This window comes from Peromyscus californicus, unplaced genomic scaffold (assembly GCF_007827085.1).
Source record: "Peromyscus californicus insignis strain IS unplaced genomic scaffold, ASM782708v3 Scaffold_10__1_contigs__length_136768540, whole genome shotgun sequence".
NCBI classification, from domain to species: domain Eukaryota; kingdom Metazoa; phylum Chordata; class Mammalia; order Rodentia; family Cricetidae; genus Peromyscus; species Peromyscus californicus.
The window spans coordinates 133,665,173-133,735,295 of record NW_026294391.1 but is presented as its reverse complement, the minus strand read 5'-3'; the positions used below and the strand labels follow the sequence as shown (position 1 = coordinate 133,735,295).

The window sequence follows — 70,123 nt, the reverse complement described above, 5'->3', positions numbered from 1 at the left end:
ACCACAGTCACCTGTTTTCTCTCATTTGATGATCCTAAATTATAAATAGGTCCATAAAATAATATAATCCGAATTCAGAAGAGAGGCTGGGAAGAGGCAGGCAATGCCCAATAGAGGGGAAGGTTTGAGGAGTAGAGGCCGACTCTGGAGGTTGAATATGGTCACATGGCATGAAAGTTGAAGAGACACTGGCTGGGTGATAGAGGAGGACTAGCAGGAGGGTACTGAGGAAGGATGAGAGGGAATATGGCTGGAGTGCACGACAGATGGGTGAGTACACCTTTATGAGGCGCCTTGCAGCTGTACCGTGGATGGGTTCCAGTAAACCTTTAGTATAAAATCCCCTACACTGCCACAACATAACACGGGAGTCACCGCTTGAGGAGAGGGGACACTTCCGTGGAGCTGCCTGCAGTTGGGCAGGGAGCGAACGCCAGGGATGCAGTTTTCATGTGTCATCCAACACCCAGCCAGAGGTTGGGGTCCTGGGGATACAGCTGACTTTGAGTCACCCATGCTCCAGTAAGTAACCCTTACCCATGTGCCCGTATGTATTCTGCAGTGAACTCATTGGTTCACTGTGAAAACGCGAATAAAGGAATAAAAGTAATGGCCCCAAACAGGAAAATCCAACTTTGCCTCACATAAGCGCTAGTCTCTCCAAAACCAAGCGCCTCACCTTTCCTTCGAAGCAAACTTGGGATGTTTGTCCTCAATTAAGGATTCTTGTGTGCATTTTCCATAGGGAGCCTGTTCAGAAGAGGATACCGGATGTCAAAGGTGTGTTTGAGCAGATGTTGCTAGTCCCAGAGCCCTCTTTCTGACCCTACAACTTAATATGTGGTGAGAACGTGGTCACCCGCCAACAGGACTCTGTTACACTTCTGTCGCCCAGAGGATTTTTGGGGGTGGGGTGGGGTGGGGTGGGGGAGACAGTAAATTGCCATTTATCCTTCAGGGGGCACCTTTAGTTTAACTTTTAGCTGGCCTCTCTGAGCAGGGGGGTGTTGTAGCTGTCACTGAGGCCGTGGGGAGAGTTTCCTGCTTCCTGCATTGCTGAAGAGTGTTACTAGGGATGATGGGCAAGCAGATAAGTCTCTGCTTTTTATCTTTACTGCACGAGTGGCATGTCGCATTTCAACAGCTGTTTTTCACCTTCTGAATTAAGTCATTTTTTTTCTGGCTTTCCGAAGTTGCTCTCCTCCAGGAAGCCCTGCCAAAGGAGGGCATGGAAAACAGCCTTTAGGCCGTACACGTTTATGAGCCTGCCAGGGAATGCTGAAGGCAGCCACACTGTGGACAGGGAAGAAAAGTGTGATAGCATGCAAACATCATGCATGCCACACTAGCTTGTTTTCTGTCATCCACGGTAACCAAGTCAGTGTACCACACGCCCCTCAGGCCGAGACAGCTTTTATTCACTGGTGTAGGTGGCCCTAAAACAGCATTACTGGAGAGACACCGTCAGTTCTTAGCCAGTGTATAGAGTCAATTCATACAAGCAAGGATGTCTGACAGCATCGCTCTTTCTGGTACAGATGAACTGCTTGGGTTTTTGAGGTGTCCAGAAAATGGTTTGTCAGTGGCGGTCACTCGTCAAAGCTCGATGCCCCCACACCTGTATTCCTAGCACTTAGGAAGTGGAGGCAGGAGAATCAGGAACTGGAAGTCGTCCTCACTTACCTCTCAAGTTTGAGACCAGCCTGGGCTACACAAGACCCGGTCTAAAATTAAAAAATAAAAATACAACGAAGAGCAAAATGGACACCAGATCTGTAGATACTCCTATTACCGTGTAGGTGATGTGTCAGGGATGAAAGTGCGCCTCTTCCTCTGGGTATTTGATTTAAAGTGATACCATTTCCTTTCTCGACTAGGTGACGTTACTCGGTACCTTCTGGCAAAGAGGAAGCAGTTTGAAAAGGATATAAATGCCTCTTTGAGCAGCCTGAATGAAAGCCTCCAGAGTGTTTTCAAAACCCAACAGAAGTCAAGGTAAAGTTGTGACCCTCTGTCAACGAGACCTGTACAGCTTTTACTCTTCCTTCCAAAGTCACTCCTGCCTGCCATTGTGGTCCTGCACAGAGTGGAATCGCTAATGGGACCTACATAGCACTGCATTTTCTCTATGAGCTAGTCCTATTCATAGCTGGCGGGGACCCCCCCCCTCCCCCACTTTTACGCAGCTGAGATGTATTAGCTTCAAGACTGGCAAGAGACCGGTTTCCCCCCTGTCAGATAACAATACAGATAACTTCCTGTAAGGAAGGCCAGTCTTCTATGGTCTACGTTGTGCCCATGTCGGGGGCGGAGGTTCTGTGCCCTCTTCGTGTATCTAAAGTCCCAGAGGATGAAGGGTATGTTGCCTTCACAACACAGACTTGGGCTCTCAGAATCTCTAGGTTACTCCATAAGGGAAAGGGAAGATGAGTCTAATTTTAAGCCAGAAATGCAATCTTGGGAAATGTATGCATCACAGCATCCTAGGTGTTCGAGAGGGAAGACAGGTGAAATGGCGGCGCGTCACTGGCAGCAAATTAGGACAACATTCTTCTGGGACGAGAGTCACATTGCTGCCTCTCAAGAGCCAATTTCATTCATGTCCCCTTTCTCTTTTGCTCCTAGCTCTTGTTTCAAAATGATGAGTGTGTGCGCCATTGCCTTACCCACACGCAGTGTGACAATGCTCAGTAATTGTTACTGTGTTTTACAGGCAGGAGCTTCACTCCATGCACTCCCAGATGTTTGAGTCTCTCTATCACAAGTGGCTGGACGAGGTAGGGAGAGCAAGGGAGCAAGAAGAACACCTTACTGTGAGTGTCTCTCTCTTAGCTTGGACTAGATCCACTGTGTCTGTTTCCAAAGTGTCAGGGCTTCAGTGCATCAAGTCGAGAGGGAAAGGGACAGGACAGGACATGAGCCTACGGAGACAAGGAGGGGGGTGGATGTGGCCTGGAGAGACTGGCCATCCTCTCTGGCTTGCTTCTTTTTCTGTGGAGGGGTGATGTGGTCATGGGTTAGGAGCCAGCATGGGGGGCTGGGGGAGGCTGAGCAGGCACTGCCTGGAGAGTGCAGGAGAAGGTATGGGCTTGTATGCTCAGAGGGAGGGGAGCCTTTGTGATCCACACAGTGCGGATGCCAAGTAGTGCGGGATGGGGTGGGGCTTGGGGGGGGGTCCCAGGTAGCCTTCTGACACAGTGATCAGGGAGGCAGAGTGAGAACAGTCAGTATGGACACCGAGTAGTGCGGTCTTTGAGGAATCTTTCATCCTGATGGAGGATAGAACTGTACTCCCAAAGGCGCTGACTTCCAAAGGTGGGGAAGCAGAACCTGGAATCTGAGGGAGATGGAGACAGATTCCAGTCTGGTGGTGAGGAGCATGTTCTCTGGACCCCATTGCTTGGGATGCAACCATAGTCCTGACACTTGCTCATTGTGAAAGCTCAGGAAAATAATTAACCTCCCTGCCTCAGTTTCCTAGGAGTAAAAGCCGACCTGTGAAGAATCCCTACCTTTCTAGACTTTGTGTATTGAGTGGTTTCATTTTGTGGCATGTTGCTATGGAACGTTTGACCGTGGGAGCTGATGCATGTTTGCTGTTCGTCTTCCCTGCCCTTCTTATTTGGTTGATAATGTAGTTGATGGAATGTCACAAGCTGGGGAATGACTGATTGATGAGGAAGGCTTTGGTCAAAAAAAAAAAAATTTTTTTTTTTTTTTTTGAAAAGAAGGGTTTCCTTGGAAGCTATTCTGTGTCCTCGTTGTATTAAAATAAATACTTTATGAAAACAAAGGAATGCTTTGTACTTAATTTTGGTGAGGTGAGAATCCACAGATTAGGTGGGTCTTGTGTTAATTTCAAAATGAATAATTATTTCATAGAATTTTTGCACAGGCTTGACAGACTATCTCACTCTGTGACTGGTCAGACCGTGTTATGTTGCTTTTGGCAGTGAAGGGCATGTCTTCAAACTTGTTCATGAATGTCAGAACACAAAACATCACGGGAAGCAGTTCCTGTAAGCAGCAGGGTTGGATGTTGAGCTTTACTGACATTTTGTCATTGATTTCCTCTATTTCAGCTTATAGCTCAGCAGCAGATGAAGATTTTACAGAAAGCTATAGAGGATCATGAAACCAGGATTGAAAACGCTAAAGATTTATGTGACACATTTTTGAAGGTCTGGTGGATTGCACTTGTTAACAGAACACACCCATTTATGTCACACCAGGTGTCTGTAAAAGCAGAAGACAGGTTGGCCCTTTCTCAGTTTGTGGGAGAAGTAATTAGTTTTGAAAACCGGGATCACATTCTCTTTGGATTATTTTCCCCACACATAGGAGAAATGCTAAGGTTTGTTTAACCTGGGAAACTGATGACAGTGTTGGGGACAGTGTTCTAGCACGGGAGCTGGTGACTGGAAATTTGCTTAGAAAGGAGCATACTGCATCGCGGTGATGAGCTATTAGTGACCTCTCGTGACATTTCGATGGAAATTGGCAAGTCTGGGGATCCTTCTGGTTTTCTTTGACTCGTTTGGATTGGACAGGTCGGTAAAACAAGCAATGGGCAAGGGTAGATTTTATTTTCTTTCATGTTGAGTGTTTTGTAGTCTTCCGACATCAGCATTGTTCTTGAGTATTGGTGGCCGTGTATTTCAAGAGCTCCCCAAGAGATGTGGGGAATGACAAAGCTGGCAGAGGATTAACCCTCTTTGAACTGAGAGCTGCGAGCTGGCAATCGTACCCTTGCCGAAGCTCTAGTTCCTAAGTGACCTCTATATATCCAGGAGTTGAAGCAGCCCTTCAATGGGAATTCTTTTGGATGCTCTCATTTAAATACACTATGAAATAATCTCTCCTCATATCTGATTCAGATGCCTTAACTAACGTGCTCAGTGTGCCACAGTAAATTAAATGTTTTCAAGATGCTATCGAGAAGCTAGGCCTGTCTTTGCTGAGCAAGCATGAGTACCCCATTTAGTACCCTAGTGAATATCCCCAGCAGCCATGTGTCCTCCAGGCATGGCAACAGGTGCCTGTAACCCCAGAGTGGTGAGGGTAGAGAGAGACACAAGGACCCCTGGGGCTTGTGGGACCACCAGTACAGCCAAATTGGAAACCCCGTGTTTAGTGAGAGACCCTGCTTCAAAAAGTCATGTGGTGAGCGGTTCAGGAAGGCGCCGGCACATGGGAGCACACACATGTGTATGCGTGCAAACATGTACATGTGAAGGAAATCACTTTGAGTGTTTTTTATGACCTCTGGTCTCCACACTCAAGCACACATACAGGGACACCCTCCGGCACACACCCATGCACACAGAAAAGTAAAAATGAATTTTCAAGACCTTGGGGGCCATCTACATACATCCAGTCCTTTAGGAAGAGCTTAAGGAAAGGGAACATGCAGCTCTAATGCAGCTGAATACTGCTTGGGAACTGGTTGGAAGAACTGACCAGAAAGGCTTGATTCTAACTGTGAGTGCTCAATGTGAGCAGCACCACAGAGGGAGCCTTGTGACTGGGCCTCTCTGGCTTCCCAGGTGGTCCCTGCCCTTCTGCCCTGTGCTCTTCTGACTCCCTCACTCTCTTGATCTCCCTCTGCCTCTCCACTCAGGCTTCCCTCCTTTCCTAGTCCTTGGCTCTGGCTCTGAGGGACTATTGTCCTGAAACATGGCCTTCCAGATTTCCCAGAGGCCTTCCTTCTTAATTCTCTCTGCTTCCTGTGTCCTCTGCACAACACGCCCCCTCTCCCTCCCCCTCCGTCCCCCCCCCCCCCCCACAGCCTCTTGACAGCTTCACTGGCTGCCTGCTTCCCTCTGTCCATCTTGTCTTCCCTCCTCCCAGTGCACCAGCTTCCCCTGAAGTGGCTCCTATTCCGTGTCCATGCTTTGCTTCTGCTCTTTGCCCAGAAAGCTCCCTGTGCCTTGTCTTCTCTAAGGAAATCTTACGTTTTTACTGCTTGAAGTCACCATTTGTGTCCTTTTCAGCCGCGAGCCCAGCAAGCTCCCCTTCCATACCTGTTTTCAGCTAGTGTGCATGTCATCTGTTCCCAAGGTGCTCTGGGCCCTGGGAATAGGGCAGAGACTGAACAGGCATTTTGCAATTTCTGGACAGAGGGTGACACAGTTCTTTCTCCTCTGTGTCCACCACTGCAGTGTGCTTTGAGAGATCAGAGGGGTTTGAGTCCCCGCTTGAGCGTTTCTTAGATTGAAGGGTCATGGGATCGTACACTGTGTCTTCCTCTGAAAAATCACATTCCATGGACATAGTGAATGGCTCCCTCCTCTGGGAAACCTTGGGGGTCTCCAACGTGGGCCTGTGCCTCGTTTTCCATGTCTGCTCCGTGGGACCTTTTAACTGATCCTCCACCCATTTTCGGAGATAAGTGTCTTAGCTGTTGTTGTCCCACAATGGCACCACCTTAAAATGTGGCACTGGAGCTTTCTTTGGAGTGGCTATTTAGATGTGTGTGAAGTAGCCACTGTTCGTTCTTTGAATTCATAGCAAGCGTCCTTTGGATATGCAGAGTCGGTTCTTTTGAAATTAAATGAGGTGAGGTGTCAAGCCAAGCCAGGGCTTTGTGCTCAAGCAGAGTTTTGTTTGTTTGCTTGTTTGTTTTTTTTCAGAAAGCCAAGGACTTGAGTGAACATCTCAAAGCTTTTATTGGTGGTGAAGAAAGTGAAGTGAAGAAAGAAATCTCCAAGGCGCAGGACAGAGTTATCATGGAAACTGTAAGTCGTGTGTCTGTAATGCCGTGAGCCTCGAGATGGCTTCCTACGGGCAGAGATGCAATAACAATTCCCTAATTCTCCATTTTCAAACAGCAAGAGCAAGATGTGTCTGTTGTTGAAACATACCTTCAATCCCTGGTCCTTGACCACTCTGAAGAAACCATCTGACGCTCACGTAGAGGACGCACAGGGAGCATTAGCCATGCTAAGAGGACGTTAGTAGCAGTCAGTGCAGCTCCTTTCTCTTTACTTCGCTTGTTAGAAATATGACTGAGACTCTGTTAACCATTAAGTGAACCCCCAACAGTTCTGTGAGTAGCAACAGTTAAGTGTGGATCCTCCAGCCCCTGACAGCAAGGGAGATACATTCTCCCCAGCAGTGGCAGTTACATTTTGCAAGAAAATGTCATTTGATTTTACGATTGGCTTCTTTGGTTCTCTGTCACTTGCCCAAAGTGAATGTTACCTTTCTTATTTCAGGAAGAAATAAATAACGGTGGGATCCATTTTTCTGTGCATGCTTTCATTTATTCAGGAGGTCACAGAGCCAATTCCATTGCAAATGGGCCTTTACAGGAAAACCAACCCGACATGTTCACTCAGACTTAACTGAGCACAACTCATGTTTTCCTGCCCAGATGTGCTAAACTGTTGACAGCATTCCCGCAGCAGCAGAGCCAGATCTTAACGTGTTGGGTGTGAGCTTGCAGTGGGGCTGTGGCATTTCCCAAAGACTCGTTTCTAGGCTGTATTCAACCCTGGTTAGAAGACACCTGCCCTCATCTTTGGTCACAAACATTTTATCATCGATGAATATCTGCATAAGCATTTACAGTTTCAGAATTTTAGATGGGTGTTTCCAGGAGCAATTTTTATAGTGCTTCTATTATTCATATTAATTACTCAGCTTGGATGTGGAATTGTACACGTAGGCATCTAACTCTAAAAATTAAAGTTACTATTTTTTTCCTGTGCTGTTTTATAAAGTCTTGAAAACCTTTTTTTGAATCCATTTGAAGTTGTCTAACTGTAATATGTCCTTTATTCATATTCTTTGTGTAGCTTACTATTAAAAAGAAAACCCATCTCCCAAGACTGATCGCCATATTTCCCCAAATTCCTATTTCATCTGTCTCTATTAACCATTCTTCTCTTTTTTTTTGTAAATTTTTAAAATTGATTTATATATTTGAAATTATCCTTAGTTTTACATTTGAATGTTCTTCACGATTTCATTACCACCTATGTATTTATCTGCATACTGTATATATACCAAGCCACCAGGCTTCAACCCTTTACTTCCTTCCAAATATTCCATCTTCCAAAATCACCTGTTTCCAATAGTCTTCTCTTCTATTTTCAGGTCCTTTAAATTATTACTTTTTTCTCCACGTATGAAAGATAATATATTGTACTTGTGTTTCTACGTCTGGCTTTTGTTCCCTCTCAGTATCCTACAGTTGCATCCATTTGCTTACAAATGGCAGAATTTCATTCTCTTTATAAGCTGGGGGAGTCTTCAAATATGTATGCGTTTATGTAATTTTTTTGCCTTCATGAGTTGTCCACTTACGTTGTCTCTTTGTGCTTTTCTATGTCTCCTCTACTTGAATGGTCCTAGGAAGTTGTTAGTTTCCATTGTGGCAGGGGAGGGCAAGACAGAGTATGGTGAGTTTGCAGGGAACTGGGCAGATAGAAGGGATGGTGTCAGTGCTTAGACTGATGGGTACAGGCCTGAGCTGCTCCAAGTTATGGCCTCAGCTGAATTTGGGAGGGGTGGCCAAACATTGCAAATGAATTGGCAACTGCAGCTGTTTGAAGCAAGAAGTGGAAGGTAGCTGTGGCATTCTTGCCCAGAGCATACAGAGAGGTTTCCAACTCCAGTCACAGGTCACAGGAACGATGTTTCAGATTCTGTCCGGCCATCAGCCCTATATGCAGATGATAGCCTGTGGGATGAAACCAGTTGCCAAACAAATATGCTGAGGGCAGGGGGCTTGGATAGCCAAAAATTGAAGGCAGGGCAAGCAAAGTGTCAGACCATTCTGCAAATAACAGTCTGTAGGGTAGAGATTAGCTTTAGGGATATGGCCTCATGTACAAAACCTCAGTCCCAGGGCAGGCAAAGCCATAGATGTTGGAGCATTCCAGGCACTGGCACGCAGGTTATATCTTACTCACATCCAGTGCCAGGCAAACCTCCTGGCAGATCTTGCTGATTAATAAAGGTTAATAATGAGTCATAATCCTCCATGACCCTAGGCCCCACATGCCACTCGCTGTTCTACATCTGTGTCCTCAGCCAAAAGGCGTGCCTTTGCACATGGGTCGTCTCTGCTCTGTGGTCTCCCATGAGAAGGCCATCTTTCTGATGCAGCTGGCCAGGCTGGCCCAGGCTGGTTCAGGGCCAAGAGGTGCATGGGGGGTACCCCCATCCAGGTCCCCCTTGTCTCCCTCCAAAGCGGCTGTTCCTCCACCATCCCTGCCCGCCTGCCTTCCACACCTGCACCCCAAACACCACTGTGTTGCCGCACTAGGCCACCCTGACCTTCTTCCCCTACCTTCCACTCGCTCCCACCTCATGCCCAAAGGAAAAACTAGGGAAACCAGCCTGTAGGTCACCTGCACCCCAGCACCACTCCCACCCGCTGTGTTCCTCCAACTAGGCCCACCTCACCCTCTGCCCCCACCCCCACCCCCACCCCGTGCCAAAGGAAAAGCCAGGGAAGCAAACCTATGGGGTTCTCGAACTAAAGCTTTAATAAGAGCACAACAGGGAGAAGGAAGGGACGAGGCTGACCAGCCTCGCAGGGCTGTCTGTGGCAAAGTTTGGGCGGGATGAACTGATGCTCGGTGGGTAGATTGGGGCGGATGGGCAGGTCAGCAACCCAGAGCCAGCCAGCAGCAGCACCAGCAGCAGCAGGTAGTAGCTAGCGTTGACGTCGACGCCCACGACGGGGGCGACCAGCCGGGGCCACCTGGGAGATGGTGGCGAATTGGAACAGTTCGCTGAGCAGCGTGTTATTGTAGACAGTCACGTCCAGCAGCTCCGGGGTGATGAGCCTCTGTGCGCCTCGGCGTTGGGCCTCATTGCCTGCCAGCTCCAGCAGCCTGCGGGTCAGGAACTCCAGGATGGCAGTCAGCAAGATGGGCACCGTTTCGCTCAGCCGCCGGGCATGGCCGCCCTCCCGAAGACGGTGTTCCACCAGGCTCACAGAGAAGGTCAGCTCGGCTCTGGAGGTGCGGGAGCGGCGAGACGACGACGACCCTCGACGGCTGCCCTGTCTGGTCCTGGGCATGCTGGCCTCGGAGTGCGACCTCACAGGCTGGTTCTGCTCCACCTGGCGGCTCTCTGCTGGCCTGCTGGGCTCTGGGCCTCCAGGCTGATCCCAAGGGCCCCTCTGCGTCTGGCTGCGTATCCTAGCGACCCCTCACGGTCGAAATCCTCTCTTCTGTGCTCCCACTCCAGCTCCCACTGATGACGTGTGGTGTGTGATGGCTCCCAGCCCGCCCTCGCTAGGGGCGCTGTCGCCACCTGGACACCTTGGGCTGCTCAAGGAGCCTTCTAGGAAAGACAAAGACGTGAGGGGGAGCAACTCAGTGGTGCCATTGAGAACCAAGCCCTTCACAACCCTCGGCTTCTAAGGTACTTTCACCGTGTCTACCCATTAAGCGTGAGCTCTTTGTCCCTACCTTCCCCACCACCACCCACCACCCACCCCACGCCCCACCCAGGATCCCAGTCACCACTGTAAACCTGAGGGGTTTTCCCTTTTTCCTTCCGGAGACTTAAACTCAGAGCTCCAAGCATCCCGAGCAAATCCAGAGCTGCAGGCTTTCCTGGTCCCTGGGGCCCCTTAGCCGCTACTCTGCTTTCTGCCACGTCAGCTCATCTCCGAGTTGGACAGCTCTTGTAGGTGGAATCATTCGGCAAACCGTCCTCTTGAGTGTACCTGTGTCTGTCCGTTTCACTTAGCATCCTGGATTCATGATGTTTCACCCACAGTACACAGTTCCTTGTGTCTCACCTCGCCTATGTAGCGGCTTGAACCAGTGCTCCTCCATTCCTTTCCACACCCGAATAATAGTCCACTGTATGCTAACAAGTCTTTGGAGAATATTATTTTAAGCTGTGTTACTCTTGTTTGTGTAGCATGAATCTTAAAGAGTCTTGTTAATAAAACCAACCCAGGGCCAGGTATTGGGGTGAATGCTGGAAGATCAGAGAAGCAGAACAAGCCACAGCCACCTCACCTTGCCAGTTCCTCAGCTGATCCCGTTTCCTCAGACTGGAAGGCTCTGAGTCCTCATCCAAATGAATCTCAGCCGAACTGCTGCTCAAAAGCCTAAAGCTTAACCAGCCAAATGCTTCTAGTTTCTGGTCTCCACACCTTATATATCTTTCTGCTTTCTGCCATCACTTCCTGGGATTAAAGGCGCGAGTCACCATGCCTGGCTATTTCCAGTGTGGCCTTGAACTCACAGAGATCCATGCCTCCAGAAGGCTAGGATTAAAGGTGTGAGTGCCACCATTTTCTAGCCTCTGTATCTAGTGGCTGTCCTGTTCTCTGACCCCAGATAAGCTTATTAGGGTCACACAATATTTTGGAGAACACAATACCACCACATTCCCCCCCCCTTTTTCTGTCTAAAATTTAAAAAAGCTTATAACTAATGCAAGAAAAAAACTATATCCAATAAGTATATACAATATATACAGTCAAGAATTACATTAACGATGTCTAGTCCATTAACATTTGAAAGATTCAGACGAATAACTCCATTAATATATAACAACGTCCAGTCCATTTGCATTTGATAAACTCAGACAAAAAATTCACTACTTATCCTATTTAAAACAAGTAGTTCCTTTTTAAAAGTAGATTTAATAATTGACCTTTTTATCTTATCATATCCATATTCTCTTTTTTCTTTTCATAATAGATTCAATAGTCTACCTTTTGTCATTTACATATCTTCCCCTTTTTCTTTTTAGAGTAGATTCAATGATCTACCCATTTATCCTATGATTTCTTTATCTTTTTTCTCAGAGTAGATTCAATAATCTACCTCATATCTATATTCTCTTTTTTCTTTTTCTTTTTCTTTTTTAAACGAAAACTCTGGATCTAATCTCCTTGTTCAGCTTTCTTCCTGGCCAATAACAATTAACAACTTGTAACCAACCGTCATAAACAATGACAATATCCCTAACTTACTAAACAACCAAAAAACACCCACCCCACTTCTTGGGAATGTGGGTGTTGTGTTCTTGAAATTACTTCCTGCTTTCTGGGGGTGAAGACATCTTTAGGGAATCCTAAAGAGAAAATTTTGGGGCTAATTGTCAAGTCCTGATAAAGTTAGTTGTATCATTTGTCCAATCTCTGCATAATGGGAAAGTGCAGGGCTTGTCTCAAGTCCTTGCTCGAGTTGTCTATGAATCTGGATCATCTCAGCTAGCCATCTTGAAAATGTTCTGAGCAGTTTGTAGTCCAAAGTCAATCTTTTGGTGGTGTTAATCAGCTTAATGCCTTTATCATAGTCCATGTGGAATCGTCATTGTGGGCTCCTGTCATCTTTTTGAAGAATTCAAAGTTGCTGTTAAGCGTGGTCATGGTTCCTGTAGATTTTTATTTTTTATTTTTATTTTTCGTGCCTCCTCTGTGGTTTGGAGCAATCACAGTCTGATAAATATCTGTCTCTCGGAACCATGAATGTTCTTCCCTAGAAGAGAAAATCTTCACAGCAATTTCTCCCCACCATTTGTCTCGCCAAACGTTTCCAAACTGACCTTTGCCGATGCTTTCTTGTAACACGATGGTCCTGGCAATTCTTCTCGGAACAAGCAGCAGTAAACCCTTCGTCCCAGGTAGCAGCATCACCGCAGTCACCAACATGATGAGAAGCAGCTTGTAGCTCAGAGCAGAAGCCACCACCTCGGTGGTCCTGCCTCCACTGTTTTTGGTTTGGGCCAGGCCACAGCTTCTCCTTAGCAAGCCTCCCAGGCTGGCCTCAAACTCGGGATCCTCCTGCCTCTGGCTCCTTCAATAAATCCAACCAGTGTGCCACCACAACCAGCCGAGGGTAGCTCGGGCCTGAGCTGGGGCCCACAAGGCCACAGGCAAGCGGCTTTTTTGTGAATTTGTACCACGAACGTTGGGCGCCAGATGTAGCAGGAATCTTACAAGGTCTTATTAATTAACTCAAACCTAAGGCCAGTTATTGTGGTGAATGCTGGAAGATCAGAGAAGCAGAACAAGCCACAGCTACCTCATGTTTGTGTTTCATTTGTTTAACTCTGTGAAGCTGTTACTGTGCCTGTCTAAAACACTTGATGGTCTAATAAAGAGCTGAACGGCCAATGGCGAGGCAGGAGAAAGGATAGGCAGGGCTGGCAGGCAGACAGAATAACTAGAATGAGAGATCTAGAAGAAAAGAGGAAGTCACCAGAGAAGGAGGAGGATCCAGGGGCCAGTCACCCAGCCACACAACCAGCTATGGAGTAAGAAACAAAGAAAAGTTGGGGTATTGTGCTTATTTATGCAGCTCATTTAAAATGCAGTGTATGAATAAGAAATGAGGTTGGTGGTTAATCTATAATGATCAAACTTGTAGTCACATTAGTTATGTTTTCAAGGTTAAATAGGTATATTTTAGAAGAAGTGGTCTTCAAACACTTCAAAGACCTATGGAATATGGCATTTAAAATGTTTTGTTAACTTAAGGTGTTTCATGACAATGAGACACATCTGCTCCTGGCAGCACCAATTTCCTTCAGAGATGATGGGCATCAAAGACACTCCTTATGGAGTTTGCTTTCACTCTGGCAAGGTTAGCCACTGGGCAAATAATCTGCTCTTGCCTTTGACTGCTGACAGTGTGCTGTGCAGACTGGACTGTAGCTGGAGTTTTCTCCAGTCCTGCCCAGCACCATGGGCCCTGCAACCACTTATAAAATAATCACTCAGAAACTTATATTAATTAAACTGCTGGGCCATTAGCTCAGGCCTACCACTGACTAGCTCTCACACTTAACTCAGCCCATCTCTGTTCATCTATATGTCGCCACGTGTTCCGTGCCTTTACATGATGCTCCCTGGACGGCAGGCTGGCGTCTCCCCCAGCTTCCACCTCCCAGCCTCTCTTGTCTGTTTGTCCCGCCTATCCTATACTTCCTGCCTGGCTACTGGCCAATCATTGTTTTGTTTATCAATCAATCATAGCAACATATATTCACAACATACAGGACATCCCACAGCACTGGACATGCAGGACACACGGTGACCGCTGAAGTTTGCCAAAATGAGGCAGAACAGTCCTCCAAAATTCCTGTTTCACAGAAGAGTCTGTCAGATATTCTGCAGGACACAGAGAAAAGCGACTGATGAACTTTGCCAAAACAAGGCAGGACAGTCCCTCAAATTTCCCGCTTCACTGAAAAGCCTTCCAGATACTCTAGGCCTGTAGGCTGAAGATGGATGCCCCAACATTGCAGAAGAACTGTGCGTGACTGTCCAGGCAGCTAAATGTTTCTGTTGTTAGGCAATATTATTAAAGGCTAAATAACTAGAGTTTTGCAAATTGACTGAATCTTGTAAATTCTTACTTGATAACTGTTTTTGTTGTGTATAGTTTTACAATGTTAAAGTTAAAGCCTTTCTTGTTTAGACAAAAGGGAGGAAATGTTACAGAATATTATTTTAAGGTGTGTTACTCTTGTTCATGATGCATTTGTTTAACTCTGTGAATCTGTGAAATATACAGGAATAGAAGAGGAGAAGCTCAGAGGCAAAAGAGAGTCAGGATAATTTTAAATTAAGAAAAGCTGGCTAGAAACATGTCAAGTTAGGGCTTGACATTTACAATTAAGAAAAAGCCTCTGTGTGTGATTTATTTGGGAGCAGGGTGGTGGTCCCTACAAAAGAGTAAAAAACAGCTGGCAACATTTTGGTCATTTTACTTATTCTCTCATCTGCTGATTGGTCACTTGAGTGACCTCCACCTTGAAAAGAACAGGAAGACTTCCCAGTCTTCTTAAGTGAAAAGAGAGCTTGATATCTACCAAGTTGTCAAAAGAATATTATTATTATTATTATTATTATTATTTTGTTTTTTTTTCAAAACAAGTTTTCTCTGTGTAGGTTTTGATGCCTGTCCTGGATCTTTCTCTGTAGACCTGGCTGGTCTCAAATTCACAGAGACCCACCTGGCTCTGCCTCCCAAGTGCTGGAATTAAAGGGGTGCACCACTGTTGCCTTTTAAAAAGTATTTCATTAGGAAAAGAAAGTGAGAGTGGAGGTGTCCAGTAGGGGATAAGCATAAGAAAGTATGGACACCTGGTCAGGCCCTTCAGAGAAACCTGTGAACTTGGAGAATGGGAGGAAAGGAAAATGTAGCAAAGAAAACTTTCACAAAGCTGGAGAAATGGGGTGGATGTCTGGATATTTGAACATTGAGAAGGGGAAGGTGCTGGCCCATTTGGGAGAGACAGAAGGCATATATTTTAGAATGTCAACATTGCAGACCCTTAAAAGATGGATTAGAGAAGAGTGACCTCTGATAAAAGTGTAGTAGCACTGGCAAGGAATGATGATTGTCTAATGTAGGGTGGTACCAGTGGCAGTGTAAGACAGCTGGAAGTAGTACTGCAGAAGGAAGAGTCACAGAGCCCACTGATGATAACTGATGGGGAGGATGAGGAATGCAATCCTCTACATAATAGCAAAGGCCTTACATGTTTTCCCCCATAAAGAGATTAGAAGGTGTATGTTTATGCTCTCTCTCTCTCTCTCTCTCCTCTCTCTCTCTCTCTCTCTCTCTCTCTCTCTCTCTCTCTCTCTCTCTCTCTCTCTCTCTCTCTCACACACACACACACACACACACACACACACACACACACTCACACACACACAAACTCACAATGAAGGTAGAAGTGGTATGATGTGAGAGAAGGAAACTGTGATTGCTGTTGTCAATTTTACAGAAGTTAGAATTATCTGGGAGATGTGCCTCTGGGCATTCCTCCATGTGTGGGTGGTTTTCTAGATTATATTAGCTGAGGTCAGCATACTTCCCCACTGTGGGTGACACCATTCCCTAGGTAGCTGAGTCTGGACTGTATAAGAGTGGAGACTGGTAACTTAGCACTAGCATTACCTGAAGGGTGATTTTTTTTAAAACAAACAGAAAAACGTCATCATTAACAAGAACAACAAAACTGATGCCATTCATTCAAGTAAGCTGCTTCTCTGAAACTTACAAGCAAATACTTGAGGCTAATTTTCCCTTAATTTGTATCTTTTAGGGCATCTTAGGAGAAATTCCACAAGGTAAAAGAATTACCTGAGAGATTCTCATAGCAGAGATGAGTATCTCACATTTCTGAACTTAATCCCATCAGGGGGAGAGAGAGAAAAGAAAGTAAGCAAATGTTTCCAATGTCAGCCAGGTAAAGGGTAAGCCTAGAAGAATTTGATACTCAAAGCAGTGCTTCTGAGCCTCCTGTTGCTTTCCTCAGGCATGTTGTGAGACCCAGGCCCCAATGCTGGGAAATCAGGAGGGTGATGGGACACTGGGAGTTTGAAGAGGTTGAGAGGAGCCACAGGCAAATATACTTTAGTCACTTAAAGAGCAAAGGCTGCTAAGCAGGCAGCCAATGGCAGGCATCCATTCATGCAGGCACATGCCATTATATATGGGAACTACACATGTGGTTGGTCCATGGGCCACATGGTGATAGGGATGGAGGTCTACCAACAAACACACAGGCAGGCTGGCAAAGGTGAAGGTGAAGGCCTCTGATCCCAAGGCCACCTTTATATAGAATCCATACCAAAAATGATATTTTGAATAAAAACAGGAGATCCTGGAAGAAGCTAAATATCACTCAGACAGCTGCCGGGTGGTGGTGGAACACACCTTTTAATCCCAGCACTCGGGAGGCAGAGGCAGGCAAATCTCTGAGTTTGAGGCCAGCCTGGTCTACAGAGTGAGTTCCAGGACAGCCAGGACCACACAGAGAAACCATGTCTCAGAAGCAAACAAAAAGTGTACAGACAAGCCATTTAGTCAATGATCTGATGCCTGGCAGCCCATCACACAGATCTCCCAAGATGAAGTATCCATTGATTGGAATGCTATAACACCTAGCAGGACCCGAGTGTTCAGCTACTTGCTCCTGATGTCATGCATGCCATCTGCTGCCATTCTGTTCCTAACATTATGTATTCTAACCCACTGGAGCTATAAGTCCAAATAAACTCTTTCTTCTATTAATTGCCTTGGTCATGTTTTATCACAGCAACAGAAAATTAACAGATTCAGTGAAATACCCATCAAAATTCTCATAACATTCTTTATAGAAGTAGAAGAAAAAGTAAGCCTAAAATTTGCATTGATGCACAAATATGCTGAATAGTCAAAGCAATCCTAAGAAAAAAAAACGAATACCTGATTTTAAATTGCAAGATAATGTCATAGTTACCAAAATAGCATGGTACTGGCTCCTAAACAGATACACAAATCAATGTAATTGAATAGAAGATCGTAGAAATAAATGCATACAGGTAGACCCTCATAATTTGTGGCAGAGGTGTTGTGGTGGTTTAGATGAAAATGTGCCCTGTCTTAGTCACTGTTACAGTGCTGTGAAGAGACACCATGACCAAGGCAATGACCAAAGAAACTCTTATAAAAGAGTTTCATTCAATTGGGGTGGGGGAGGGAGCTGCTTACCTTACAGTTTCAGAGGGTTAGTCCATTATCATCATGGTGGGAAGCAGACAGGCATGGTGCTGGAACAGTAACTGAGAGCTTTATATACTTTTCTGCAGGCAGCAGCCAGAGAGAGAGAGACAGAGACAGAGAGACAGAGATTTAGAGAGACAGAGAGACTGAACCTGGCTGGCTGGCATGGGCTTTGGAAACCTCAAAGCATACCCCTGGTGACACATCTCCTGCAACAAGCACATACCTCGTAATCTTTCCCAAACAATTCCACTAACTGGGGACCAAGCCTTTAAACATGTGCACTTATGGTGACCATTTTCAGTCAAACCACCACATTCTACTCCCTGGCCTCCATGGGCTTTAACTATATCATAATGCAAAATGCATTCAGTCCAACTCCCAAAATTTCCATAACTTTTGTTAGAACCACCCACATTCCTGAACCAGGTGCTCCCTCATCCCCCACCACACCTTCAATTGTCACCATCACTAAAGGCCAATGCGACACATTTACACATCACCAGTGCCATGTATTTTCCCTATGTGCATGCTCCATACCCCACCCCCATAAAAGCCCAAGCTATCATGACCTGCTCTCTCTCTCTCCTCTCTCTCTCTCTCTCTCTCTCTCTCTCCTCTCTCTTCTCTCCTCTCTCCTCTCTCTCCTCTCTCTCTCTCCTCTCTCCTCTCCCCTCTCTCTCCTCTCTCTCTCTCCTTCTCTCTCTCTCCTCTCACCTCTCCCCTCTCTCTCCTCTCTCTCCTCTCTCTCTCTCCTCTCTCCTCTCTCCTCCCTCCCCCCCCCCCCCCCTCTCTCTCTCTCTCATTAATCAGAGGTGGCCTTTCATGTCCCACCCCCCCTCCCCAATAATTCTCTTGTGTGAGGTCTGTTGTGTGGAGTGATATTCTCACTGATCAAGAATAAGACCACTACCACAGTTAAAAGCCAAATTTGAAGCAAGCTTTAATTAAATACTGACCAGGTGGATGGACTCAGGCCAGGTCCATACCCAGGTTCCCAGGAAATGACCCTAAATCACCGTTTGCAGCAGCTTAAGAAGGAAAACCCATAATTCATTGCATTTCCCATCAAGTCCAATCAGGGACAAGCATACATCCTGATGTACCTCCAGCTACATCCAGTCAGGGGCAAGCATATCTTGATGTACTTCCTGCTTGTGAACCTCACTCCCTCTGCTCCCTCATGGCTCCTCAGCTCCTTCCTGGAACTTCCTCACCTCCCCCTAGGAGCTCCTGAATGCTCCAGGATCTGCGACCCTTTCCTTGCCCCTTTCTCCTCAGAGCTACTTGTTCTATCTCTCCTAGGGCCCTCTGGGGTCTGTACATTGCAAGTTTCCTTGCTTCCCCCAAGAAGCTGCCTGCGAAGTCCCACAGCTTCTCTATGCCCTCATGGCTTTCTGCCATATGGGAACCCTCCTTCAGGTGGAGTTCCTGCTTGTTCCTCCTTGTCCCCTATGGCTACCACTGCTCCTGTCTCTTAGCTGCCAAACCCTCCCTATGGAGGTTTTTGTTTTTTGTTTTTTGTTTTTGTTTTGTTTGTTTGTTTGTTTGACGCTTCCTCTTTTTTTCCTTGGACTCAAGTCCTTTCTCAGACTCAAAGGTTTTCTTCAAGCCTTGCTGTCTTACTGGAAATGGCTTGGCTTCAGTATATCTGGATAGCCAAAGATGGCACACTCTAGTTCCAAATTCTCACAGATTGTAACAACTTCTGCCATGGCACAAGCAAATGATCCCAAAGTCTCTTATCTCTAAGGTTTTATAACTTTCCACTCTTAAATATTTTATCTCTATGATTTCTCTGTGCTCTACTCTCAAGAAATCTTTTAAGACTGTTGTTTAAACAGTCTTTATCTCAGGATTGATTTGTAAGTTCATTGGGTGTGGTTAAAGAATCTGTAAATCTGTAACAAAATTTGGCCTAAAACTTATAGCAAAAGGCTTATCATTAAAACCTATACATAGGAATTTTTACTTTCTACAACATTCTATATATGTGATTCAACTCTTATCTAGAATATAGATATTGAATATCTATATATATTCAACTCTTGTTTAGGAAAGCAGATGTTTTAAATAGCAACCATGTAGCTCTCCTCCATCTTACCTGACGACCTTCAAGATATAAGTAGCTACATGACTGGCAGCCATCTTTACTAAGATTAAAGGGTACATGCCATGTGACCTCACCATCTTAAGATGACCACGTGGCATAAAGCAACAACTATAAAACTTCTCAGTCCTATTGAGCCCTTAGTTTATCTCTTTTTAGACTAAGGAAGCAACAACAAGTCTCAAATATATTTGGATTACTATGGATTTTTGTATGATGATAAATATTTAAGGTTCTATTTACTACAGCATAATATATATATATATATATATACATATATATATATATATATGATTCAATTCTGGTTTAGAATATACTGTATATGATGATGAAATATTACAGGGAGAAAGTTCTACTCAGGTTAACAAAAGCTAATTAAGATGTATGTATAACTACTGTGTCTTTGCTAATTGTTCAACACCAAGCTTCTAGAAAATCTAGATAAGTAATAACGTTTGATAAATAAGATATATTTGATAAATAATATTTGTTTGATAAATAAGGTATATTTGGTAACTAAGATTTATACGTTTCTAAGGTCTACTCAGGTTCACAATAATAGTTGTCTAGCTTCCTTGCCTTTGCTCACTTTAAGTTTTAGCTATTTGGATAAAGTAAGCCATACAAAAACCTGCAATATCCTATAATGGCAAACTATAAAAGGACCAGTAAATTTACCAGTCTCCCTATGAACTGTATCTATTATTATAAGTTTTATTTTCATACTAAAAGAGCTTCAATTCAGAACTTGATATTTTTAAGGCTCAACCTTAAAGGGATAAAGCTATAAAATCCTAATCTTATAAAAGCCACTAAATTATTATAAACTGTTAAAGATAATTAAGGCAAGTAAGTTAATAGTCATATTATAAATAATCAAATTCTTTAATGTGTTCAGAACTATACTTGTAGTCATGCTCAGTACTAATGTAATTAATTATAGGAACAAGCTTTATTTAGCCTCCTGTATATGTTTTCAAAGTTAAGCCTAAAGCAAGTAACCAAATCAGGTATTCTTAATAGATAGATGGTCCTCAAACTCTTCAGAGGTCTTCTGAATACGGCATTTAATGTTTCATAGGGAAAAAAAAAGGCTTTTTGAGATAGAGAGAAGTGCCATCTCCTGGCAGCACCCCTAATCTCCTCCAGAGATGGCCACAGAAGAACCTCCACGTGGAGCTTGCTTTAAATGTGGCAAAGCTAGCCACTGGACAGAAAAACTGCCCTTCACCTCAACTGCTGCCAAGACCCTGTCAAAACTCTCGACAAGCAAGACACTGGGGAGTTGATTGCTCCGCTTTGCTTAGACAAGTTAGGCCAGTTGTCCCAAGCTCCTCCTAACACAGGAAAGTCTGTCAGATCTTCTGGGCCTGGTAGCCAAAGACTTATGCTGCCCTGGGACTTCTGACCCCAACAACGGTGGAGGAGCCTAGGGTGATTGTCCAGGTACCTGGTAAGTGTTGGTTATTTTTTTTAAAAAAACAGATTCAGAAGCTGTTTGGTTTGTACTTCCTGTTTACTTGGGTGAAATACATCCTTCTCAGATCTCTGGTGGTGTTGATGACTAGGCTAGTGATAGCTTTGTCAGTTTAACAGCAGCAACCAAGGTTTCAGCTGCCTCCTCAGTTCTCTTCATCTGTAAAAACCAGGCCACAGGCCTCACTTTCCTAGAGCTACTACTAGGCCTAGACACAGTTTACCTTCCTACCAGACTCCAAAAAAAGATAAACTCACAAAACAGATTTCAATGTAACTTTTTACTATTCTTTATTTAAAGGAACTCACTTTACAATGACTGCTGCCAGGAATCAACCACCTGTGTCTCATAGTAAATAACTGGATTTTAAAAAGTGATTTAAGGTATGTAAAAAATGAAAAAAAATGCTTCAGATTTCTTTCCCTCACTATACTATTGTTATACTAAGACTTCAAAAATTCAAAGTTTTGACATTAACCAATAGAGTTCTAATAAGCTACTAATCTAACCCTGGTGAGCAGTGAACTATTACTATCATAGTCACAAGCTCAAGATTTTAAATTTCCTTTAGTTGTCTTCTAACTATAGATGTAAAAGTGCTCCTCATTGTGCTAAAAGTGTCTATCTAATCTATATATACCCAGTCTTCTGGATAGAGGAAAGAGTGTTCATGCTTTTAACCCAGAATTATTTTGGGGGTTCCCAACCTTTTACTATGAATCAAAGGCATGATGAGTCTACTGTTTTTTCTATAATGTGGATTTCAATACAGACTACAAACAGAGGTAATGCTAATATATCTAAAGCCTATCTCTTTTTATAAACTTAAAAAAATCTTGTAAGCTTCAGGGAATCGACTTGGATCCACCTCTCACAGGTTAAATGGACTCCAGATAAGTGCTATCAATCAACAGCCTATCTCCCCACCTACTGCCTGTTCCTGGGGGTGGGATCTCTTTCCCTTTCCCTGCTCTTGGGACTCTCCTCCCCCAACTACCAGGTCCATGGGCCTAAAAGTTCCAAATGTACACCTAAGGAAAAAAAATTCCCCCCTAAACTCCTTAACTTTACCTTCTGACCCTAAAATACATACATACATACATACATACATACATACATACATACACACACACACACACTATATATATATATATATATATATATATATATATATATATATATATATTCCAGCAAATTTCTAATCAATAAGAGACTGCAAACTGTTCCAACTGCTGCCTGCATGTTCCTAGCCCCAGCTGAGTAGAGCCTGGACAGTGAGTGAAAACAGTCTGCTCTTCCCAGACTTGGCCAACGTTCCAGCTCTTTGGGTCCCCAACAATGATGCCCCATTGTCAGAATGAAGTAGTCATAGATGAAAACATTACCCTTTATCATTCACTTACTATGAACAAAAAGGCTGGGATGTTAAGTTTCAAGCCCAGGACAAATGGCCGAGGTACCTATGTAATATATTAAACCGGACCTGGCCTCCAGGTTCCCCCAGCACCCTTCAGTCCTGACCTGTTACAGGGTATGGCTTGCATACCCTGCCTTCTACCCTGAAGTCTCTAGCCCAGGGGCTGGGTTGCCCATCTCCCAGAGACTATTACTTATATAATCCAGACATTTTGGTTACCCTTCCCTTTTGTACCTTTGGCCACCTGGATGCTGCACCTGGTTAACCTCTCTCTTCCCTCTCCTTTCCCCTCCCCCTCTCACCACATGGCCCAGCTCAGCCTGGTCATGTCCACTCTGGACTCTCTCACATGTCCCTGTCCCAGTCTCTACCTTCACTCTCCCTTTTTATCTACAGTAAACTTTCTCCTCCACCATACCTAGGAGCAGTCATGTCCTTTCCTTTCCTTTTTATTTCCCTTTTTCATTCAGAGGGGACTAGCAGAATTGAACATCCCTGTAAACTACTATCATTCTTTATCCCAAGACACACATAAAAGCCTTGATGAATTCTTTCAAAGTCTGATAAAAATCCAAGATTCAATAGACTCATTAGCATCAGTCAAATTCCAAAATAGGAGAAGCCTAAATTCTCAGACAGCAGAAGAAAAGGGGGAGGGGATTTTTCTCCCTCCCTCACTTTTGGAAGATAAATGTGGTTTCTATGAAAATCAGTGCAATCTGGTCAAAGACACAGCAAAGAAACCATTTGACTATGCCTCAAGAATCAGACAACAGGCATCAGAGTCAGGACAGATGGTTTCAAAGTTCCTTATACATGATCTCCTTGATCATATCTGTTGTCACTTCATTAACTATTTTGATTCTTACATCTTAGACGCTTTTCTAATCTGCCTGTTAACTTGATTCAACCAGACCACTGCCCAGCATGCCACACAGACCCAGGTGGATCACACCTTCTTCATATGTGAATACAAATACCAGCTCATGACTCAAGGATCATCAACTGACAAATTTACAGGAGATGAAGAAGGAAGGGGGCTTGAAAATGCCACAATTCTGGAGGAAGTAGTCAGAACTGAAGTAGATGTCATAAATACTTTGGGCCCCACACCTCCCTCTAACAATAAGGCAATTTCTTTTATACAAGCAAAAAAAAAAAAAAAAAAAAAAAAAGATGCGTACATGCCAGATCCCAGATGCCACTGTTGCATAAGTAAGTTAGCCATACCCTGTAAGCAGACATTTCCTGTCCTGACCTCCCAGTCCCAAATAACCACTCAGCTGTTGCTTCCCAAATAATTAACTCTGAGGCTTAATATTACTTATAAATATTTGGCCAGTAGCTCAGGCTTTTTTACTAACTAGCACTTACACTTAAATTAACCCATAATTCTTATCTATGTTTAGCCACATGGCTTGGTACCTGTTCTCGGTAGGGTATTCTCAACTTGCTTCCTCTGTGTCAGGCTGGCGACTCTCTGACTCCGCCCTTCCACTTCTCTGCATTCTTAGTTTGGTTGCCCCACCTACACTTCCTGCCTGGCTACTGGCCAATTAGTGTTTTATTAAACCAATTTGAGTGACAAATCTTTATAGTATACAAGAGCATTATTCTGCAGCTTTTTCCCACACCAGGTATTGGAGATAAGCTCTCAGATATGGCAAGACAACAAGATCAGCTTCCTGCTACCCAGGATCAAGGTAATCTGATTAATGGCTTTGTATCCTATCTACTACCTTTGCTACACTCCTAACATGTAGCAGCCTCAATTATGCCTAGTCAGACACTCCACTACTTTAAAAGTATATAAAGGTAAGGAATTGCCTTTGTCCTAAAGGTTATTGTTGGATCTTTTAGCCAAGCCTCTCCTACCATTGGTGGCATCTGTAGTTAATGGATATTTCACCTGAACAGAAAAGAAAAAAATAATAAATGACAGTATATGATGGTGAAGATGTGGGGAAAGAGGAACCTATATACATTACTGGTCACAATTTGAACTGGTATAGCCACTATAAAAATTGGTCCAGAGGGTTTTATTCTTTTAATTACAAGCATAGTGATGGGTCCTATCACAGGACCCAGCTACACCACACCTGTAAATATACCTAAAGGACTCTAAGTCCTACCACCACAGACACACTTGCATATAAATGTTTATTTAGTTAGCCATAAGGAAAAATGAAATTGTGACATTTTCAGAAATAATGGATTGAGCTGGAAGTCATTATGTTACACAAAATAAGTCAGATTCAGAAAGACAAAAACCACTTGTGTTTTTTTATATGCAAAACCTGTATTTACTTGCATGTGTGTGTTTGTGTGTGTGTGTGTGTGTGTGTGTGTGTGTGTGTGTGTGTGCACATGTACACACGTATAGGTTGTGAAACTAGAAAGGGGACCATTTGACGTAAAAGAAAAGTCTTAGGGGAAGGGAGAGGTAGTGGAATACAAGTGATATGAAAGACAATAAAGACTATTGGGGAGAAAGAAGGGGAACAGCTTGACGGGGACAGGGAGTGATGAAGAGCAGTGCGGAAGGAGAGATGAATAAGAACAAAGGATGTATGAAAATGCTTTAATGAAACCAATTACTTAATATGGGATCTATCTTAGTCAATGTTTAATTACTGTGAAGAGACACCATGACCATGGCAACTCTTATAAGAGAAAGCACTTAATTAGGGACTGGCTTACAGTTTCAAAGGTTTAGTCCATTATCATCATGGCAGGAAGCATGGTGCTGCCAAAGTAGCTGAGAGTCCTACATCTAGATCCGCAGGCAAGCAGGAAGAGAAAGACATTGGCCTGGCCTGAGCATTTGAAACATCAAAGCCCACCACCAGTGACACACTTCCTCCAATAAGGCCACACCTACTCCAATAAAGACATACCTCCTAATTCTTTCAAATAGTGCCACTCCCCAGTGACCAAGCATTCAAATCTATGAGCCTATGGGGGCCATTCTCATTCAAACCACCACACTATCTTATTTTCTTTTACAAAGAGTCATCACACTATACCCCCAAACCTTCAGAATCCAATCTCTGTATTTCTTGAAATGCACAAAGACAAACACGCCAATAGCACATGGGGAAAAAAAATACGGAAGTTGACTGAATAATGCCAGGGACTCCTGGCTATTATGAATAATGTAGCATTTCCTATTAGCAGGTAGTTAAAAACAACAACAACAGGAGGACTTTTGAAAAATAAGCTAAACATGGGCTGGGGACATGGGCAAAGTGCTTGCTTCAGAAACATGAAGACTTGAGTTCAGATACCCAAACTCATGCAAAGCTGTGCATGGTAGCAGGCATCCACAATCATATCACTCCTGTTTTAAGATGGAACATGGAGAAAGGAGAATTCCCAGAAACTCACAGGCCATCTAGCCCAACATATGCAGAAGTGAACAACAAAGAGATCTTCTTAAATAATGTGGAAGGCAAGGATGTCCTCTGACCACATGTGGGCAAAAGGCAATTGGGTCTCTACAAGACACCGAGCACACCATCAAGTGTAGATTAGCAAAGAATTGAAAATCCAAAATAAGAGCTGAAAACATTAATTAGAAGATAGGTTTTTATGACTTTATTATGCATTACTGAGGCTTGCTATGCTTTATTAGACAAAGCAGAATAGCCATAAAGACAAATGTAAAAAGCACTTCTTCCAATTTGAGAGACACACAACTTCTTTGTTGTTGTTGTTGTTGTTGTTGTTAATATTGTTTAATTTAAAGCATTTTCCAAGTATCCTGCTTGATTTGAGGGATCCAATGTGGAGTATAAATAAAATAACAAATCAGAAGAATTCTGAGTTAGAAATAGTGGGAGTGGGTGTCCAAATTAAATACATTAATCAGAAGCTAATTTTTAGGGTGCTGACTTTTAAGCTGAATGTAACGAATAGGAAAGTACCAGCTTTGTTAGATAATCGTATAAGATGTATCCTTTCAATAACCCTGAGCATTAAATTCTATTGTTTTCTTAATTTTGCAGAAAAAGTAACAGAGACTTATAAAAGGCTTACATGCACAAGCATAAGAACTAGAGTGCAGGCAAACTTGGACTGGGACTCAAATATAGAAGACCCCCAAACATAATGGGGTTGGAAAACACGCCCTTTAGTGTTTTGGGCTTCCTCTAATACTGTATTCCTAGAACTTACATTGATAAATACAGCCTCAAGGGAGTGGATATTTGAGGCCAGAAAAGAAGGATCTCTCCTTATGGACAAATGAATCAATTGCTAATTTCAAGATTATTATTAAGGAAGGTGTTAAATACTGTGAATCAGAAACATACCAAGTAAATATGGAGCTAATTATTATTTTCATTTGGACATGCCTTCACATGATGCAGGATAATAATTTCTCCACTTCAGTAATGCTGATGGTTAAGAAGCTTAAAGTCAAACCTACTTTGGTACGTAGGAAAAATAGATTTTTTTAAATAATAAAATATAATAAGATAAAACAAAAACTGACACATCAGGATTGGACAAAACAAACAGAAGGAAAAGAGCCCAAGAGGCGGCCACAAGAATCAGAGACCCATTTGTCCGCACACTCAAGGATCTCATAAAAACACCAAACTGGAAGCCATAATATATACACAGAAGACCTGTTGCAGACTCTTGCAGACCCTGTGTATGCTGCCTCAGTCTCTGTGAGTTCATATGAGCTTTGATCATGTTGATTTAAAGGGCCTTGTTTTCTTGGTGTCCTCTATCCCCTCTGGCTCTTACACTCTTTCTGCCTCCTCCTCCTCAGAGTTCCCTGAGCCCCAAGGGGAGGGATTTGATGGAGACATGCCACTTAGGATTGAGTGTTCCAAGATCTCTCACTCTCTGCACATTGTCTAGCTGTGAGTCTCTGTTATATGTTCTCATCTGCTGCAGGAGGAGGTTTCTCTGATGATGTCTGAGCAAGGAATTGATCTATGAGTGTAGCAGAATGTCATTAGGAGTCAATTTTATTGCTATGATTTTTAATTTTTTAGACCAGTAGTATTTGGTTTTACCCTAGGTCCCTGGGATATCTAGTCTCTGATTCTTGGTCACTCAAGCATTGCCAGGTATCAGTCTTGAGGATATCAAGGTATCAGATATTGTTGGTAACTCCCACAAGCTTTGTGCCACCATTGCCCTAGAGTATCTCACAGGCAGGACAGCATTATAGATCAAAGGGTCTGTGGCTGGCTTAGTGTTTACACTTCTCTTTTGGTAGTGTTCAGAGTACATTCCTGTACCAAGACACTAGAACATAGGAGTGAAGGCTCTATGTAGGCACCAGCTCGACTTCTCCATGTTCAATGAAGTTGTATAGGTGCTGTCTTCAGCAATGGGGACTTGTCATCAGTTTGTGGAGAGCAACCTCTAGTCTTGACAACAGTCTGGGTTGTTTGGGAAATTCCATGGGACCCCTTTAGCCAAAAACACACTTAGATGTAACCCAAACCCGCTACTGGAAGCTTCATTTGGTGACAAGAGATGGCCAGTCGGGGCTCTCCCTCCCACATTATTTTGGTGATTTCATTTAGATTGTCTTCATATATGTATATATATTTAGGAATCTTCTACTGTATTAGGTTTCCATACTACCCCTCAAATGTCCCTTAATTTTAGCTCTCTCTCCCCATATTCCCTCCCACATCCCCCCCACACACACTTGATCCTCCCATTCAGGCCCCCCGGATCCTTCCATAACCATCTATTCTATTTTCCTTTCCTAATGAGGTCTATCTGTCCTCCTCCCCCCACCTCCGGTCCCTTACTTTATACCTAACCTCTGTGATTCTATGGGTTATAGCTTAGTTTTCATCAACTTAACATATAACATTAATCCACATATAACTGAATACATACCATATTTGTCTTTCTGGGTCTGGGATACCTCACGGTGATTTTTTTCTAGCTCCATCAATTTACCCACAAGTTTCATGATTTAATTTTTTAAGAGGCTGAGTGATACTCCATTGTGTAAATGTACCACTCTTTCTTTACCCTTTATTTGGTTGAGGGACACCTAGGTTGTTTCCAATTTCTGGCTATTATGAATAGAGCAGCAACAAACGTGGTTGAGCAAGTGTCTCTGTGGTATGATGAAACATCCTTTGGGTATATGCACAAGAGCGGTATAGCTGGATCTTGAAGCAAAACAATTCCCATCTTCCGGGGAACTGCCACACAGATCTCCACAGTGCAGTGGCTGTACTAGTTTGCACTCTCACTGGCAATGGAGGAGTGTTCCCCTTGCTCCACATACCCTCCAGCATGAGCTGTCACTTGTGGGGTTTTTTTTTTTTTTTAATCTTAGCCATTCTGACAGGTGTAAGATGTAATCTCAGAGTCGTTTTGATTTGCATTTCCCTGATGGCTAAGGATTTTGAACATTTCAAGTGTTTCTCCACCATTTGAGATTCCTCTTTTGAGAATTCTCTGTCTAGATCTGTACCATTGGTTTATTTGTTTTTCTTGATATCAAGTTTCTTTGAGTTCTTTATATATTTTGAATATTAGCCCTCTATTGGATGGCACACAAACTTCTTAAATTGAAGACGGGACAATCCATCCACACTGTGATTTTAATATCAAGGAAGAACAAGTGAGCAGCGACCATAAAAGAATAAACAACTCAATATTATTAGTGGTTGGACAATTGTATAAAAAGACAGTAAAGAACCACCATTCAGCATCTCTTGGACTGACAGCTTTAATATATCCTACTACTTGATGTATTGGCAAGTATATGTAACAAGGGCAATCCCACCTGCTTGCTGCTATAGAATAATTGAGAAATTTCTGAATATTAAGGAATATTTTGCTAGCCTGTGACCCATCGACTCTACTCACTTATGCACTGTAAAACGTTTGTCATATGAGCCAGGTGGTAAGATTATTGATGCTATCATTACCCAGGGGGATGGAACCAGAAAATAAATGGGAATTCTACAAACATGAAACTGAATACTCTGAGGAGTACCAACAGTGATATAGGTTAGTGGAGGGAACATGAGAACAATATCAAACTGTTCAGAGTCTGGTGGGGATACAAGGTTGAACAAATGCAGAGGTGAGGGCACAGAGCAGGTTTTACATAAAAATATTAATGCTGGTGCTGGGGAAGTTAGGGATCAGGGGAGGAAGAGGATGCAGAATGGATGCACCACCATACACAGACTCGGGCAAGTCTGTTTTTTACCTTCCCACAAGTAACCAGTGCCTTCCCTTTCTTTATTAAAAAAAAGCATTTATTTTATGTGTATGTATGTGTGTCTGAGCATATGTATGTGCACCATATGCGTGCAGGAGCTTTCAGAGGTCAGAAGAGGCATGAATCCCCTGGGACTCGAGTTACAGAAGATTGTGAGCTGTCATGTGGGTGGTGGGAACTGAACCCATGTCCTATATAAGAGCTATAAGTGCTCTTAACTACTGGGTCATCTCTCCAACCAAGGGAAGGCACTTTTTAAGACAGGACTAAGGGCAAAGCCATTCCTCTGCTGGGAAGTGTGGATTGAAGGAGAATGTAAGAGAAAGTACTGCCCACTTATCAGTGCTGAAGAAGTTTAGGCCTTGGGCTAGTCTTGTTCTCTCTTGTCCTTGGATCATTTGCCAAGCTGAGACTCTGTGAAGACGTGTTACAGAGAACCTGGTGGGCAACAAGCCTTCAAGGCTACAGCAATAGTTCCAATAACCTTGCCCCTTGCCGGGTTTGAGCAGGCGAGGTTAAGCCAGCTTCATGTGCGTGCACACTGTTCCAGCCAATCAGAGAGGCTCATGCACCAGAAGGCGGGGCCTAACCAACTACCGTCGGTTTTGCTGTGAGGAAAAGGAGGCTCTGAGGAAACTGTGGTGAGCCTGGGTCAACGGAAGTCCCCAACTTTGTGGTAAAGGACCGTATAGTAAAAGCCCCAGCAGTAGCAAAATGAGGCTAAGGTTGATTCAAGGCTGTTGAGGGAGGAGATTGGGGATTGAAAGGAGGTGAGAACCGGGTTAACCTGTGAGGCGATATTCCGGAGTCTCACTTCAACCTGGGACTGGACAAGACCCCTGAGGGTGGCTGAGGAAGGGGATGGACCTGAGGGCTGAAGGTCCCGGGAGGATCTGGCGGGAGGACCTGTGGTATTGTGTTCCCCAAAATATTGTGTACCTTAATAAACTTATCTGGGGTCAGAGAACAGAAAAGCCACAAGATACTTAGGCTAGAAAATGTTAGCACACGCCTTTAATCCTAGCACTCCAGAGACAGAAATCCCTCTGGATCTCTGTGAGTTCAAGGCCGCATTGGAAACAGCCAGGCATGGTGACTCACGCCTTTAATCCCAGGGAGTGGTGGTAGAAAGCAGAAAGGTTTATAAGGCATGATGACCAGAAACTAGAAGCATTTGGCTGGTTAAGCATTTGGCTGGTTAAGCATTCAGGCTTCTAGCAGCAGTTCAGCTGAGAGCCATTGGGATGAGGACACAGAGGCCTCCAGTCTGAGGAAACAGGACCAGCTGAGAAGTTGGCCAGGTGAGGTTAGCTGTGGCTTGTTCTGTCTCTCTGATCTTCCAGTGTTCACCCCAATAACTGGCCTCAGGTTTGATTTTATTAATAAGACTCTCTAAGATTCCTGCTACAAGGACCGGCAGGACAATGTGGAGGGTGTTAGGTGAAGTGAGTACCATTTGTAACCCTTTGCCTCCCACTGGCTTTCACGGATAGTTGGGTGCCCTGAGGTGCACCCTGAGAGTCTATTTGGTGAATGACTAGGACTCTCACCTGAAAGTGCTGCTTAGAGACAGAAACAGTCCGTCCATCTCCATACGTAAGCACGTGGTGAACTAGTCTTTCTGACCAGACACCAACACCGAGTCCTTGATGCTGACAGGGTGAAACGAATGATAAATGGCGCTGGTGGTGGCGCTGGTTACTGGCGAAAAGGTCAGGGTCACGACAGAACCCGGTTGCTTAGTAGCGGAGAGCTTTATTAAGAGGAAGAGGAGGAGGGGTAAGAGGAGGAGGGATAAAAGGACCAGGCCTGGGGAGGAAAGAGAGAGAAAGATGGTGGGGTGGGGGGTGAGAGCGGAGCAGAGCAGAGAGAGGGTAGGACCCACGTGAAGGACTCCCAGTGAAGTGGGCTTAGGGAGGCACACCACTCATGTGCTGATTGCGTGACCACACCTTGGGCAGTCGCTAGCGCACACTGATGACATAAGAAAGACCCTGAACTGCGCGTGTGTAGCTGGAGTAAGGGCAGAATTCTAACACAGGGTGTGGTGGAACCCTGGCTTGTCTCACCTGAGCAGTGGGGAGCAGAGGAGACTAAGTATGGGGATGAGTGGCGGGGTAAACCCCCATTTTACCCTGAACACGGGAAGGATTCGGACTGAGGGTGTGTGTGTGTGTGTGTGTGTGTGTGTGTGTGTGTGTGTGTGTGTGTGTGTGTGTGTGTGATAGGAGGCAGTGCCGGGTTTTTTTCCTGGTCCCTCCTACTCGGGCACAAGTGACAGGACTCCAGGCTGCAGGAAGCTGCCCTTTTTCGCTGGACAGGGGAAGGATGGGGAGAGTGGAAGGGGGGAAGGTGTGCGACAGGAGACACCAGCCATCTTTTTTTTTTTATACCCCTTCCTATACCTCCAGCACATGTGGAAAGGACACCAGGCCCAACTCCGTGCAAACCTGATACCTGTTCTTGTGGCTTTCATTTAACTCTTCCTTGTATCTTTAACGTGTCTTTGCACACATAATGTTCAGGATTCCTGTCTAGCACAGGGAGACTACAGTCATGGCACCTAAGATCAAGGGCAAACCTCCGAAGCAACCTGAAGTGACTCCTGATCTGCCATCTGATGATTTACAGCAGCTATGTGAAAATAACCCACCTGAAAATAACCCAGGTAAAATGGTACAGGGGAGGGCTGAGAATGTAGATCATTTGGTAAAGTGCTTGCCTAACATGCAAGAAGCTCCAGGTTCAGTTCCCAGAATTGCATAAGACCAGATGTGGTGACCCAAGCCTCAGGAGGTAGAATCAAGATGATCAGAAGCTCAGGGTCATTTTCAGCTACATAGCAAGTTCAAGGCCAGACTAGACTACATGAGATCTTGTCACACACACACACACACACACACACACACACACACACACACACACACACACACACACACGTCAGGATGCCTACAAGACAGTTCCTGCCCTGCCCCCAAAGGATAGTCTGATGCATTTAGGTGGAGTACAGGACATTTCTTGGGAATCACGTGACATTTCACACACGAAAACTGTTTTCAAAGTGTGTTTGTGGGCCTTATGATTCCCACTTGGTGTTCCTACCCTATGGTGGAGCTGCAAGGGTCATAGAGCCTCTTGTCCTGGACTGTGCAGTTGCTATACCCAACATGTCTTGTACAAAGGACATGGTTTGTAATGATTTTAACATGGAGGCCTTGTACATAAATGTCCCCAAGGTCTCCTCAATTGTATCTCATCTACACAGACATGATTCAATTTATGTGTGTTCTAAAAAACTTTTGATGCCATACATCCAGAGAACTCCCCTACTGAAGGTATTTCTTCATGTAGGATGATCAAAATGGCATACATAACTTGAAAATTATTATTTTTTTCTATTCAATGTAGGAAACAATCCAGTCCTTGAAACTGGTGGGGAAAATAGTTCTTCCCACAAAACAGGTGGACCAAAGCCAGGTGATGTGTTAAAGGAATTTTTGCTGTTGATAATGTAATTCAGAAAGGTCAACTTCTGGTCTTGTAACACATATTCTATATAAACCTTGAGGCAGAGGACAGACCTACCCACAAGAAACATAGTGTTTTACCTACATTGAATTCAAAGCCAATGAGATATCTTGGCTTCCAAGATAAAAATACAGAAAATGGCGGGGTGGGGGGGGGGGGCGGGCAGGGAATATCCTGGTCTATCTGTAGGAGCCATTAGTAGCTTTAGAAAATTGTTTGAAAGTAAAGTGCTTTGATGCCAGGAAGTATTCATCAGCAGGAAATGGAAGTGTGTTTCATGCCTTTATTCTCATACACTCCACATCACAATGGTGTTTATTAATTCACTTTAGAGATTTTGACTATGGATGTGAAATGAGGAGTATTGTACATAAAAACGGTGGTTTTAGTTTGTTTTATTTTGCTTTTCTTTGCTTTTGATACAGGGTCTCACCATGTAGCCCTGGCTGGCTTGTAACTCAGTATGTAGACCAGGCGGGCCTCTGATTCACAGAGATCCATCTACCTCTGGCCTGGAAGTGCTGGGTTAAATTAAAGGCATGTATCACCATGGTTCAAAATGGTATTTTTTAAAAAATTTATATACTGTGGAATCTTAGAAGAGTGGATAAAATTATCTATATTCCAGATTTTGTTACAGATAAATGATATATCTGTTTTTAATATTGGATTATGTTTTTTAATTTCAGTAATTGTGAGTGCTTGTCTCATATCTTTTTTTGTGTAGAGGGACAGTGAGGACCAACAACTCAGAAACAGCTCACTACTGTTTACATTGTATAAATATCACACACAATGGAGAGGTAGAGTCGACGTTAGCATGTGAGCACTGTAGAATCAGAATGAATCTGGCTCTAAATTGCTATGTCAGGCATTAGTCAGATGACCTGTGTTAAAGGTCAAACTCAGAACCGCTTTAGAGTTTTTGATCTGATAGACTTCTATTTAGAAATTGTCCAGGAATTGTGGTAGAGTTTTAGCTGAGTGGGAAAGCACTTGCCTAGCACTTGCTCAAGGCCCTGGTTCTCATCCTCAGTACTGCAATAGAATTATCCATGTCAGTTTATTTTATTCCTTAAACTGTTCAAAATGTCTATATTTCTTTTATATTTGTCCAAAACCCTCAATGACTGCGTTAAATACAGTATTTGCATCTCACCATGCAATAATCCCTGAACCTTTGGGGACTTTGTAAATGGAATACTCTTACACTTTGCATAAAGCAGCCCAACAATTCCTCTTAATGTGTACTTGAACTGGGGGATACTTTGTATATTGATTAAATTTAGACCTCAAATGACTTCTTACAGAGAAACTAAACAATACTTTTGAAAATCTTTTTGTAAGTTTTGGTAAATCTCTTTAGCTGTGTTTTATACCTAAAGTACGAGTATCAATTTTCAAATTAAGGTGGTAGGTGCTATAAATTTCCACTGACAGGAAGGAGTGGACTACCCTTGATTATCAAAAGGATGGCTATATGTTGGCACCAAGGACCGTTCTAACAGTAGTGCAGTAGTGCTTACCTTATTAATTTAACAATAAATGTTTACAAGGACTTTCAGTACAGGCCCTAGTAAGAAATCTCTTCATGGAAGGAGGAAAAGGTATGTGCTGAATGTCAGTAATACTGTCTACAACCTCGAGCAGAAAACTGACCACTACCTGAAGTGCCAGCATGAGCAAAGGTAAGACTCCTGGCTTTCCTATTTTGACACTACAACTTTTGCACATTTCTTGATACTCGTGAATAAACCATTTGCTAAGTACTAGCTGGTATTTTCTGTTTGTTGAAACCTCTAATGAAAACTTCATATGGCTTAGGCTTGCTATAGAAAATAACACCTTGTGGTATTGTATTCCCACAAATATTGTGCATGCTAATAAACTTATCTGGGGTCAGAGACAGAGCAGCCACAATATTAAACATAAAGGATAGGCAGTGGTAGCACACGCCTTTAATCCTAGCATTCCAGAGGCAGAAATCCATGTGTTCAAGGATACAGACAGGCATGGTGACTCATCACGCCTTTAATCCCACAAAGCGAGCCTTTAATCCCACAAAGCGAGCCTTTAATCCCACAAAGCGAGCCTTTAATCCCAGGGAAAGGTGGTAGAAAGCAGAAAGGTATATAAGGCGTGAGGACCAGAAAGTAGAAGCATTTGGCCTGGTTAAGCATTGGGCTGGTTAAGCTTTCAGGCTTTGGAGCAACACAGTTCAGCTGAGATTCATTTGGATGAGGACTCAGAGGCTTCCAGTCTGAGGAAACAGGACCAGCTGAGGAATTGGCAAGGTGAGATAGCTGTGGCTTGTTCTGTCTCTCTGATCTACCAGCATTGACCCCAATAACTGGCCTCAGGTTTGTTTTATTAATAAGACCATTTAAGATTCATGCTACAACACCTTTCAGCCTATATCCTCACATTATAAACAGAGTGCGCTATATTGCTAAGCTGTCAGTAAAGATGACCTTTTTGTCTTCTCAATTTAATATATTTCAATTTATACACCATAAAGAATTTGCATGTATGTGGTGGCTGGGTCAATGCTGACTATCTCAAAATATTTTCCATATAAGAGATGCTCAATCATATGGGGGAAAAAGATAAACCTTATAGGAAAATAATCTATAAATTTATGGAGCAAGGTTGACCCTTTAGTAAATTACAAATATCCAAATCCTCACTGGCACAACGTGAGGAAGAGTGGGTAGGCCTCCACAGAATTCTCTGATGGTAGTGGATGTGCATGCTCATTGGATCTGTTCTCCAGAAAGAGGAAATAAAGGAGAAGCTGTATGTGTCAGGAAGGTGAATACTTGTGGAATATTAATAGAATACTAATGATAATTCTCCATAAGTTTTCTAGAGCTAAGGTATTTGAAGTGACTTCTCTCTCAGCCAAGGAGGAACAAATACTGTCAGTGTAAGATGAAATAATCCACATGGGCTTCCTTTTCTCTGTCAGAATATTTTAGATGCCATTTCCCCATCCTCCATCGATAGTGTTAGTGAGGGCAAGTCAGTCGTGCTTCGAATGCACTTTCTTCATATTGTGAGGGAATATCACACTGTTCATTGCTATCATTCACAGGCAGAAACTTTATCAAGACTATTCTCTTCAGATTATGAATTTGAATAGGAAGTTATCCATGGATGCAGATCAAGTCAAGAAACAGGCAGAAAAACTCTCTGTGAGTATCAGCCTTAGCTTTGAAGGAATCCATTGTGTCAGCACCAGAAGTAGTAGGGCTTCCTGCAGCAAGTCTGGAGGAAAGGGACAGGACAAGAGCTTAGGGAGACAAGGATGGTGGTTGATGTGGTCAGGAGAGACTGGCCGGCTCCTCCCCCTCCCCCCCACCCCCCCACCCCCCGGGCGTGTTCCTTTCCCTGCCAAGACACAGCAAGGTCAGTGATGGGTTAGGAGCAGTCATGGTGGGGGGATGAGCAGGCACTGCCTGGAGAGTACAGGAGAAGGTATGGGATTGTATCCTGAGAGGGAGCCCTTCATGATCCACGACATACGGAGGGAGATGGAGACGCCGTCCAGTCCAGTGGTCAGGAGCATGGCCTCTGCAATCCCACCAGCTGGAATGCAGTCACAGTTCAGTCACTTGCTAGTTAACGCTAACTCAGGAAAATAATTTACCTCTGTGCCTCGGATTCCTAGAAGTGAAAGGAGAGATACTTAAAGTGCCTATGTCACGGAATTGAGCCAAAATATCACATCTAAACACTTTGAGATGTGTATTCTTATATCGGTCCAGGACAGTATCTGAAGTAAGTCTTACAGAACCCTTCCCTGTTAAGCATGGCACTGTGGGCTCTACTCTCACTGGGAAGGACAAAATGGAGTGGGTTCCTATGTAGGGGAGTGACAGATGGCCACAGGGGACATCTCATGGTAATTTCTATAAAAAACAGAGTTCGACAGCTATGGAGGCCTCTAATGGGTGGGTTTTCAAGTCTTCAGGAGCTAACAGGAATGTTTTGAATACTGTTAAGTAGGAACACTTTCCATTAAGTGAATGGAAACTTCATAGTATTAAGGTTATTCTGTAGTATTAGATAACTCATGTAAAGCGGTCATTGTGTTGGTTGAAAAAACACTATAGTTATTTCATTCTCTGTGTTTTGCATAAATACAATACAGAGTCATGTTTCTGTAAGCTTTCTGTTTTTTTTTCCCCCCTGAATTGTTCTTACATCTTTTATTGTCTTTGTTTGCAGAATATGTTTAAGGAGCAACGAAAATTTATTCATCAGTCTCTGATTCTTCAGAAGAAGAGAATGGAAGGCTTTAAATCACTGTGTGAACAATACTTGGAGGTCTGTTGTACATTCCGAGGAAGCAGCCTATCCACAGGGCATTGAATACTCTGGCATTCTTTCCGTGCTCTTTGGAAAGTTACCCATAAACATCTTCCAGCATATTCCTCATGGTGTCACCGTTCCACGTAAACCGAAGTACAAAATGAGTTTTTGCTTTTAGGATTCACTTCTGGTTGGCAGAATCATTCGAAGCAGGAAGTCCTGCCTTGGCGATCTCATCTAGAGTTGTTCATATTGTACAGGGCATTAATGCTTTTCAGATCGTCTCTTCTTGTCTCACAGTACGTTTTCCGTTGGGTGTATGTGCACACAGGCACACACACGTGTACTTGTCTGTGGGTCTATGTGTGGAGGCCAGAAGCCAACTGTGGGTATCTTCAGTCACTCTCCAGCGTATCTTTCTGAGACAGGATCGCTCACTGAACCTGGAACTTGCTCACCACTGTGGCTAGGCTGGCTGTTCACCAGGTACCAGGGGCGGCCTGCCCTGCCCCAGGTCAACGTGTCACCACGCTTGGCTTTTAATATGTGTGCTGGAGAGCCAAAGTTGGCTTTGGCTTTTCCTACTTGTGGAGCAAGCTCTTTGCCCACTGAGCCTTCTTCCCAGACCCTACGATCCATTTTTAAGCAGAGTGGTGACAAGAATATATCACATTTGCTCTTGCTTTATTTCCTCAGTCCACTTTGATTTTATACCATTGCATGACTGAAACATGGTTTTAGATGGCCAATTAGAGTTGTAAGACAGCTCCCAGATGTAGCACACAGTGGAAAAGTAAGTGGAAGACTTAAGTAAGTGAGAGATTGTGAATTGAGAGTCACCCTCTGTAATAGGCCCGTCTTTGTAAATTCTTCCTAGGCACATTGACCTATGCTATCTGCAGGTTTACAGCTATTTGCAAAGGAATTAAGTACTCAGCATTCTGGGTTGTATTTTTTTTTCCAGACTTGATGTGAACTGGCTTGTTCAAGTTGCTGTTAAAGTTTTGTTCATCCCGAGTAATTAAGATGACCCAAACAATCAAGTTATAAGAATTTACCCCATGCCCCCATGCTTTCTTATGTTTAGCCCCTACAACAACTACCACCACCACCACCAAACACACACACACACACACACACACACACACACACACACACACACACACACACACACACACACACACTCTCTGCCAGTATCTGTTCCTGCTGAAATGTCATGCTTTTGACAGCCCGGTGGCCCAGAAACTTGCTTGCCCATTCCAACATTAAGATCTCTGTGTTGTTCCTGCTTCTGTGTTTTCTGCATCACCAGACTAAGGAAGAGGTCCCACAGAGTTCTATAATTCCCCCCCCCCCACAGTATTTAACAAAACCATTTAGATGTAGTATGTTCAATTACACTCAGCACTAAAGGGACCGTGGGGGTGGAAACCTTGAGTTTTAATTTCGTGGTGTTCAGTGGTCATAGCACAGGACAAGCTACTCCATCTCCAGAAGAAGTGGGTGAGTGGCAATAAATGAGCTCATGCCTCGTGTTCTCTGTTTTCATTCAGTTTCATTTGCTTTTCTTCTTGCTGTGCGGGGAGAAGGATCCCAGGGTCTCACACATGCTAGGCAAGCACCCTTCCCCTGAGCCACCCTCATTGCTAATACCTCATGATTGAACGTTCAGCAGTGGGTTGCGGGGTGGCAATGTCTGTGTCTCTTTGGTGGGTGTTTCGATCTTCATGTTGCACATGGTGTGTGCTTGTTTTGGAATAATTAAACCATGTCTTTTACCAAATTTACTCGCTTTTAAATGTTGCTGTTCACATTTGTAAACCAAGATGACATGGGGCTGATTTCTGCACATGTCTTTTCACTTTAGAAACTTGAGGTACTGAGGGATTCTCGGGGAAATTCTGTGGCTGAAGAGCTGAGACATCTAATAGCCACCTTGGAAATAAAACTTCTGATGGTGAATGTAAGTACTCAGTCTTTCACGTCGAAAATGATGATCGACGAGCACTACTTATTTTATCCCATTTAATATGTCCTTGTACTTAACAGCGCCAGCAAGAGAGTGCTGCTGCTCAACAGTCTCTCCTGGATCTGTTATTCTCATAATACCTTGAAGAAACGAAAGTCCATACAAGGGGAGCGAGCGATTGTTTCATGGAAATTCGCTGGGTGAAGCTGATTGACATTTGCAGCTTCAGTGACTACATCTTCTTGCGTCCCCCTGTTCCTAAAGATAAACCCAAATAAACCCAAGGATTTGTGTGACAGCAGTCCAAAGATGTCTATAGGAACCTCCAGCCCTCGGGTAGTAATGGCGAGTTTTTCTTTTCTTGGTAGCATCATAATTAACAGTTAGCACTGCGTTGATGTCGATACAGTGGGGTCTCATACCTCAGCATCACTTTCAGAAATCAGAAGGCACAAGAGTGGTCCACCCTTGTCATCTTCAGAGAAATAATTAAAGAAGACACACTCTTGCCATTACATTCCGCTATTAAATTTGTTCAGTCATGGAGCCTATGGGGATGACCATAACCGTCCAAAGGGAATGTGCCCTGTATACTTCATAAAAGACTGTGCCCCTGAATTAGTTAAACTGGTAGAATTCCTTAAACCTCCCGAGTAAGAAAGATGTGAGTAATGTGACATAAGTTTTTGGAAATGTCACTTTCAGACAAAATTTACAAGGTCTTTGAATTAAATGGGGTCTGCTACCCAAATGTCATCTGCCTGTCACACCTTAAGAGTTGATCCTTAGCACCTGTACAGCTCAGTTCCTCATAGTTTATGTATTTTGTCCTTTGCATGGATAGGAGTAACTAGGAATGTTTTGTTTTTCAAATTTATTGTGCACGTAGTATGTGAGCATCAGTGATATACTGAGGTCTTCTGTACAGTTAAAGCTCTTGTCCTGTGATTTCCTTTATATATACACACGCACCATGGGAAATCTTTACCTGGAAACATTTGATTTAATAAACATGACATTGTTTCAGACTTGCTGGGATGAGTCATTTAATTGCCCTCCCTTCCTGACGTTTCATGCCTTTTAAAACAAAAATGGTCCCATGCCGTGTAGAGGGGTGCTGTCACCCACGTTTCTGCATGGGGCCAGTTGTAGTCCCGACCACTTGTCTCATTGTGTCTTGTTGTGTAGAAGCACTGAAAACAGAGTGCGTTCAGCATCTCCCCTTTTCTACAAGTGGAATTCGTTCCTGTACAGTCAATGAGGGCTTCCCCTCTGGGATCACTTTACTTCCTAAACTTTGAATTATCTGGGGGATCTTCCCTGCTTTGTGCAAAGTATGTGTGAGTGTATGGACCTTTAGTACTATTTCCAGCTTTGAGTATCTCCTACCTGAGATATTCTGATGATCGATACCAAATGATAAATACATTACCATAGCGGTGAATCCTGTATGGTTCGAGTGTGTGCATGTCCCTGTGTGTGTGTGAACACTTTGGTATGTGGAGCATGTGTATATGAGTTCGTATGTGTAGCACACATGTGAGAATGCGTGAGAATGCGTGTGCGTGTGTGTTTGTAAATCTTTTGGTATGTGGTGCATGTGTATATGTGTTCATATGGTAGGCACACCTGTGTGTGAATGCATGTGCATATGTGTGTGTGCGCGCACGCGTGTGTGCGCGCGCGCGTGTGTGCGCGCTTGCGCCCAAGGGGGTGCACATATGCCACCACACGTGCTTTTGCACGTAGAAGCAAGAGATGTTCCAGGTATCTACCTTATTTTGAGACAGGGTATCTCTCTGAACATGGAGCTCATCGATTAGGCTAGAGCGTTAGGCCATTGAGCTCCAGGAATCCACCCTGTCTCTACCCTCCAGTGCTGGTGTTACAGACACTCACTTTGGGGCTGAGATTTTTTTTTTTTTTTGATTTATTTCCCTTATTTTATTTATATGTATGTGTGTATGCCTCTATGTACGTATGTGCAAATGTGTTCTCAGGTGCCCGTGGAGGGTGCCAGACCCCCTAGAGGTGGAGTTATCAGTCAGTCTCAGGCCACCTGACAGAGGTGCTGGGATTTGAACTCGGGTCTTCTGCAAGAGCAAAAAGTGCTCTTAACCACCGAGCCATCTCTCCAGAACCCTGTGCTGAGGTTTTCAAAGGCTTGTAGGGAATCTGAGCTCAGGACCTCATGCTAGTTCAGCAAGCATTTTACCCACAGAGCCATCTCACCAACTCCATGTATATATTTGTTTCTTAGGAGCTTGAACTCAGATATTTTATCTGTTCCTTGTACACACTGATGATGCATACAGAACACATTCTGACAGCTCTCATTATTTCACTGTGAGGCATCTAAACTTTGCAGGTGTGGGTCTTCCTCCCTGGGTACACCTCAGCTCCTATCACAGTATCCCAGGCTGTTGGGAGCAGGCAGGTCCTTGTGCTCATGGATCTCCATGGAAACCAGGAATGTTAAGGATGCAGAATTGTCTTTTCAATGGAAAAGATGTAAAACCTGTTCTTCCATCCAGAAAGCTGGGGATTGGAGGTGATTAATAGCCTGGTGATCTGCACTCTCTGTTGGGCCAGACCATATCAAACTCCTACAAACAGGACCAGAAGTAGCTAATAATCTAAAGGGCCCCAACAGCCAGGGGCTCCCAAAATCAGGACCAGAGATACCAAAGAGCCCAAATGACCTTACATTGCTTGTAGAGCCAGGAGCTCCACCAAGCTCCCAAGCCCAGCACCAGATATACCTAAGAGTCTAAATGACCCTTACATTCCTTGTACAGCCAGGGTCTCCCTTAAGCTCTGACAAGCAGGACCAGAGATACCAAAAAGCCCAAATGACCTTCACATCCCTTGTACAGCCAGGGACTCCCACAAGCTCCCACAGCCAGGACCAGAGATACCTAATAGCCCAAAAGGCCTGACATTCCTTGTACAGCCAGGGGTACCCCCCCCCCCCCAAACTCCCACAACCAGGACCAGAGATACCTAAGGGTCTAAATGACCCTTACATTCCTTGTACAGCCAGGGGATTCCGCAAGCTCCAACACCATTACCAGGTACACCTAAGTGCCTAAATGACCATTATAATCCTTATACAGCAGGGACTCCCTCAAGCTCCCACAACCAGGACCAGAGATACCTAAGAGTACTAGTAACCCTTAAAACCATGCATGTCCAGGGGCTTCCCCAAGCTCCCACAACCATGACCAGAAATACACAATAGCCCAAATGATCCTTACATTCCTTGTACAGCCAGGGATCCCCGAAGCTCACCAAACCAGGACCTGAGATACCTAGGAGTCTAAATGACCCTTACATTCCTTGTACAGCCAGGGGCTTCCCTAAGCTCCCACAACCAGATCCAAGATACCTAATAGCCCAAATGACCCTTACAATCCTTGTACAGCCAGGGTCTCCCCAAGCTCCCACAACCAAGATCAATGACCCTTACATTCCTTGTAGAGCCAGGGGCTCCCCTAAGCCCCCACAACCAGATCCAGAGATACCTAATAGCCCAAATGACCCTTACAATCCTTGTATAGCCAGGGGCTCCCCCCAGTTCCCACAACCTAGACCAGAAATACACAACAGCCCAAAGGACCCTTACATTCCTTGTACAGCCAGGGTGATGGGGGAATGTCTTTCTGTAGGCTGCGAATTTGTGTTGCTCTGATTGGTTGATTAATAAAGCCATTTGGCCTATGGCAAGGTAGCTTAAAGGCAGGAGGGAAATTCAAAGGGGGAGACAGGAAGAAAGGAGGAGACGCCAGCCCGCCGTCCAGGGAGAAGCATGTAGCGGCACACAGGTAAAGCCACAGAACACGTGGCGACATATAGATTAACAGAAATGGGCTAAGTTTAAGTGTAAGAGCTAGTCAGTGGTAAGCCCGAGCTAATGGCCGAGCAGTTTTAATTCATATTAAGCCTCTGTGTGTTTACTTGGGTCTGAGCAGCTGCAGGACTGCGGGACCATGGGACCAGGCAGGACACAGAAAACCTTCAGTTACACCAGGGCTCCCCTAAGCTCCCACCCCAGGACCAGAGATACCTAAGAACCTAAATGACCCTTGCATTCATTGTACAGCCAGGGGCTCCCCCAGCTCCTACAACCAGGACCAGAGATACCAAATCGTCCAAATGAACCTTACCTTCCTTGTACAGCTATGGGCTTGCCCAAGCTCCCACAACCAGGACCAGAGATACCTAAGAGTCTAAATGACCCTCATATTCCTTGTATCCAGGGGCTCCCCCAAACTCCCAAAACCAGGAACAGAGATACCTAATAGGCCAAAGGACCATTACATTCCTTGTACAGGCAGGGGTCTGTAGTGGGTAGCCATTCCAGCTTTGATCTGGAAGTTCCAACCCCCACTGAGGCTTCGGTAACAGTCACGCCTACAAGGCGGGGCCAAGGGAGGACCCTGAAGACCCGAGATCCGGATGCACCAGCCCTCTTGGTTCCTGGACCCTGGACGCTGGAGGTAGGCCGAGCAGAGTTCTCCAGAGAGCACCGCTGGACTGCGCCACACCTTTCCCAGACCCTGTAAACTATCCCTTCACTTGCAAGTTACCCCACAAAATAAACCTCCCTTTTAACTACGTAGAGTGGCCTTAATAATTTCACCAATAGGGGTCCCCCAAGCTCCCACAACCAGGACCAGAGATACTTATTTGCCCTAATGACCCTTATATTCTTTGTACTGCCAGGATATCCCCTAAGGAACAAAGATCCCTAATAGCCCAAAGGTCCCTTACGTTCCTTCTACAGTCCGGGTTCTCCTAACCTCCCACACCAGGACCAGAGATACTTAAGAGTCTAAATGACCCTTACATTCATTGTACAGCCAGGGGCTCCCCTAAGCTCCCCACAACCAGGACCAGAGTTTCCTAACAGCCCAAATGACTCTTACATTCCTATTACAGTCACGGGCTCCCCCAAGCTCCCACAACCAGGACCAGAGATACCTTACAGCCCGAATGACCCTGATATTCCTTGTACAGCCAGGGACACCCACAAGCTCCCACAGCCAGGACCAGAGATACCTAATAGCCCAAAAGGCCTGACATTCCTTGTACAGCCAGGGGTAACCCCCCCCAAACTCCCACAACCAGGACCAGAGATACCTAAGAGTCTAAATGACCCCAAGTTCCCACAACCAGGAACTGAAATACACAAAAACCCAAAATGACCCTTATATTCCTGGTCCAGCCAGTCACTCACCCAAGTTCCCACACCAGGATCAGCGATACCTAAGAGCCTAAGTGACCCTTACATTCTTGCACAGCCAGGGGCTCCCCTAAGCTCCGGCAACAATGACCAGAGATATCTAAGATTCTAAATGACCCTTACATTCCATGCACAGCCCAGGACTCCCCAAAGCTTCCACAACCAGGAATAGAGATACCTAATAGCCCAACTGACCTTTACATTTCTTGTATAGCCAGGAGCTCCACCAAGCACCCACAACCAGGACCAGAGATACCCAATTACCCAAATGACCCTTACCTTCATTGTACAGCGAGGCGGTCCCTGAAGCTCCTACAACTGGGACCAGAAATACCTAATAGCTCCCACCCCCTCAAAAAAAAACCTGACATTAATTGTACAGCCAGGGCCTTCTCCAAGCTCCCACACTGGGACCAGAGATAACTAAGTGTCTAAATGACCCTTATATTCATTGTACTGCCAGGGACTGCCACAAGCTCCCACAAACGGGACCAGAGATACATAAAATCCCAAATGGCCCTTACAATCCTTATACTGCCAGGGGTTCCCCAAGCTCCCACCACCAAGACCAAAGATACCTAAGAGTCTAAATGAGCCTTACATTCTTTGAACACCCGGGGCTCCTCCAAGCTCACACAACCAGGACCAGTCTGAAAGACCATTACATTCCTTGTACGGCCAGGATCTCCCCAAGCTCCCACAAACAGAAGCAGAAGTACCTCAGAATCTAAATGACCACTACAGTCTCTGTATAGCTAGGAGCTCCCCTAAGCTCCCACAGCCAGGACCAGACATACCTAAGAGTCTAAAGGTCCCTTACGTTCCTTCTACAGTCCGGGTTCTCCTAACCTCCCACAACCAGGACCAGAGATACATAGGAGTCTAAATGACCCTTACATTCCTTGTACGGCCAGGGGATCCCCCAAGTTCCAACATCCAGGACCAGAGATACATAATAGCCCACGAGACCCTTACTTTCCTTGTGCAGCCAGGGTCTATGCCAAGCTCCCACATCCAGTATTAGAGATACCCAAGAGTTTAAATGGCCCTTACATTCCTTGTACAGCCAGGGACTCCCTCAAGCTCTCAAAACCTGGACCAGAGATACTAAATGACCCTTACATTCCTTTTACACCCTAGAGGCCCCCCAAATTCCAACAACTATGACCAGAGATACCTAATAGCCCAAATGACCCTTACATTCCTCGTACAGTGTCAGGCTCGCCCAAGCTCCCACGCCAAGATCAGAGACACCTAAGAATCTAAATGATCCTCACATTCCTTGTATAGCCAGGTGCTCCCGGAAGCTCCCTCAACCAGGACCAGAGATACCTAATAGCCCAAATGACCCTCACATTCTGTAAAAAGCCAAACTGCCACAAGCTCCCACAACCAGGACCAGAGATCCTTAATAGCCCAAATGACCCTTACATTCCTTGTACCACCAGGGGCTCCCCCAAGCTCCCAAATCTATGATGAGAGACAGCTAATCCCTCAAATGACCCTTGCATTCGTTGTACAGCCAGGGACTCCCCCAAGCTCCCAGAACCAGGACTAGAAGTACACAATGGCCCAAGTGACCCTTACATTCCTTGTACAGCCAGGGTTCTCCGAAGGTCCAACATCAGGACCAGAGATAGATAACTAAGAGTCAAAATGACCCTTACATTCTTTGTACAGCTAGGGGCTCCCTGAAGCTCCCACAACCAGAAGCAGAGTTTCCTAATATCCCAAATCACACTTACATTTCATGTACAGCCAGGGGCTTTCCCAAGGTTCCACAACCCCAACCAGAGATACCTAGGAGTCTAAAGGATCCTTACGTTCCTTGTACAGCCAGGGGCTTTCCCAAGGTTCCACAACCCCAACCAGAGATACCCAAGAGTCTAAATGACCTCTATGCTATCTGTACGACCGAGACCAGGCCTGATCCTTCCTTAGGTCCTTAAGCTAACACAAGTAGCCTATCTCCAGAACCAGTCTTCTTGGGAGAAATTATATGTACCCTGAGTTGAGTTTCGATGTAACTATGCTTCCTTCTGCACTGGCAATTGTACTACACCAGGAAACTTTCCCCCTGACCATAGTGTGTTTAAATTTACTGGCAATAAACCTGCCTGGCATCAGACTCCCCAAAGTTTGATCCAGGTTGACAAAGTCAATCTGAACCGAGTTTTTATTCTCACCTCTTTGTGGATCACTTCACTGCCTGCTGTGACACCTGCAGAGACTCCTCACATCCCTCTCCCTCTCCCTCTCCCTCTCCCTCTCCCTCTCCCTCTCCCTCTCCCTCTCCCTCTCCTGTCCCTGTCCCTCTCCCTCTCCTTCTCTCTTATTTCCAGTGTGCGTGCCTACAAACAGGATTGTCAGTCACATGTCAAACCAGAGGGAAGACATCGTGTAAGCCTGAGGGGTATCCTGACTTTGGGAGGTAATGGACAATGGGAAACACAGTCCCATAGACTGTGGGGATGTGTTCGGCCCTGCTGCCCTGTAATCGTGTCATTCTTCTATGCATCAAGGCTGTGGTGAGTCAGCTGAGTTTGTGTACTTTGGTGGGACAACAGATTGCATGGTTCTCATGTGGTGGTCTGTGTACTTTGGTGGGACAACAGATTGCATGGTTCTCATGTGGTGGTCTGTTTCCAGAACATGATTAGATGACCTGAGCCTCCTAAGCACCACCTTTATTTCAAAGCTGGAGGACTATAGCAAAGTGGAAAATATAAATACTGCCTTACAGGGGTCTCCTAGCTTAAAGTATTAAATAAATTAGCAACATTTTTGTCCCAAAATTTTTCACATGTTTCATGTTAAAATTATGAAATTGGATTATTTGTTTCATTTTTAGCAAGCAAGTACTGTTATGAAGAGAGTATTCTCTCACATTTGAACTGTGCTTTCTATAACTGTGTTAGTGCACCTATGTGCATGTGTACAGTTCCACTTACTCAAAAACTACATGACAAAGATGATTACTCAGTTCCTAGGATTTCAGTTGCACCAAATCTGTCTATCAAGGAGGAGTGAGCATTTAAATTTGTGTAAATGAAACTGCTGGAGAAGGAGTTGAGCACCAAAGATGTACAGCTTCGTCTGGCTCTGGATATGTTTACCTTCATTCCATTTATGATTCTGATCCAGAATAGGCCTGAAATGCCCATTGGTAGAAGGCCTGGTCCTGACTGGTAGTGCTATTGTGAAGTAGTAGAAACTTCCGAGGGCAGAGCACAGTTGGAAGTAGTAGTTTCCTGAGGCATGCATCTTCAGACCATTCTAGCAGCCTTTCCTTTCGTCTTTCTCTCTGCACATTGAAAGAGTATATCCATCAATTAGAAATGAAATTTTTCTGAATATCAATACATATCTTCTTTTTGTATCAATGTGTGTATTCATGATCTTGATCTTGTGTGTGAATGTACAAGTGTGGGAGTGTGCATGAATATATGTGAGCATGCTTTTGGAGGCCATAGGTTGATGTCAAGTGTCTCCTCTATAACCATATATCTTACTTTTTCAGGATTAAAAGAAGTGACTCTACAAAGTCTTCTACAGAGACTCTTCTCTGACATTCACATATATGCTGTGGCTCACATCATAGAAACACAGAAATAAGAATAATAGCCCAAGGAATGCACATCCTTCTGCAGAGATCCATGGACATGTCATCTATGAAGAGCATCAATGAACATGCTCATCCATGTTCATTGCTGCCTTTTTTTCCCCACGATAACTAGGTGATAGCCTACATGTCCATCAACTGATGAGTGAGTAATGAAAATGTGGTACATTACACAATGTAATATTCAGATACGAAGAAAAATGAAATGATGAAATTTTCATGTAAGTGGTTGGAGCTGGAAATAATAATTCTGAATGAGGGAGCACAGACCCAGAAAGATAAGCACTGAATGTTTGTTCTTGTGAGGATGCTAGCTTTGAATCTTTAGATATGTTTGCTTAAACTGGAGTAGCAGTAGGAGCCAGGAAACTTGTAAGGGACCATAGAGGGGAAAGACTTCAAAATAGGGGTATAGAACACAAGTGGTATGAAGGGCAAAGGGGAGATAATGGGGCACAGAGCATTGTGAGTGGTGGGAATGGAAAGTGTCTTAGTTACTGTGCTATTCCTGTGAAGAGACACCATGACATTGGTGACTCTGATAAGATAAAACATTTACCTGGGTCTTGCTTGCAGTTTCAGAGGTTTAATCCATGATCATTGTGGTGAGAATATGACAGCACACAGGCAGACATGGTGCTGGAGAAGTATCTGAAAGTTCTACATCCACATCTGCAGGTAGCAGGAAGAGAGAGATACTTTTGAGGCCTTAAAACCCGCCCCCAGTGACACACTTCCTCCAACAAGGCCACACCACCTAAATCTTCTCAAGTACTGCCACTCTCTGATGACTGTGAGCCTATGGAGGCTATTTTTATTCAAACAACCACAGGAGTGTAGTTCAAAGGAGGTAGGGGCAGGTGAAGCATTTACCTAAATTATTCTATTATCACTAAAAACATGGGAGTCAGATATTGGGGTAAAAACCTGGTAGATCAAGAAAGCAGCAGAGGAACGACCAGCTGACTGGTCAATAGCTGAACAGGATAAAGTTAGGTGGGAAAGTCAAACTGAGAATTCTGGGAAAGAGAAGGGCAGAGTCAAGAGTCACCAGCCAGACACAATGGGCGCAGGAGATGAACGTGCCAAGCTAATAAAGGTACCACCACATGGCAGAGTGCAAAGTAAGGCATATGGGTTAACTTTAAATGTAAGAGCTAGTTAGTAATAAACCTGAGCTATTTACAATTAAGTCTCTGTGTGGTAATTTGGAAGCAGCTCACAGGATGGGAAGACTCCACCTATACACACTCCCATTGTTTCATGAAGATATCAGAAGGTACAGCATATGGCTAGTTGGGGTTTAGACCTTTAGGATATGTTAATTTGAAAGTGTATCCCATAGGAAAGTCAGTCTGCCTAGGTCTCTTGCATCTCCCCAGTCTTTTGCTATCACTATCCTATCCACCATTTTGGGACACTGAATGTAAGAGAGCTACCAGCAGATCTTGACACCTGAAGCACAAACCATAATAAACCTGTTCTTTACAGTTAGCACCAATTGTGGTATTGTGTTATTAGCAATAAGAAACACAGTAAGGCAGTATGCAGAATTCATTGGTTTTGTGCCACATACCCTATTGGCCAATCATCAGGGGACTTTATAGAATAATGGTCTAACTCGGCCTTAAATAGGGTGACAACATGGGAAAAACACTTAGGAAAGTTGGAATACTACCCTGCCAGATGTGCTGGGTGCCTTAAACCAGTGTTTGAAATGATACCATCTTTCTGAAAGCAAAGATGCAAAGATCCAAGAACCACAGAAAAAAGTAGAATTGGCCACTATTTCACCTAATACTCAATTGGAAACATTTCTTTGCTACCTGCGCTGAGTGCATTGGGTTACAAAGTTTAGTAGGTCTATGTTGTCCTTGTTTAAATTGTTTCTGCCTTTTAAGCCACAGCTGTCTGAATCAGCAACTGCAACTCCACCGCTACCAGCAGCGGTTAGGCCGCAAGGGCTGTAGATGGAGGGAAATCTGTTCCCTCAAGCTCCAACTCTTGCAAAGCTATGAAGATAACTTAACTAAACCTCTGTCCCTCTAAAGAACTCAAGATTCAAAGGTTAAGGTGAAATTCTGCTCTTCAGAGAGACTGAATGAACAGCAAGTAGCTCACCTCCTCTCCTTGCTCAAGTCCTCCAAAAAGCCCTCATGCTTCTCCTCGCCCTCCTTATCAACCCCTTTTCACCTGGCTCCTCCCTACCACTTCCTGTCAGCTAATTGCTGACTCAGCCTCCTGACTGCACGTGAATTTTATTTCATCAAACACACCTTTGCATCATTAAACAAATGTTCCAGAGCATACACAAAAGTAACACACCTTGAAATAATATTCTACAACAGCTCTAGTTTCCAAGGCAAGCATATTTAAGGGAATACAATTATAGTTTTAGGGAATTCAACTTCTCAGGACACTGAACTGAAAGGCAGAAAGGGACTCTAGGTATTGGCTAGGAAGATAGATCTTGACTGCACAGGGGCAATTGTGTTATGTTTCACAATGAGAGCAATCAGAACCCTGGTTTGGAAACTGAGAACCTATTCCAAAGACTGAGTAATCTCTTGCCCACAACTTCTGGATAATGGAAACTTGCTGAGACCCAATAAAGGCAGGATCACCAAGAGATCACATGTGCTACTCAGAAGAAAGGTTTTGATCACCCAGTCAGGAAGAACCCAGGCTAGCAGAGTGTGCAGAGGGTAACATCAATCTGGAATGTATGAGAGAGAACACGCCAAGTCTGCTTACCAACATAGTCCTCATGTTCAGGTACAGAGAGATTATAACAATTACATTTTATGTCATCTGCTGCTTTTCCTATTCCCTAGACTGCTAGGCTAATTTATAAGGAAATCAAGGAATAATATATTACAAGAGGGGGTATGACCAAATGGGCAAATCCCCATAATTTTCGACACACAAAAATTTCTAATCTTTCCTACATATTTCTTGATGACGCCAAACCCCACCAGGAATAAAACCAAAGGAAACCAATACGCCAAAGGAACATCTGTCCTCCCGTGTTTATTTTCTCTATACTCAGAACAGCCAGAAAAACGAATCAACACAGTATCCAGCAACTGACCAGCGCATAAAGCAAGCAGATTGTTGCACAGTGGAGTCTCGTTCAGCCTTAAGGATGGAGTTACCTCGTTTGAGGCAGTATGGATGAACCTGAAGGGCACTAATTTATGTAACAAGCTAGGCACGCACAGCTAAACTACCACATTGGCAACAGAAACGAGAACAAAAGAAAAGGAAAAAGAAAAACAGAAACAAGATCACATCTTCCATCACCTGTCCCCCCAAATAAAACAAGTTGGTACCAGGAGGAAAGGCTGTTTGGTTCAGGTGACTTATCAGACCCCCTGGCCCGAGGGGGAGACTGCTTCCTGCAGAACGAGGTGAAGGAGGTGGTTCTGCTCAGCAGTCAGCAGCGGCCACATCTCCACCTGCAGCTTCTTGATGCCTTCTGTGTCCTTTTCATGGGCAGCCATGACCAGGGACTGCAATAGCAAAAACAGCTCCTCAGGAAGCTGGCCGCTGCTATCCTGGCCGTGGCCGTCAAAAGCCTCCCAGGAGTATTTCTCCAGAGTCTGGGCATGCTCGGGCAGCAGCTTGGCGGGTGGTGGTTGCAGGAGCAGCAGGAGCAGCACGCGGGACACCTCACACCTGACAAGGATGTCTGCGAAGGCACCCAGTGTACCGGGAGAGGGCGCAGCAGAGCCTGGGGCCTGGTCCGGGAGCAGCAGCGGGAGGGGCAGGGTCGGGGCCGAGCCAGGTCTTGGCTGGGGTCCCGGCGGGGGCGGGGGGGGCAGCTCGGGGTGCTGCACCGGGTGGCTGCCATGCTCCCGTGCCAGACGTTGCATGCGTGTAAAGAGCGCCAGGGCGCCGGTGTAGTCGCGCGCCAGCAGCTGGCAGGAGGCGGCGTCGCCCAGCGCCTGCAGGGCGGCCAGTGGCATCAGGGGCAGGTGCAGCTGAGCAGCGCGCTGAAAGTGATCTGCGGCAGCGGCCGGCTGGCCCAGGGCGCGAAGAGCGGCGGCCAGCTCAAGGCATAGAGCGGCGGCGGCGGCAGGCTGGCCCAGCTCGAGGTGAAGGCGCACAGCGGCACCCAGGGCGCTGGCAGCCGCCTGCAGAGGCTCGCCATAGGCGGCCGGACAGCCTAGGCGCTGGCGCGCGTCGCACTCCTGCCGCAGGAAGAGTCGAGCAGCCTCCGTTAGGGCCAGCGTCTCCCCGGGCCCGTGGAAGAGCGCCTGCTGGCAGCGCGCCACAGCTAGCTGGCACCAAGCGGCATAGGGCAGGCACTCCTGGGCGCGCAGTTCGCGGGCTAGCTGCGCGAACTGCTCCCCGGCCTCGGCCACGTTCGGCTTCCGCAGGAAGCGCTTCTTGAGCTTGTTGGACACCTGCCGATAGCGGACCAAGAAGTCCCCAGCCTCAGAGCCAGGCCACGCACCGCCACCGAGGGAAGACGCGGAGCCCGCCGCCATGTTAACCCGCCGGCCGCGCCTCCTGACTTCCGGTTGGGGTGCGCTGACGAAGCAGCCACAGCTACCTCAAGGCTAGCGCTTTATCTTCACTGAGATCACGCATCATCTCAGCTTCCGCCTCAGCGCCCCAGTGCTCTCTCCAGACCCCCCCCAACACACACACACACACACACACACACACACACACACACACACACACACACACACACACACGTTGCCAAGGAGATACACAGAGTGCTGCTGGAGGCAGGGTACCAAATGCCAGGAAAGCCAGGCAGAAAAGTAGGGCGGGGTCCCTGTGGCCACAGGCCCCATTTGTAAATAACACTGTGTGGGGGCCGCGCTCGTTGACACATGAGGGGCGGGTAACAAGAGCTGGGCTTATGCAAATATTGTAGGGCGGGGCCTAGCTTCTAGACCTTAACCACCTCCACAAACATCAGATGTGCCTGAAGAGGCTAGAACTGGTCCTGACAGGGCAGGAGACTTCCCTAGTTTACACCTCATTGATAACCATTGCCAAAGGAGCCTCCTGGCAGATCTTGCTGATTAATAAAGGTTAATAATGAGTCATAATCCTCCATGACCCTAGGCCCCACATGCCACTCGCTGTTCTACATCTGTGTCCTCAGCCAAAAGGCGTGCCTTTGCACATGGGTCGTCTCTGCTCTGTGGTCTCCCATGAGAAGGCCATCTTTCTGATGCAGCTGGCCAGGCTGGCCCAGGCTGGTTCAGGGCCAAGAGGTGCATGGGGGGTACCCCCATCCAGGTCCCCCTTGTCTCCCTCCAAAGCGGCTGTTCCTCCACCATCCCTGCCCGCCTGCCTTCCACACCTGCACCCCAAACACCACTGTGTTGCCGCACTAGGCCACCCTGACCTTCTTCCCCTACCTTCCACTCGCTCCCACCTCATGCCCAAAGGAAAAACTAGGGAAACCAGCCTGTAGGTCACCTGCACCCCAGCACCACTCCCACCCGCTGTGTTCCTCCAACTAGGCCCACCTCACCCTCTGCCCCCACCCCCACCCCCACCCCGTGCCAAAGGAAAAGCCAGGGAAGCAAACCTATGGGGTTCTCGAACTAAAGCTTTAATAAGAGCACAACAGGGAGAAGGAAGGGACGAGGCTGACCAGCCTCGCAGGGCTGTCTGTGGCAAAGTTTGGGCGGGATGAACTGATGCTCGGTGGGTAGATTGGGGCGGATGGGCAGGTCAGCAACCCAGAGCCAGCCAGCAGCAGCACCAGCAGCAGCAGGTAGTAGCTAGCGTTGACGTCGACGCCCACGACGGGGGCGACCAGCCGGGGCCACCTGGGAGATGGTGGCGAATTGGAACAGTTCGCTGAGCAGCGTGTTATTGTAGACAGTCACGTCCAGCAGCTCCGGGGTGATGAGCCTCTGTGCGCCTCGGCGTTGGGCCTCATTGCCTGCCAGCTCCAGCAGCCTGCGGGTCAGGAACTCCAGGATGGCAGTCAGCAAGATGGGCACCGTTTCGCTCAGCCGCCGGGCATGGCCGCCCTCCCGAAGACGGTGTTCCACCAGGCTCACAGAGAAGGTCAGCTCGGCTCTGGAGGTGCGGGAGCGGCGAGACGACGACGACCCTCGACGGCTGCCCTGTCTGGTCCTGGGCATGCTGGCCTCGGAGTGCGACCTCACAGGCTGGTTCTGCTCCACCTGGCGGCTCTCTGCTGGCCTGCTGGGCTCTGGGCCTCCAGGCTGATCCCAAGGGCCCCTCTGCGTCTGGCTGCGTATCCTAGCGACCCCTCACGGTCGAAATCCTCTCTTCTGTGCTCCCACTCCAGCTCCCACTGATGACGTGTGGTGTGTGATGGCTCCCAGCCCGCCCTCGCTAGGGGCGCTGTCGCCACCTGGACACCTTGGGCTGCTCAAGGAGCCTTCTAGGAAAGACAAAGACGTGAGGGGGAGCAACTCAGTGGTGCCATTGAGAACCAAGCCCTTCACAACCCTCGGCTTCTAAGGTACTTTCACCGTGTCTACCCATTAAGCGTGAGCTCTTTGTCCCTACCTTCCCCACCACCACCCACCACCCACCCCACGCCCCACCCAGGATCCCAGTCACCACTGTAAACCTGAGGGGTTTTCCCTTTTTCCTTCCGGAGACTTAAACTCAGAGCTCCAAGCATCCCGAGCAAATCCAGAGCTGCAGGCTTTCCTGGTCCCCGGGGCCCCTTAGCCGCTACTCTGCTTTCTGCCACGTCAGCTCATCTCCGAGTTGGACAGCTCTTGTAGGTGGAATCATTCGGCAAACCGTCCTCTTGAGTGTACCTGTGTCTGTCCGTTTCACTTAGCATCCTGGATTCATGATGTTTCACCCACAGTACACAGTTCCTTGTGTCTCACCTCGCCTATGTAGCGGCTTGAACCAGTGCTCCTCCATTCCTTTCCACACCCGAATAATAGTCCACTGTATGCTAACAAGTCTTTGGAGAATATTATTTTAAGCTGTGTTACTCTTGTTTGTGTAGCATGAATCTTAAAGAGTCTTGTTAATAAAACCAACCCAGGGCCAGGTATTGGGGTGAATGCTGGAAGATCAGAGAAGCAGAACAAGCCACAGCCACCTCACCTTGCCAGTTCCTCAGCTGATCCCGTTTCCTCAGACTGGAAGGCTCTGAGTCCTCATCCAAATGAATCTCAGCCGAACTGCTGCTCAAAAGCCTAAAGCTTAACCAGCCAAATGCTTCTAGTTTCTGGTCTCCACACCTTATATATCTTTCTGCTTTCTGCCATCACTTCCTGGGATTAAAGGCGCGAGTCACCATGCCTGGCTATTTCCAGTGTGGCCTTGAACTCACAGAGATCCATGCCTCCAGAAGGCTAGGATTAAAGGTGTGAGTGCCACCATTTTCTAGCCTCTGTATCTAGTGGCTGTCCTGTTCTCTGACCCCAGATAAGCTTATTAGGGTCACACAATATTTTGGAGAACACAATACCACCACATTCCCCCCCCCCCTTTTTCTGTCTAAAATTTAAAAAAGCTTATAACTAATGCAAGAAAAAAACTATATCCAATAAGTATATACAATATATACAGTCAAGAATTACATTAACGATGTCTAGTCCATTAACATTTGAAAGATTCAGACGAATAACTCCATTAATATATAACAACGTCCAGTCCATTTGCATTTGATAAACTCAGACAAAAAATTCATTACTTATCCTATTTAAAACAAGTAGTTCCTTTTTAAAAGTAGATTTAATAATTGACCTTTTTATCTTATCATATCCATATTCTCTTTTTTCTTTTCATAATAGATTCAATAGTCTACCTTTTGTCATTTACATATCTTCCCCTTTTTCTTTTTAGAGTAGATTCAATGATCTACCCATTTATCCTATGATTTCTTTATCTTTTTTCTCAGAGTAGATTCAATAATCTACCTCATATCTATATTCTCTTTTTTCTTTTTCTTTTTCTTTTTTAAACGAAAACTCTGGATCTAATCTCCTTGTTCAGCTTTCTTCCTGGCCAATAACAATTAACAACTTGTAACCAACCGTCATAAACAATGACAATATCCCTAACTTACTAAACAACCAAAAAACACCCACCCCACTTCTTGGGAATGTGGGTGTTGTGTTCTTGAAATTACTTCCTGCTTTCTGGGGGTGAAGACATCTTTAGGGAATCCTAAAGAGAAAATTTTGGGGCTAATTGTCAAGTCCTGATAAAGTTAGTTGTATCATTTGTCCAATCTCTGCATAATGGGAAAGTGCAGGGCTTGTCTCAAGTCCTTGCTCGAGTTGTCTATGAATCTGGATCATCTCAGCTAGCCATCTTGAAAATGTTCTGAGCAGTTTGTAGTCCAAAGTCAATCTTTTGGTGGTGTTAATCAGCTTAATGCCTTTATCATAGTCCATGTGGAATCGTCATTGTGGGCTCCTGTCATCTTTTTGAAGAATTCAAAGTTGCTGTTAAGCGTGGTCATGGTTCCTGTAGATTTTTATTTTTTATTTTTATTTTTCGTGCCTTCTCTGTGGTTTGGAGCAATCACAGTCTGATAAATATCTGTCTCTCGGAACCATGAATGTTCTTCCCTAGAAGAGAAAATCTTCACAGCAATTTCTCCCCACCATTTGTCTCGCCAAACGTTTCCAAACTGACCTTTGCCGATGCTTTCTTGTAACACGATGGTCCTGGCAATTCTTCTCGGAACAAGCAGCAGTAAACCCTTCGTCCCAGGTAGCAGCATCACCGCAGTCACCAACATGATGAGAAGCAGCTTGTAGCTCAGAGCAGAAGCCACCACCTCGGTGGTCCTGCCTCCACTGTTTTTGGTTTGGGCCAGGCCACAGCTTCTCCTTAGCAAGCCTCCCAGGCTGGCCTCAAACTCGGGATCCTCCTGCCTCTGGCTCCTTCAATAAATCCAACCAGTGTGCCACCACAACCAGCCGAGGGTAGCTCGGGCCTGAGCTGGGGCCCACAAGGCCACAGGCAAGCGGCTTTTTTGTGAATTTGTACCACGAACGTTGGGCGCCAGATGTAGCAGGAATCTTACAAGGTCTTATTAATTAACTCAAACCTAAGGCCAGTTATTGTGGTGAATGCTGGAAGATCAGAGAAGCAGAACAAGCCACAGCTACCTCATGTTTGTGTTTCATTTGTTTAACTCTGTGAAGCTGTTACTGTGCCTGTCTAAAACACTTGATGGTCTAATAAAGAGCTGAACGGCCAATGGCGAGGCAGGAGAAAGGATAGGCAGGGCTGGCAGGCAGACAGAATAACTAGAATGAGAGATCTAGAAGAAAAGAGGAAGTCACCAGAGAAGGAGGAGGATCCAGGGGCCAGTCACCCAGCCACACAACCAGCTATGGAGTAAGAAACAAAGAAAAGTTGGGGTATTGTGCTTATTTATGCAGCTCATTTAAAATGCAGTGTATGAATAAGAAATGAGGTTGGTGGTTAATCTATAATGATCAAACTTGTAGTCACATTAGTTATGTTTTCAAGGTTAAATAGGTATATTTTAGAAGAAGTGGTCTTCAAACACTTCAAAGACCTATGGAATATGGCATTTAAAATGTTTTGTTAACTTAAGGTGTTTCATGACAATGAGACACATCTGCTCCTGGCAGCACCAATTTCCTTCAGAGATGATGGGCATCAAAGACACTCCTTATGGAGTTTGCTTTCACTCTGGCAAGGTTAGCCACTGGGCAAATAATCTGCTCTTGCCTTTGACTGCTGACAGTGTGCTGTGCAGACTGGACTGTAGCTGGAGTTTTCTCCAGTCCTGCCCAGCACCATGGGCCCTGCAACCACTTATAAAATAATCACTCAGAAACTTATATTAATTAAACTGCTGGGCCATTAGCTCAGGCCTACCACTGACTAGCTCTCACACTTAACTCAGCCCATCTCTGTTCATCTATATGTCGCCACGTGTTCCGTGCCTTTACATGATGCTCCCTGGACGGCAGGCTGGCGTCTCCCCCAGCTTCCACCTCCCAGCCTCTCTTGTCTGTTTGTCCCGCCTATCCTATACTTCCTGCCTGGCTACTGGCCAATCATTGTTTTGTTTATCAATCAATCATAGCAACATATATTCACAACATACAGGACATCCCACAGCACTGGACATGCAGGACACACGGTGACCGCTGAAGTTTGCCAAAATGAGGCAGAACAGTCCTCCAAAATTCCTGTTTCACAGAAGAGTCTGTCAGATATTCTGCAGGACACAGAGAAAAGCGACTGATGAACTTTGCCAAAACAAGGCAGGACAGTCCCTCAAATTTCCCGCTTCACTGAAAAGCCTTCCAGATACTCTAGGCCTGTAGGCTGAAGATGGATGCCCCAACATTGCAGAAGAACTGTGCGTGACTGTCCAGGCAGCTAAATGTTTCTGTTGTTAGGCAATATTATTAAAGGCTAAATAACTAGAGTTTTGCAAATTGACTGAATCTTGTAAATTCTTACTTGATAACTGTTTTTGTTGTGTATAGTTTTACAATGTTAAAGTTAAAGCCTTTCTTGTTTAGACAAAAGGGAGGAAATGTTACAGAATATTATTTTAAGGTGTGTTACTCTTGTTCATGATGCATTTGTTTAACTCTGTGAATCTGTGAAATATACAGGGAATAGAAGAGGAGAAGCTCAGAGGCAAAAGAGAGTCAGGATAATTTTAAATTAAGAAAAGCTGGCTAGAAACATGTCAAGTTAGGGCTTGGCATTTATAATTAAGAAAAAGCCTCTGTGTGTGATTTATTTGTGAGCTGGGTGGTGGGCTCCTAAAAAGATTAAGAGAACAAACAACAACATAAGACTGTAGTAAGCTGGGCCAACAAGCACGAGCAAGGGAGATCTGCCCCTGTCCTTCATCTGGCAAAGGGTGGTGAAGAGGATGGAGAGAAGGCCCACCCTTGATACTTGTGGCAAGTGGGAGAGCTGGCCTTGAGATCACAAGAGCAAGAGATCTGGCCCTGTGTCTCACCAGCTGCAGTACCTCAGGAGAGTGATCCCTGCACCTTGCCTGGGCAGCATAGTATATCTGGCCCTGATAGTGTAGGTGTAGGTAAAGCTAGCAAAGAGGACATGGGAGTAGGAGAATTGGCTCTGCCACTTGTTTTTTACTATACAAGGTGAGCTAGCTGAGGGTGGTTCTGTAGAGCACACTCTGGTAGTGAGGGTGAGGGAGAGTTGGTAGGGTCACCAACCCAGCAACCACCCAGGCCCAAAACTAGGTCTATGAGTTGACCCATCCGTCATCCACCTCATCTATGATCTGCTGGAACATGTGAAGGGGCTGGTCCTCTGCACCCAAACCTGGAGTATTTCCATGACACAGGAAAACAGGATATCCAAGAGGACTCCCAGTGAGGGCCCACACCAATGATTCATTGCAATGAACACTTGCACGTAAAGATATATGGACTAAAGATACTGTGTGACTCACTTGGACACACTACACTTTTCATGATGTGATTTTGCTTTCTTTTTTTCGCTTTTAAATTTCATTTTATTTTATCCTGTGGGGAGAAGTTGCAAGAGGAGAGGAGAGATATGAAAGGACAGAGAGAGGAATGGAATTGAGATGAATGATGTGAAATACACAAGGAATCAATAAAAACAAAAACTAGAAAAAATGAAAAACATATGTATTCATTCTGGAAGATTTGAAAATCACAAATGAGAGACCTGAATATCTTACCAATGCTAGATCATTAGGCATTCAGAATAATAAAAAAAAAATAAAAAATAGAAAACCCACAAGCTAATTTGTCCTTCACAATAAATAAATTTACTTAGGTTGTGAATAGAAAAAGATGTTAAAAGTATTATGTCAATTTGATATTGTTCATACATAAACAGTGGGGTGTTTTTTATGACATTACTAAATTACACTTACCTAAAAGTAAATACACTAGATAAATTTTCTTTCATTTAAACTTGGCTATAGTCCTCCAGCTTTGAAATAAAGGTGGTGCTTAGAAGGCTCAGGTCATCTAATCATGTTCTGGAAACAGACCACCACATGAGAACCATGCAATCTGTTGTCCCACCAAAGTACACAAACTCAGCTGACTCACCACAGCCTTGGTGCATAGAAGAATGACACGATTACAGGGCAGCAGGGCCGAACACATCCCCACAGTCTATGGGACTGTGTTTCCCATTGTCCCTTACCTCCCAAAGTCAGGATACCCCTCAGGCTTACACGATGTCTTCCCTCTGGTTTGACATGTGACTGACAATCCTGTTTGTAGGCACGCACACTGGAAATAAGAGAGAAGGAGAGGGAGAGGGACAGGGACAGGAGAGGGAGAGGGAGAGGGAGAGGGAGAGGGAGAGGGAGAGGGAGAGGGAGAGGGAGAGGGAGAGGGAGAGGGGAGAGGGATGTGAGGAGTCTCTGCAGGTGTCACAGCAGGCAGTGAAGTGATCCACAAAGAGGTGAGAATAAAAACTCGGTTCAGATTGACTTTGTCAACCTGGATCAAACTTTGGGGAGTCTGATGCCAGGCAGGTTTATTGCCAGTAAATTTAAACACACTATGGTCAGGGGGAAAGTTTCCTGGTGTAGTACAATTGCCAGTGCAGAAGGAAGCATAGTTACATCGAAACTCAACTCAGGGTACATATAATTTCTCCCAAGAAGACTGGTTCTGGAGATAGGCTACTTGTGTTAGCTTAAGGACCTAAGGAAGGATCAGGCCTGGTCTCGGTCGTACAGATAGCATAGAGGTCATTTAGACTCTTGGGTATCTCTGGTTGGGGTTGTGGAACCTTGGGAAAGCCCCTGGCTGTACAAGGAACGTAAGGATCCTTTAGACTCCTAGGTATCTCTGGTTGGGGTTGTGGAACCTTGGGAAAGCCCCTGGCTGTACATGAAATGTAAGTGTGATTTGGGATATTAGGAAACTCTGCTTCTGGTTGTGGGAGCTTCAGGGAGCCCCTAGCTGTACAAAGAATGTAAGGGTCATTTTGACTCTTAGTTATCTATCTCTGGTCCTGATGTTGGACCTTCGGAGAACCCTGGCTGTACAAGGAATGTAAGGGTCACTTGGGCCATTGTGTACTTCTAGTCCTGGTTCTGGGAGCTTGGGGGAGTCCCTGGCTGTACAACGAATGCAAGGGTCATTTGAGGGATTAGGTGTCTCTCATCATAGATTTGGGAGCTTGGGGGAGCCCCTGGTGGTACAAGGAATGTAAGGGTCATTTGGGCTATTAAGGATCTCTGGTCCTGGTTGTGGGAGCTTGTGGCAGTTTGGCTTTTTACAGAATGTGAGGGTCATTTGGGCTATTAGGTATCTCTGGTCCTGGTTGAGGGAGCTTCCGGGAGCACCTGGCTATACAAGGAATGTGAGGATCATTTAGATTCTTAGGTGTCTCTGATCTTGGCGTGGGAGCTTGGGCGAGCCTGACACTGTACGAGGAATGTAAGGGTCATTTGGGCTATTAGGTATCTCTGGTCATAGTTGTTGGAATTTGGGGGGCCTCTAGGGTGTAAAAGGAATGTAAGGGTCATTTAGTATCTCTGGTCCAGGTTTTGAGAGCTTGAGGGAGTCCCTGGCTGTACAAGGAATGTAAGGGCCATTTAAACTCTTGGGTATCTCTAATACTGGATGTGGGAGCTTGGCATAGACCCTGGCTGCACAAGGAAAGTAAGGGTCTCGTGGGCTATTATGTATCTCTGGTCCTGGATGTTGGAACTTGGGGGATCCCCTGGCCGTACAAGGAATGTAAGGGTCATTTAGACTCCTATGTATCTCTGGTCCTGGTTGTGGGAGGTTAGGAGAACCCGGACTGTAGAAGGAACGTAAGGGACCTTTAGACTCTTAGGTATGTCTGGTCCTGGCTGTGGGAGCTTAGGGGAGCTCCTAGCTATACAGAGACTGTAGTGGTCATTTAGATTCTGAGGTACTTCTGCTTCTGTTTGTGGGAGCTTGGGGAGATCCTGGCCGTACAAGGAATGTAATGGTCTTTCAGACTGGTCCTGGTTGTGTGAGCTTGGAGGAGCCCCGGGTGTTCAAAGAATGTAAGGCTCATTTAGACTCTTAGGTATCTTTGGTCTTGGTGGTGGGAGCTTGGGGAACCCCTGGCAGTATAAGGATTGTAAGGGCCATTTGGGATTTTATGTATCTCTGGTCCCGTTTGTGGGAGCTTGTGGCAGTCCCTGGCAGTACAATGAATATAAGGGTCATTTAGACACTTAGTTATCTCTGGTCCCAGTGTGGGAGCTTGGAGAAGGCCCTGGCTGTACAATTAATGTCAGGTTTTTTTTTGAGGGGGTGGGAGCTATTAGGTATTTCTGGTCCCAGTTGTAGGAGCTTCAGGGACCGCCTCGCTGTACAATGAAGGTAAGGGTCATTTGGGTAATTGGGTATCTCTGGTCCTGGTTGTGGGTGCTTGGTGGAGCTCCTGGCTATACAAGAAATGTAAAGGTCAGTTGGGCTATTAGGTATCTCTATTCCTGGTTGTGGAAGCTTTGGGGAGTCCTGGGCTGTGCATGGAATGTAAGGGTCATTTAGAATCTTAGATATCTCTGGTCATTGTTGCCGGAGCTTAGGGGAGCCCCTGGCTGTGCAAGAATGTAAGGGTCACTTAGGCTCTTAGGTATCGCTGATCCTGGTGTGGGAACTTGGGTGAGTGACTGGCTGGACCAGGAATATAAGGGTCATTTTGGGTTTTTGTGTATTTCAGTTCCTGGTTGTGGGAACTTGGGGTCATTTAGACTCTTAGGTATCTCTGGTCCTGGTTGTGGGAGTTTGGGGGGGGTTACCCCTGGCTGTACAAGGAATGTCAGGCCTTTTGGGCTATTAGGTATCTCTGGTCCTGGCTGTGGGAGCTTGTGGGTGTCCCTGGCTGTACAAGGAATATCAGGGTCATTCGGGCTGTAAGGTATCTCTGGTCCTGGTTGTGGGAGCTTGGGGGAGCCCGTGACTGTAATAGGAATGTAAGAGTCATTTGGGCTGTTAGGAAACTCTGGTCCTGGTTGTGGGGAGCTTAGGGGAGCCCCTGGCTGTACAATGAATGTAAGGGTCATTTAGACTCTTAAGTATCTCTGGTCCTGGTGTGGGAGGTTAGGAGAACCCGGACTGTAGAAGGAACGTAAGGGACCTTTGGGCTATTAGGGATCTTTGTTCCTTAGGGGATATCCTGGCAGTACAAAGAATATAAGGGTCATTAGGGCAAATAAGTATCTCTGGTCCTGGTTGTGGGAGCTTGGGGGACCCCTATTGGTGAAATTATTAAGGCCACTCTACGTAGTTAAAAGGGAGGTTTATTTTGTGGGGTAACTTGCAAGTGAAGGGATAGTTTACAGGGTCTGGGAAAGGTGTGGCGCAGTCCAGCGGTGCTCTCTGGAGAACTCTGCTCGGCCTACCTCCAGCGTCCAGGGTCCAGGAACCAAGAGGGCTGGTGCATCCGGATCTCGGGTCTTCAGGGTCCTCCCTTGGCCCCGCCTTGTAGGCGTGACTGTTACCGAAGCCTCAGTGGGGGTTGGAACTTCCAGATCAAAGCTGGAATGGCTACCCACTACAGACCCCTGCCTGTACAAGGAATGTAATGGTCCTTTGGCCTATTAGGTATCTCTGTTCCTGGTTTTGGGAGTTTGGGGGAGCCCCTGGATACAAGGAATATGAGGGTCATTTAGACTCTTAGGTATCTCTGGTCCTGGTTGTGGGAGCTTGGGCAAGCCCATAGCTGTACAAGGAAGGTAAGGTTCATTTGGACGATTTGGTATCTCTGGTCCTGGTTGTAGGAGCTGGGGGAGCCCCTGGCTGTACAATGAATGCAAGGGTCATTTAGGTTCTTAGGTATCTCTGGTCCTGGGGTGGGAGCTTAGGGGAGCCCTGGTGTAACTGAAGGTTTTCTGTGTCCTGCCTGGTCCCATGGTCCCGCAGTCCTGCAGCTGCTCAGACCCAAGTAAACACACAGAGGCTTAATATGAATTAAAACTGCTCGGCCATTAGCTCGGGCTTACCACTGACTAGCTCTTACACTTAAACTTAGCCCATTTCTGTTAATCTATATGTCGCCACGTGTTCTGTGGCTTTACCTGTGTGCCGCTACATGCTTCTCCCTGGACGGCGGGCTGGCGTCTCCTCCTTTCTTCCTGTCTCCCCCTTTGAATTTCCCTCCTGCCTTTAAGCTACCTTGCCATAGGCCAAATGGCTTTATTAATCAACCAATCAGAGCAACACAAATTCGCAGCCTACAGAAAGACATTCCCCCATCACCCTGGCTGTACAAGGAATGTAAGGGTCCTTTGGGCTGTTGTGTATTTCTGGTCTAGGTTGTGGGAACTGGGGGGAGCCCCTGGCTATACAAGGATTGTAAGGGTCATTTGGGCTATTAGGTATCTCTGGATCTGGTTGTGGGGGCTTAGGGGAGCCCCTGGCTCTACAAGGAATGTAAGGGTCATTGATCTTGGTTGTGGGAGCTTGGGGAGACCCTGGCTGTACAAGGATTGTAAGGGTCATTTGGGCTATTAGGTATCTTGGATCTGGTTGTGGGAGCTTAGGGAAGCCCCTGGCTGTACAAGGAATGTAAGGGTCATTTAGACTCCTAGGTATCTCAGGTCCTGGTTTGGTGAGCTTCGGGGATCCCTGGCTGTACAAGGAATGTAAGGATCATTTGGGCTATTGTGTATTTCTGGTCATGGTTGTGGGAGCTTGGGGAAGCCCCTGGACATGCATGGTTTTAAGGGTTACTAGTACTCTTAGGTATCTCTGGTCCTGGTTGTGGGAGCTTGAGGGAGTCCCTGCTGTATAAGGATTATAATGGTCATTTAGGCACTTAGGTGTACCTGGTAATGGTGTTGGAGCTTGCGGAATCCCCTGGCTGTACAAGGAATGTAAGGGTCATTTAGACCCTTAGGTATCTCTGGTCCTGGTTGTGGGAGTTTGGGGGGGGGGGTACCCCTGGCTGTACAAGGAATGTCAGGCCTTTTGGGCTATTAGGTATCTCTGGTCCTGGCTGTGGGAGCTTGTGGGAGTCCCTGGCTGTACAAGGGATGTGAAGGTCATTTGGGCTTTTTGGTATCTCTGGTCCTGCTTGTCAGAGCTTAAGGGAGACCCTGGCTGTACAAGGAATGTAAGGGTCATTTAGACTCTTAGGTATATCTGGTGCTGGGCTTGGGAGCTTGGTGGAGCTCCTGGCTCTACAAGCAATGTAAGGTCATTTGGGCTCTTTGGTATCTCTGGTCCTGATTTTGGGAGCCCCTGGCTGTTGGGGCCCTTTAGATTATTAGCTACTTCTGGTCCTGTTTGTAGGAGTTTGATATGGTCTGGCCCAACAGAGAGTGCAGATCACCAGGCTATTAATCACCTCCAATCCCCAGCTTTCTGGATGGAAGAACAGGTTTTACATCTTTTCCATTGAAAAGACAATTCTGCATCCTTAACATTCCTGGTTTCCATGGAGATCCATGAGCACAAGGACCTGCCTGCTCCCAACAGCCTGGGATACTGTGATAGGAGCTGAGGTGTACCCAGGGAGGAAGACCCACACCTGCAAAGTTTAGATGCCTCACAGTGAAATAATGAGAGCTGTCAGAATGTGTTCTGTATGCATCATCAGTGTGTACAAGGAACAGATAAAATATCTGAGTTCAAGCTCCTAAGAAACAAATATATACATGGAGTTGGTGAGATGGCTCTGTGGGTAAAATGCTTGCTGAACTAGCATGAGGTCCTGAGCTCAGATTCCCTACAAGCCTTTGAAAACCTCAGCACAGGGTTCTGGAGAGATGGCTCGGTGGTTAAGAGCACTTTTTGCTCTTGCAGAAGACCCGAGTTCAAATCCCAGCACCTCTGTCAGGTGGCCTGAGACTGACTGATAACTCCACCTCTAGGGGGTCTGGCACCCTCCACGGGCACCTGAGAACACATTTGCACATACGTACATAGAGGCATACACACATACATATAAATAAAATAAGGGAAATAAATCAAAAAAAAAAAAAATCTCAGCCCCAAAGTGAGTGTCTGTAACACCAGCACTGGAGGGTAGAGACAGGGTGGATTCCTGGAGCTCAATGGCCTAACGCTCTAGCCTAATCGATGAGCTCCATGTTCAGAGAGATACCCTGTCTCAAAATAAGGTAGATACCTGGAACATCTCTTGCTTCTACGTGCAAAAGCACGTGTGGTGGCATATGTGCACCCCCTTGGGCGCAAGCGCGCACACACGCGCGCGCGCACACACACATATGCACATGCATTCACACACAGGTGTGCCTACCATATGAACACATATACACATGCACCACATACCAAAAGATTTACAAACACACACGCACACGCATTCTCACGCATTCTCACATGTGTGCTACACATACGAACTCATATACACATGCTCCACATACCAAAGTGTTCACACACACACAGGGACATGCACACACTCGAACCATACAGGATTCACCGCTATGGTAATGTATTTATCATTTGGTATCGATCGTCAGAATATCTCAGGTAGGAGATACTCAAAGCTGGAAATAGTACTAAAGGTCCATACACTCACACATACTTTGCACAAAGCAGGGAAGATCCCCCAGATAATTCAAAGTTTAGGAAGTAAAGTGATCCCAGAGGGGAAGCCCTCATTGACTGTACAGGAACGAATTCCACTTGTAGAAAAGGGGAGATGCTGAACGCACTCTGTTTTCAGTGCTTCTACACAACAAGACACAATGAGACAAGTGGTCGGGACTACAACTGGCCCCATGCAGAAACGTGGGTGACAGCACCCCTCTACACGGCATGGGACCATTTTTGTTTTAAAAGGCATGAAACGTCAGGAAGGGAGGGCAATTAAATGACTCATCCCAGCAAGTCTGAAACAATGTCATGTTTATTAAATCAAATGTTTCCAGGTAAAGATTTCCCATGGTGCGTGTGTATATATAAAGGAAATCACAGGACAAGAGCTTTAACTGTACAGAAGACCTCAGTATATCACTGATGCTCACATACTACGTGCACAATAAATTTGAAAAACAAAACATTCCTAGTTACTCCTATCCATGCAAAGGACAAAATACATAAACTATGAGGAACTGAGCTGTACAGGTGCTAAGGATCAACTCTTAAGGTGTGACAGGCAGATGACATTTGGGTAGCAGACCCCATTTAATTCAAAGACCTTGTAAATTTTGTCTGAAAGTGACATTTCCAAAAACTTATGTCACATTACTCACATCTTTCTTACTCGGGAGGTTTAAGGAATTCTACCAGTTTAACTAATTCAGGGGCACAGTCTTTTATGAAGTATACAGGGCACATTCCCTTTGGACGGTTATGGTCATCCCCATAGGCTCCATGACTGAACAAATTTAATAGCGGAATGTAATGGCAAGAGTGTGTCTTCTTTAATTATTTCTCTGAAGATGACAAGGGTGGACCACTCTTGTGCCTTCTGATTTCTGAAAGTGATGCTGAGGTATGAGACCCCACTGTATCGACATCAACGCAGTGCTAACTGTTAATTATGATGCTACCAAGAAAAGAAAAACTCGCCATTACTACCCGAGGGCTGGAGGTTCCTATAGACATCTTTGGACTGCTGTCACACAAATCCTTGGGTTTATTTGGGTTTATCTTTAGGAACAGGGGGACGCAAGAAGATGTAGTCACTGAAGCTGCAAATGTCAATCAGCTTCACCCAGCGAATTTCCATGAAACAATCGCTCGCTCCCCTTGTATGGACTTTCGTTTCTTCAAGGTATTATGAGAATAACAGATCCAGGAGAGACTGTTGAGCAGCAGCACTCTCTTGCTGGCGCTGTTAAGTACAAGGACATATTAAATGGGATAAAATAAGTAGTGCTCGTCGATCATCATTTTCGACGTGAAAGACTGAGTACTTACATTCACCATCAGAAGTTTTATTTCCAAGGTGGCTATTAGATGTCTCAGCTCTTCAGCCACAGAATTTCCCCGAGAATCCCTCAGTACCTCAAGTTTCTAAAGTGAAAAGACATGTGCAGAAATCAGCCCCATGTCATCTTGGTTTACAAATGTGAACAGCAACATTTAAAAGCGAGTAAATTTGGTAAAAGACATGGTTTAATTATTCCAAAACAAGCACACACCATGTGCAACATGAAGATCGAAACACCCACCAAAGAGACACAGACATTGCCACCCCGCAACCCACTGCTGAACGTTCAATCATGAGGTATTAGCAATGAGGGTGGCTCAGGGGAAGGGTGCTTGCCTAGCATGTGTGAGACCCTGGGATCCTTCTCCCCGCACAGCAAGAAGAAAAGCAAATGAAACTGAATGAAAACAGAGAACACGAGGCATGAGCTCATTTATTGCCACTCACCCACTTCTTCTGGAGATGGAGTAGCTTGTCCTGTGCTATGACCACTGAACACCACGAAATTAAAACTCAAGGTTTCCACCCCCACGGTCCCTTTAGTGCTGAGTGTAATTGAACATACTACATCTAAATGGTTTTGTTAAATACTGTGGGGGGGGGGGAATTATAGAACTCTGTGGGACCTCTTCCTTAGTCTGGTGATGCAGAAAACACAGAAGCAGGAACAACACAGAGATCTTAATGTTGGAATGGGCAAGCAAGTTTCTGGGCCACCGGGCTGTCAAAAGCATGACATTTCAGCAGGAACAGATACTGGCAGAGAGTGTGTGTGTGTGTGTGTGTGTGTGTGTGTGTGTGTGTGTGTGTGTGTGTGTGTGTGTGTGTGTTTGGTGGTGGTGGTGGTAGTTGTTGTAGGGGCTAAACATAAGAAAGCATGGGGGCATGGGGTAAATTCTTATAACTTGATTGTTTGGGTCATCTTAATTACTCGGGATGAACAAAACTTTAACAGCAACTTGAACAAGCCAGTTCACATCAAGTCTGGAAAAAAAAATACAACCCAGAATGCTGAGTACTTAATTCCTTTGCAAATAGCTGTAAACCTGCAGATAGCATAGGTCAATGTGCCTAGGAAGAATTTACAAAGACGGGCCTATTACAGAGGGTGACTCTCAATTCACAATCTCTCACTTACTTAAGTCTTCCACTTACTTTTCCACTGTGTGCTACATCTGGGAGCTGTCTTACAACTCTAATTGGCCATCTAAAACCATGTTTCAGTCATGCAATGGTATAAAATCAAAGTGGACTGAGGAAATAAAGCAAGAGCAAATGTGATATATTCTTGTCACCACTCTGCTTAAAAATGGATCGTAGGGTCTGGGAAGAAGGCTCAGTGGGCAAAGAGCTTGCTCCACAAGTAGGAAAAGCCAAAGCCAACTTTGGCTCTCCAGCACACATATTAAAAGCCAAGCGTGGTGACACGTTGACCTGGGGCAGGGCAGGCCGCCCCTGGTACCTGGTGAACAGCCAGCCTAGCCACAGTGGTGAGCAAGTTCCAGGTTCAGTGAGCGATCCTGTCTCAGAAAGATACGCTGGAGAGTGACTGAAGATACCCACAGTTGGCTTCTGGCCTCCACACATAGACCCACAGACAAGTACACGTGTGTGTGCCTGTGTGCACATACACCCAACGGAAAACGTACTGTGAGACAAGAAGAGACGATCTGAAAAGCATTAATGCCCTGTACAATATGAACAACTCTAGATGAGATCGCCAAGGCAGGACTTCCTGCTTCGAATGATTCTGCCAACCAGAAGTGAATCCTAAAAGCAAAAACTCATTTTGTACTTCGGTTTACGTGGAACGGTGACACCATGAGGAATATGCTGGAAGATGTTTATGGGTAACTTTCCAAAGAGCACGGAAAGAATGCCAGAGTATTCAATGCCC

At 45.4% G+C, this 70,123-nt stretch overlaps 6 protein-coding genes across 10 annotated transcripts in view; 2 read left to right on the top strand and 4 right to left on the bottom strand.

Moving 5' to 3' along the window:
* LOC128112306 (X-linked lymphocyte-regulated protein 5C-like) overlaps positions 1 to 14,311 on the top strand; it is a 15,712-nt gene extending 1,401 nt beyond the window's left edge. Inside the window, exons 3-9 of one of the 5 annotated variants that reach the window (XR_008218941.1) lie at positions 746 to 780; positions 1,878 to 1,995; positions 2,714 to 2,813; positions 4,083 to 4,181; positions 6,633 to 6,737; positions 10,207 to 10,383; positions 13,987 to 14,311. Coding sequence is in view for 4 of the 5 variants with exons in the window: in XM_052741348.1 (XP_052597308.1) it covers positions 746 to 780; positions 1,878 to 1,995; positions 2,714 to 2,813; positions 4,083 to 4,364 (535 nt within the window). In the remaining variant the exon portion in view is untranslated. Of the gene's footprint in view, positions 1 to 745; positions 781 to 1,877; positions 1,996 to 2,713; positions 2,814 to 4,082; positions 5,744 to 6,632; positions 6,738 to 6,830; positions 7,246 to 10,206 lie in introns of those variants that run through there. The other 4 variants (XM_052741369.1, XM_052741357.1, XM_052741385.1 and 1 more) reach the window with 4 other exon arrangements.
* On the bottom strand, positions 9,475 to 10,044 carry LOC128112439 (histone H2A-Bbd type 2/3-like). Its single transcript, XM_052741452.1, has one exon. The coding sequence runs from the start codon at positions 10,034 to 10,036 to the stop codon at positions 9,668 to 9,670; it is 369 nt and encodes a 122-aa protein (XP_052597412.1). The 5' UTR covers positions 10,037 to 10,044; the 3' UTR covers positions 9,475 to 9,667.
* A 9,371-nt stretch (positions 14,312 to 23,682) lies between the features above and the next one.
* Positions 23,683 to 44,140, top strand: LOC128112485 (X-linked lymphocyte-regulated protein 3A-like). Its single transcript, XM_052741487.1, has 6 exons — positions 23,683 to 32,380; positions 33,121 to 33,189; positions 34,811 to 34,928; positions 36,335 to 36,434; positions 37,471 to 37,569; positions 39,422 to 44,140. The coding sequence occupies exons 1-6, from the start codon at positions 32,269 to 32,271 to the stop codon at positions 39,581 to 39,583; spliced, it is 660 nt and encodes a 219-aa protein (XP_052597447.1). The 5' UTR covers positions 23,683 to 32,268; the 3' UTR covers positions 39,584 to 44,140.
* On the bottom strand, positions 35,183 to 52,928 carry LOC128112274 (40-kDa huntingtin-associated protein). Its single transcript, XM_052741257.1, has 5 exons — positions 51,723 to 52,928; positions 48,950 to 49,062; positions 47,885 to 48,072; positions 36,766 to 36,906; positions 35,183 to 36,507 (listed from the first exon to the last, which is right to left on the bottom strand). Exon 1 carries the CDS (start codon positions 52,881 to 52,883, stop codon positions 51,756 to 51,758), a length of 1,128 nt encoding a protein of 375 aa, XP_052597217.1. The 5' UTR covers positions 52,884 to 52,928; the 3' UTR covers positions 35,183 to 36,507; positions 36,766 to 36,906; positions 47,885 to 48,072; positions 48,950 to 49,062; positions 51,723 to 51,755.
* Positions 52,929 to 53,950: 1,022 nt separating this feature from the next.
* Positions 53,951 to 59,929, bottom strand: LOC128112463 (histone H2A-Bbd type 2/3-like). The gene has a single exon (XM_052741468.1). The coding sequence runs from the start codon at positions 54,510 to 54,512 to the stop codon at positions 54,144 to 54,146; it is 369 nt and encodes a 122-aa protein (XP_052597428.1). The 5' UTR covers positions 54,513 to 59,929; the 3' UTR covers positions 53,951 to 54,143.
* Positions 59,930 to 63,609: 3,680 nt separating this feature from the next.
* LOC128117847 (X-linked lymphocyte-regulated protein 3C-like) overlaps positions 63,610 to 70,123 on the bottom strand; it is an 8,981-nt gene continuing 2,467 nt past the window's right edge. Inside the window, exons 4-5 of the mRNA XM_052750295.1 lie at positions 68,214 to 68,309; positions 63,610 to 68,127 (exon numbers count right to left, since the gene is read on the bottom strand). Coding sequence (XP_052606255.1) covers positions 68,071 to 68,127; positions 68,214 to 68,309 — 153 coding nt within the window. The 3' untranslated portion in view covers positions 63,610 to 68,070. The remainder of the gene's footprint in view (positions 68,128 to 68,213; positions 68,310 to 70,123) is intronic.

Coding starts and splice junctions, on each gene's coding strand:
- LOC128112274 (XM_052741257.1), bottom strand. CDS start 52,883: ATGGCGGCGGGCTCCGCGTCTTCCCTCGGTGGCGGTGCGTGGCCTGGC.
- LOC128112439 (XM_052741452.1), bottom strand. CDS start 10,036: ATGCCCAGGACCAGACAGGGCAGCCGTCGAGGGTCGTCGTCGTCTCGC.
- LOC128112463 (XM_052741468.1), bottom strand. CDS start 54,512: ATGCCCAGGACCAGACAGGGCAGCCGTCGAGGGTCGTCGTCGTCTCGC.
- LOC128112485 (XM_052741487.1), top strand. CDS start 32,269: ATGGCACCTAAGATCAAGGGCAAACCTCCGAAGCAACCTGAAGTGACT. Junction 33,190..34,810: donor AACAGGTGGACCAAAGCCAG/GTGATGTGTTAA, acceptor CTTTCAGTACAG/GCCCTAGTAAGAAATCTCTT. Junction 36,435..37,470: donor AACAGGCAGAAAAACTCTCT/GTGAGTATCAGC, acceptor CTTTGTTTGCAG/AATATGTTTAAGGAGCAACG.